The sequence below is a fragment of the Sebastes umbrosus genome, chromosome 8 (genome assembly GCF_015220745.1).
Source record: "Sebastes umbrosus isolate fSebUmb1 chromosome 8, fSebUmb1.pri, whole genome shotgun sequence".
Classification (NCBI taxonomy): domain Eukaryota; kingdom Metazoa; phylum Chordata; class Actinopteri; order Perciformes; family Sebastidae; genus Sebastes; species Sebastes umbrosus.
The window spans coordinates 17,029,134-17,101,222 of NC_051276.1; the positions used below are offsets into that span (position 1 = coordinate 17,029,134).

At 43.0% G+C, this 72,089-nt stretch overlaps 3 protein-coding genes and 1 long non-coding RNA gene across 6 annotated transcripts in view; 2 read left to right on the top strand and 2 right to left on the bottom strand.

The window, feature by feature from the left end:
• Positions 1–5,819: 5,819 nt before the first annotated feature.
• setbp1 (SET binding protein 1) lies at positions 5,820–42,738 on the bottom strand. 3 transcript variants are annotated; one of them, XM_037776918.1, is made up of 7 exons: positions 42,293–42,738; positions 35,368–35,954; positions 19,867–20,288; positions 16,938–18,878; positions 16,625–16,832; positions 15,454–16,513; positions 10,173–10,678 (listed from the first exon to the last, which is right to left on the bottom strand). In XM_037776918.1, exons 2-7 carry the CDS (start codon positions 35,794–35,796, stop codon positions 10,173–10,175), a joined length of 4,566 nt encoding a protein of 1,521 aa, XP_037632846.1. In that variant the 5' UTR covers positions 35,797–35,954; positions 42,293–42,738. The 3 variants fall into 3 exon arrangements, with proteins under 3 accessions (XP_037632847.1, XP_037632846.1, XP_037632845.1); XM_037776917.1 differs by having other exon boundaries at positions 41,959–42,738; XM_037776919.1 differs by lacking the exon at positions 42,293–42,738 and having other exon boundaries at positions 5,820–10,678; positions 35,368–35,796.
• Positions 42,739–52,071: 9,333 nt separating this feature from the next.
• Positions 52,072–60,840, top strand: cdk7 (cyclin-dependent kinase 7). The gene is made up of 12 exons (XM_037776975.1): positions 52,072–52,226; positions 52,459–52,518; positions 52,605–52,638; positions 55,336–55,403; positions 55,530–55,598; positions 57,094–57,204; positions 57,289–57,407; positions 57,692–57,791; positions 57,892–57,978; positions 58,077–58,226; positions 59,600–59,738; positions 60,454–60,840. The coding sequence occupies exons 1-12, from the start codon at positions 52,161–52,163 to the stop codon at positions 60,480–60,482; spliced, it is 1,032 nt and encodes a 343-aa protein (XP_037632903.1). The 5' UTR covers positions 52,072–52,160; the 3' UTR covers positions 60,483–60,840.
• Positions 59,009–59,582, bottom strand: LOC119492497. The gene is made up of 2 exons (XR_005207787.1): positions 59,192–59,582; positions 59,009–59,149 (listed from the first exon to the last, which is right to left on the bottom strand). It is a non-coding gene; the product is annotated as an uncharacterized LOC119492497 (long non-coding RNA).
• Positions 60,841–63,747: 2,907 nt separating the features above from the next.
• The window catches only part of serinc5 (serine incorporator 5), a 20,858-nt gene continuing 12,516 nt past the window's right edge, over positions 63,748–72,089 (top strand). Inside the window, exon 1 of the mRNA XM_037776959.1 lies at positions 63,748–63,917. Within this exon, the coding sequence (XP_037632887.1) occupies positions 63,891–63,917 (27 nt within the window). The 5' untranslated portion in view covers positions 63,748–63,890. The remainder of the gene's footprint in view (positions 63,918–72,089) is intronic.

Sequence of the window (72,089 nt, forward strand, 5' to 3'; positions counted from 1 at the left end):
TACAGCAGTGTCACAGAGCTGCTAAGATGATAAGATAAAATGATTTATAGATGAAGTTAGCCACACAGAAGAGTAAATACATTTCATAATAACACTGCAGATATGCAAAAACGACTGAATTTATCGGGTAATTTTGAAGGAATATTGTATTTGAGCAAATTAGTTTTGGAGAAGCGTAGTTCACCACAGAGCTTGAAATGCCTGGCACTGCTGAAACATATGGGATGAATTATCTGCACAACACTGAGGAAGAGAGAGAGAGAGACGCAGAGAGAGACAGAGACAAGAATATTTCCACAAAATGTTTAACTCAATAATTGAACGTTGCCTTTTATTTTGCTGTTTTCGGCCTTTTGAAGCTGCACTGTTCCATGCTATCACTGAGCTGATGGAAGTGTAATGAAGTGTGGAGGAACAGTGCCAACTTCAGCAGAAAATGCCTGTGGTTCTGCCTTGCAGCCCAATACTAACAACACAGCAGACAAACGGTGCAGATGAAAACTAACCGAGGAGTTGAAATCATTTTTAACACAGAGACGGACGTGCTCCCTGTGCGTCACATAATCTCATCCACTAAGGGGTGTGTGTGTTCGCTACGGGGGGTCCATTAATAAAATATGACTGTATCATATAATAGACTCGTCTGCCAAATTACAGGAGACAGAGAGACAGCTTATTAGGAGGATTGAGGGGGAGGTGTGTGTGTGTGTGAGAAAGAGAGAGAGTGTGTGCGCGAGATGGAGCCTGAATAGAGAGATTAAGTGGCCTACTCTCATCAAAAAGGCACATTACCTAAGTGTTGGCATCATTAATAAGACTAAGGCAGAGCCAATCTGCTAACAAAGGCTCTAACTGTGACCGAGGAGACATGAGAGAGGTGAACAATTACTACTGTGCAGAGGAAATTCTCCCTTTTTTCCTTTTCTTCCTCATCCCACCAGCACACAAATATAAGCTTATATACATGCATGCATTTACATACATGCAGATAGGGACATATTCACACATGCTTATGCACATGCATCCACACACTCGCACACAAAACAGGGCACCGCTCTAAATCCAAATCAAACTGCCATGAGTCACACTGTCACCGTGGCAACAGTGGCCAGCTCTATGCAGAACACATTCTGTCATATCTCTGGTGGGGTTTTTTTCTTTATGCGCCACACACACACAGACGCAGCCAACTTTCAGCTACAGTAATTCCTGCACTGATCTCTCAAGTGGATCAATGAATAAATAGCTGGGGCGTGTAGCTTTGACTGCTTGAGGTCATAGTTCACATTGTTATCATTCAAATCCATAAAAAAAACATTTAATTTTCCATAAACTGGAATACTGCATTTGTGTAGTCATATTTACTGCTCTGACTACAGCTAGTGATGATGCTCTCTGTCCTGTGGTGGATGTGACTGAGGGGTTTTTGAGTCGCACTGATACATTTCACCACCAGATGGTGTCTCCCATCACAGCCGTTGCTGTGCAGTAGAGAGAGAGAGAGAGAGAGAGAGAGAAAGAGAGAAGAGAGAGAGAAGAGAGAGAGAGAGAGAGAGCTAAGATGTTGCCTGCTCTATCCATCTTCATAAACACCAGCAATAGTCATCCTCTGAAAACAGCAACAGAGATAGATTGAGGGGATGCTTGGTTACACGGAAGGCTTCCTGGTTAGTTGTCTTGCACTGCAGGACTATCTGTGGTAGATTTATGGCTCTGTCTGTTGTTGGTGGTCTGTGTGGCTTTGGACGTGCCTCATACAGTCACTGATGTTCGTTGGCACTCACTCATGCATCCTGACTCATATTTTTCTTCTTAAGACTTGGAGAAAATCATAAGTAGTTAGTGATAAAATATTTTTTTAAAGATTTTTTGTGGGCATTTTATTCCTGTATTTGATAGTATTGTGATAGTGGAGTGAGACAGGAAATGAGGGTAAAGAGAGTAGGGGAATGACATGCAGCAAAAGGTTTGGCCAGCCGGGAATTAGGGCTGTGAAATTAATCAAATTACAATTACAGCTTCCAACTATTATGAAAACAAGATATTCAACATAAAACAATTATTGTGCCTCATTCCATTTCGCAATGACCTCTTGTTTTGCTTTGTGCTATAAATCCAAAGCATCCCTTTCTTTTACAGCGGTGCGCTTTTGCCCTGCTCAGTGGGTCAGGGACGGCTGCTCGGTGTGGGAGGATCCCCTCGTGGGAACCCTCCCCAGGGCTGGCTGGACCCTCGCCGGGCATATTGATGGTGCGCCACGACCGGCTCTCGGTCGGCTGGACATCGCAGCTTAGTGCTCGCTATGCCCTCTCTCCCTGCAGGGAGGGACGGAGCTCCCAGTGCGACTGTCAACCTGTCAACCGGGATGGACTGTCATCAGTGCGGCGATGAATTTTTTTGCCATGTCATCACCATTCATATCTATAGAACCAATGTGTTTATGATTAAATTGTTTAGAAGAGCACAAAGTTGAGTGGCACAATTAGCGCTGTCACCTCACAGCAAGAAGGTCGTGGGTTCGATCCCTGTTCTGGGAAGGGCCTTTCTGTGTGGAGTTTGCATGTTCTCCCCGTGTTTGCGTGGGTTTCCTCTGGGTGCTCCGGTTTCCTTTCCACCACCAAAACATGTATCCCCTCCCCTGGTGGGGGGGTTGCTACCTTAACGGTAGCCGAAACACTAACAACATCAAGAGCTTCAAAACAAAAGTTCGTCATAGATCTAGCTTCAAATTTTGTACCAAATTTTGTTGTTTCTAAATGCATGATGTTTCTAAAGTCAATGAGTAGCTGTGTTAAATAATCGTGATCTCAATATTGACCAAAATAATCGTGATTATGATTTTTGCCATAATCAAGCAGCTTTACCGGGAATCGACCCGGGGACTCGTTGCTCAGGGTATTTGCCCTAACCACTCGGCTATCGGTCGCAGGTACAAAAAGAAGACTCTCACTTTTGAGAGTCTTATTTCTGTACTCTGCACTTGTCCTGAAGGGACACTGCAGCACTACAAATCAAGCACTCACAGTTGAGGACTATAAAGAACTAATTTTATATTTCACAATAGGGATGAAAATTCTGTGCCCATAGGAATAGGTGCTGGTCTTACCCCTGAAAAAAATTACAGCAGACAAGGAAAACATATGATGCTGCATAGACACTTTTGTAGACTTCCTGAGGCTTCACAGTGTTTGTGTACTTCACACCACGCAAAGGGCTAACCAGAAATAACAGTAAAACCCTACTGTAGTTCTAAAGGTACAAAGCTGAGCTTTGAAATAATTCATACATGTAGGAGAATTCGTTGCCATAGAGATGGAGATGAATTGCCTAAAGTCAACACAAACAACTGTGACAGTTTTACTTCAGACGGAGAGTTAAAGTACTTTGTCATCAAAATTGGGCAGAGACCAGCAACAACAAAGCAGGCTCTGATTTATTTCCACAAACTTGTCCTTTTGTCTTCCAGAATGTGCTACCAGGACATATGCTGTGGTAAAACGCTGATTTATGCAGGTTTGATGAAGTGGGCAGAATTTGGGAGGAAGAATCAACAATTTGAGAGTATAATCACCAAAGGCCCACCCACTCCATCTATGATACACTTCAAAGCTCCCAAGCGAAGCTCGTACGCGTGGCTGGCAGCTATGTTAGGGATGCAGCTGGCCGTCATTGGGCTGTTGTTGGGTTGTTGTTGGTGATTGAATTTGTGTCCAGTACGGCTGCCTCTTGTTGGTTCTTATCAAGGGCTGTTTGACCAATCTGGATCACCGTTTCTTCTCTACAAGCAAATGAGCAGCAAAGACTGACAACAACTTTAAAGCAAGCTAAACTTTGCTGTGTTATTTGTAGCTTTTCATCCAGACATGTATTCTCAGTTCATATTCGAAGCATAATGTGGGAACACATTGACAGTGTCAGGTTTGTGTCGTTTGTCTTTCAGAAAATTTTGGGGGTGACTAGTTGTGTTTTTCTCATGCAGGTTCAGAATATACGTGCATGTCGATGGTCAGCTGGCTATTATCTGTAGTCTTTATGTGTTCAAGTGCAACGTTTAGCAGGAGCTATGATGTGACGTACGGAGACGCATAGAATTCAACCTTTTTGTCAACTGGGACCATGCACATTTTTTAGATGCACACTCTGTGACGTTCCCTCGACCCTAAATCCTTCATTCCAAAGGAGGCTGCTCCACCGAGGATTGGGAGGAAGATCCTCCCAAATTTTTGAAACATTTTCCATAAAAAGCAGGTTGTTTAAATTTGGGAACAGTAAACCTACAGGCCATAGCTGAACACCACAATTTATAAGCCCTGTCCTCCTCCTACACTTTGTGAGGACAAACCTCCACCACTACATTCCCTTTACGATCTGTATCTCTAGATACCATATCATAACACTGATCCCATTCTGCAAATATTTCTTTCTTTTACTATGCACTTTTATAATTGTATTGAAATAGTTCTGCCCGACAATGATATCACAGAGGATAATATTTATAAGATTTCATAATATTGTTATGTAAAGCTGAAAGTTTGAAAAGATTCTGCACACTCATGGAGCAAGAAAGCAAAACAATACCTGGGACAGTTTAAATTCAGTCCATTTCTTTTGTCCAGCATGGGGGCTCCACCTACTGACCAGGTGGAATATATCATACAAATATAAATGTGCAGTTTATGTTTCACGTAACATTTTATATTGCCAGAATTTTCCTCTTGTAATACTGATCCAGGCTCCCTTTTTTCAGTTAAATGATGTCACTGAATGGTGCGCTCACTCTAGTTGTGGATCTTTCAGTCATCACCACCTTTCATCTCATTAGTGATGGTGTTGTATATGTTTCTATGCAGCTATTGTACCTCGAGCTTGTGCAGTGGACAACACTGTCTTGGAAGAATCGTCCTCTGACACTGAGCCTGGTGAGAAAATCCACACATTGCACATCTGATTGATGATCCTGTTTTTCCCTTAAAGTGTATAGCTCCGGCTGAACAGTACATCCTTCATGCAGGATGTGTTTTGCTGTGCTGTTTCATCGTGATCACAGCCCTGGTGATCTATCTCATCCTCTCTCTTGTGCTGAATGTGAAGTGGGGCCATGTGGGCTCATTTACAGGCATCAGTAGAGAGTGATTTGGGTGCAGTCCCGCTGCAGCCCTGACTTCCATCAGAGGGGGGATTTTTTTTTCAGCATAACACCGGTGGTGCCAACGGTTCCATCAGCACCACTAGATACACTGAGACACATTTGGGCAGCTCACCCTGCAACCATGGTAACAGAAGAATTTTACTAGTTGGCAGCAGCCAATAGTGGGGCACTTCCCACTCGGCTCCGTCCAATAACAGAGCAGCCTGCAGCCCAGCCCACCTAGAGCAGACACTGATGGGCTAGTGCAGGGAGGATTTAGAGATGTAGGCTTGGCTAATGAACAAGTACGAGAGTAAGAGCGTGTAGGTATGTGTGTGCGTGTGTGAGAGTGTGACTAAGTGTGACTGAGTGAGTGAGGCTGTAGCATAATCTAATGAGAGGATTCCCTCTCTTTTAACCTCAAATAGCGAACACATTGTGGGGTAGTACTCATTCACCGAGACCATCTGACATTCAGCACCAACAGTGCAGCAAACCCTCCTGTCATCTCGCTCCCACACACACTGACATGCATGCTGCACATACACACACACACGCATACAAAGTCTCAACTGGCTCTTGTCACAAAATGACTTATCGGCCTTATCTCGGCATGTGACAAAGCAGTTTTTCAGAGATCAGAATATCAAATCCGGTCATAAACAGAAAGAAGAGAATATGTGCCACCATCAGCTGTCAATAAAGTCATTTATTATTTCACACAATGGATAACATGAACAACTTCAACTGTAGTTCTTCTTAATAAGTGCTCAACACTGCCAGCCAACAGAAGGGTAGCAAAAGAATGAGCTTTTCTTTCTGAGGAAAGAGAAATAAAAAAACAAAAAAAAAGAACCTACAAGATCATGAAAGATAAACATGACCAAAAGCATGCCAGCGGACATGGATATACATATATATTGCATGTATATATGTGCTTAAGACATATATCTGTATGCCAGCAAATGCAAATACAAAATATATGTGTACATTTACACATACATACTGTGAAGGATATATGCATATGCATGCGCATCTAGTATTTACTCTATATGTCAAATATTTGCAGTTTTTAATATTCATACAATGTACAAAAATGCTTCATGAATTAAAAAATTCATTACAAAAAGAAACATATCAAACAATGTACAAGTCTTGCTCCAAATTCAATTGAAATTCAACTTTCGGCTTGTCTAAAATATTTATGCATACAATCAAGTTGAGCATGCAAATAAAGGAAACCCACTCTAGAAAAAGGTTCAAATACACTATGTATACAAACTAAAATATGCCCACACTGTTAGAAGAGCTCACTTTGTGCTCTAAAGAAGTACATTTATTGGTTTTCTCAATGCTTCATCTGCACTTTCAGCTTCGAACAACATTATAGCTTAGAACTGTAACGTATGCTGTGAGGATGACTACATGTACATTTATGAGGTTCTGTCTCACGTGACCCCTCACTCCATGTGTAGGACACTCATCACAGCATGCTACAAAGGGAACGGGGGGGTGATCAAAATTTAGGTGCCATTATATCCCATTCTAGTCACTGTAGTGAACTGGTAAGTGCGGACTTCAGTAAATACACCTCAACCACTGATGTAAGGTCAAGCACCGCTGCGCTGCCCTTGATGCTAGTAGGACCAAAGACAAGGTAAAAGATCCTTACATCAGTGCTCAGGGGTCTCCTGTAGCCACTGGTCCAGACCAGACTGGTCCTAAATACAACACAACAGTGACCCTTGAACCCTATTCACAGCCACATCCCCTCTGCAGTCTCTGTTTAGAGTGAAAGCTCTGGATAAGGACAATACTTGTCAGTGTTAGAAGGCACCGGAGCATTGGCTGGTAGGAGAGACAGACAGGACAGACAACACCTGGGGTCTTTAACTCTTACATCAGAAACCGCTGACTGACTGACCACAGTATGGAGTAAGCTGCCAAGCGTGTAGTCTCTACACCTCACGGACCACACATCTAGACCTCATCTTCACCACAACAGACTGCAGACCCACCGAAAGTCATCTAGCAGAGCAAGGTTAAGCACACTAACTTTAGGACGAGTGTATTTTTGGCTATTTCCTCTGAGAACTCCCCCCACACACACAACCTTCTTGCTTCATGCTACTGCACCGCCCCAACTGGCTGCAGGCAAAATAGCTGCAAGTCAGCGGGGATTCCTATTTTTGGTCGAGAACACTACAGTGGGGGCTTTTATCCTCCCAAGAACTTTTAACGGTGTGATAAGGCAAATTATTTTAGCATTCTGTGTAGTTTAACGGACTGGAACGATGACTGTCAATGTACAGCAGAATTTGTCGAATAGGAAAATCAGTTAGGGTAGTAGTTTTTTGTTTTCTTGGGTCTTGAGCAGTCTGAATAGAGAGAGAAGGTCTACTGTGGTTTTCGGAGACAGTCCCAGCATAGCCGAGCCCAACCGGTATCCATGCAGGATGGACATACTAACACTATTTACAACAAACACTTCAATACTGTAGTTTTACATCTGGTTAAGGCTGTACTGCATAGAGCTGCAGTAACTATAGTTTTCATGAAATGATAGTCACTTTCTGCACAACTTATTACAAATTATTACTGGTATTATTCACAATTCTTGTTACATGAATTCATTTTATTCAGTAAATAAGACCACTTATTTCTCTTTGTTGAAGGGTGGACCCAGAACAGAAAATTCCTTTTAAGGTCATCGCCAGGCATGGCCTGATGCATAGCAAACAACAATGTAGGAGAACGTGGTTTCCATGGCAACCTCCTCTGTTCCTCCCTTGCCGAGTACATAACCAGTTGTCTGTTTTAAATAACAGGTTAAATACTGGTAAGTGATCTTCAATTATATCTGGGACATTGAGTACAATCAATATCTCTGGATAGAAACACATCTGATACAGTGGACCTTTCTGTTTCTGTAAAGCAGTATGTAGGCCAGTACATGGTGTGTATTCTATACAGTTATATCAGATTATATTCAGCAGTCCAGCCCTTCTAGTTCTGTTATGATGATATGGGTCAGAACGCTAGGAGGAAGCTGGGAGACAGAGGATGCTGACTATGGACGCTGTGAAGGGACACAGGCAGTGTCAGGGTTCTGGTGACTAAGACACATGCGTCATATGCACAATCATGAATATTTGGGGTCAATTTCTGGGGCACTCTTTGCCACTTAATACTTCTCAGGTCAAATGTAATTGGTGAGAGAAAGAAACATAAGGCACAAGTTGAACTGCTGCAACTGAGAATCCCACCCAACCCAAAGAAAACTGAATCTCCTGAAACAAAAAACCAAAGAAACACTGATCCATTGCTTATATTCTGAAATACTTATTTGAGAAAATACCAACCACTACCCAAAGCCACAGATACTGTAGATAGAGTTTAACAAAGGCTTGACATATTGACACAGAAATATCCAAGATGGCTACATTCTCGAGTGCACATAGGAATGCTTTACATTGGTGCCAACATGGTGGAGAGTTTGTCAAACTCTGATTTAGATTCTTTTAAATAATACATCCTCACACTGAATACTGAGACTTTGGTTTCTAAATCTAAATACTGGATTTACTTTAAAAAAAAATATTTCCAAGGATATGGACTGAAAATCATGTTAAGTAACAAGACTGGGATTAGCTTTTCAAAACACTGACTGTGAGCCCTCTTCAGCTGAACTGTCCAATCACGATTCAGACTTCAGGGCTTCGGTTTGACGCTTTTGGCTGCGCAGCCTGCATATACAAATTGATTAAAATAATGCATGCTCTCTGGAATGGATATCCACACCATCGAAGGCCAAAACATAAGGCTGGAACAAGCATGTAAGTGCTGCATTTGATTGATGCAAGTGTATGGGTTTTTCATAGTGCAATAAACCAATTTTAAGGTTTACCAAAAACACACCTGATATTCCTCCTGTATGCAATGCCCCCTGGATACAAACACAATAATGAGTGTATGAATGAATATATGCGGTTCTTTCTGTCTGAAAACAAACTTGTTTTGAGTCGCACCCATGTCTGTTTTTGGTTATAAAACAATACACAACTTTCATTGTCTATAGTACAACAATTCTATTTGATATACTGTATGCCGTGTATACATGTGTATGAGCTGGTTCTCATTGTACAAGGCAGGCAACAGTGGACTTTGTTTCTATGTACAGTCTGGGACAGTCTCATCCACCATATTGCCTTTATGTCACTGCTCAGGACAGGCCTGAGCAGGGAGGGAGAATTAAATGAGACAGGTGGGTAGGTTGAGGGAGCACAAGCAATGTGAGATGTAAAACATGATTTGGGAGTAGATGAGAGGACAAAGGGAGATGAAGTTGAGCGGCGGGCACCAGGGAGGGCTAAAGAATTGGGGTGAGTGTCGAGCGAGGAGGGGGGACCAGGGGTGAGGAGCTGCCAGCGGGTATCAGTTACTCCTCGGAGAGAGGGAGAAAACAACGACGGTACAGATGAGGGTGGGAGCAAAACACAGGGATAAGTAAAAGGGTAAGGTGGCTTAATTACTGCTGTTTTATCCCACATGTCTTTGACAAGCATCCTCAGAAAGGCAAAAATAAGCAGAGCTGCACAGTTTAATATTAACCATTCCCCCTCCCCTTGCTGGTAAATATATGGCTAAAGCCACATTCAGATACAGTATCATAAAGTACCATACACATCACTGTATCAGATACATAAAGAATCACATAATATCCTACACTATCATAAGTACCACACACTTTTATAGCATCAGATTCAGTATCAAATAGTACCATATAGTGCCATTGTAAATGAAGGTCCAATGAATCCTTGAAAGGCTCATGTCTGGTTGGGTTCAGCAAGCAGAGGGATGGTACCGGAAGTGTTCCCTCCTCCTGCTCCTCCGCTGACCCTCTGTAGTCCTCACACATCAGAGAGGAGAAACAAGCCAAAGTGCACCAAGGAGTCCCAGAATTAAGGGCACTGCATTTGAAACAGCACTGACTCCAATATGAACTGCTCTCCGTTGGGTTACGGAGCTGCTCTCTCCTGCAGGTCTACTGACCGGAAGGAGCCCATAACTCGTCCCTGCTGTGGCCCCTGCCTCGGCGTTTCCCCCCTTTGGCCAGTGGAGGCACAGATCGCGCTTGATGCACCACGGTCTCAATTGTTGCAGAGATGGAGTCGTGATTTGAGAACTCCAGAGGCTCGGGGGTCAAGCTCGGCCTGAGGCTCAGCCTACCTGGCAGGTCATCACACCTCTCCAGGACAGGCATCCCCAGAGTCCTCCCATCAACTCTCCGACCGGCCAACATGTCCAAACTCCGACCATCAGCCCGACTTTCCACCCTCCTATTAGTCGGCTCTGATTCCTCTACGGGCTGTTTTCGGGGCCGCCCAGGCCGTCTTTTGACGACATTGTTTCCTGTTTTGGCTTGTCGCTGCAGGCGCTTGGCACGGAGGATCTTCTGCACATGCTCAAAGTTCAAAGAATGCATCCTTCTCACGTCCTTCTGGATCTGCTCCACCTCGCGTCGCTTATACCTCCGCTTAGTGGGAACATCTGGAAGAGTAGAGAGTGGGCATGAGTGAGGTGAGACATCACAAGGTAAATAAATAGCAAAGTCTATAAAGAGAAAGGAGTTTTCATGCTGGCATGTCAGTCAAAATGAGCAGCCTTGGAAAGGCCAGGAAAGACATCACGCCAATTTAGCTCATGGTGAGAATGTCTTTTTTTTTTGCTTCAAGAGCTTCCTGCTAATTTTGACATATTCATGTAAGCCTTTCAAAGCCCAGCTGAGCCAGGAGAGCAGATCCTATCCTGTAATTGTCTACTAGAGAGCAGAGAGGAGAGGGGAGAGAAGGAGATCCCATTCTGCTAGCAGGAAACCCACAGAAATGTCTCCTTCAACCATTTCATATGTCGCTACACAATAACAACCCTGTGCATCTGGAGCACAGGCTGCCAAAAAGCCAAACACACAAATACAAACGCACATATCGACACATTTATCCACATGCACGTACTCCCGCAGACACAAACACACACACATACACGCACGTGCACAAATAATGAATTCAGCAGTTCAGAATGGCTGAGCAGAAGAAACTGGAGCCATATTGTTTCCTTCACACTGGTGAACTGGGCAGCATGCCCTTTACACGCTGTTCGATCCTGTCTCTTTCCCCTTTTCCCCATCACTCGCATTCTCTTTTCCACTCTACTCTTCATAAGCGGCAATATGCTACTCTCTAATTTTCAATTAAACTGGTAACACTGCACCATTTCATTTCCGTCTCTATTTCAGAAACCGCTTCCTGGTTTTGGTCCATCTCTGTCATTCTTTTTGTTTCCCATCTCTGTCCCGTATCGTAGCTCCCCCCCTCCCTCCCTCCTCTCTGCCTGGGCACTGTTCCCGGGGCTCAGACTGAGCCACAGCCAAAATGGAGGAAAAGCACAATCAGACACCAGTCCCCAAGCAGTGTGCACACAACATGCTTGGTCTCTCTTTCTTGAGCTTTTACTCCTATTCCTGGATTCCCTAACTGTCTCCTCTCTTCCTTCCCTCCAGAATCCTGCTGATACAATGTCGCAGGTTTCTGCAGCGCTCTAACACATGATGACTGCAATACACCCAATCAGCTCTGAATTTTATACTACAAATATGGCGGGGCTGAATTGCAGGGTAATGTTTAAAACGTGGTGCACAACACATTTAGAATATTTCTATTTGTTTCATGGTAAGAATCTGGTGATATGATACGTATCATGTAATATATTACAATATATTGCGATACCGTTAGCAAAGCGATATATTGCGATTTTTTCAAATCTAATTTTAGGAAAACTCATAGTATAAAGAACACACCACCATGTGTATAAAATCTGTGTAAAAAAGTTTACTTTTTTATGCAATAAGAACAGTGGGATCTGCATTTATCAAAGTCCCTGTAACATCCAACATCATAGCACTACTTTTCATGTAATCTGAGCCACTGTCTGCCACAAATCTTTGCATGTAAACTCTAAAAATCGATAGTGTTTTTGAGAGTTGATACTGTATCACAAAACATAGTATTTCGATACTTGTGTATCAATATTTTCTTACACACCTATAAAACGTGGCATCTTGGGTTTGAATAATTTGTGTATTAAAATGTTGCAACAAGCAGATACAGAATATATTGTGATACTAAATCAATGGGTTTTTACATTTAAAGAAACTAAATGGGAATGTTGAGGGGAAATTCTGCGTGTATAGCTCCGTGGTAAGGTGTTTGCTAATGAACTAAGAGTAAGGGAAGATAAAGAGAGGCCTGACCGCCCTCCATTTAAAACTCAGTGGAACATCTCACTCTATTGTTGCTCAAGAATTCAGGGCAGACAGTGAAATTAGTCTAATGCAGAAAGCACTAAGTAGCAGTAGTTTATGAGCTGCACAGAAGTGTGCACACGCTCAGCTCTCTGTCTCTCTCACAGACACACACACACACACACTACAAAGTAGCAGAAATTTATGAGCTGCATACACGGAACATAAAACCAGTGACCTTCAGCAGTGTGAGGGGCCGTATAGCACTGAGGACCTGTTCCTCTGTGGAATAGGAAGTCACCACTACACAGAGATACATGCTCACGGACCAGGTTTCAGACAGGATAAAGTGATCCTTGATGTACATCATTTAGTGAGAGTGTTTCTCTGCATGAAAGTGCATGCATGTGTTTGAACGAGTCATGTGACACAAAGAAAATGATTCTCACTAATTCAGTTGAAGATGACCTGCTTGTATGCATATATGCATGTGAGAGATTGCTGTCAGCTGCAGTGAGACCTGCTGATTAGCTAAGAATCGCACACACACAATCACAGACACTATACACTGTACATGCATACAAAATTAAATCACTACAAAGTAGTTCTATTGAGGAAAGATTTACAAACTCATAGTTGCATGCTCAGACAATAATATAAATTTAGCATCTGTATCAGCTTATGGATGGGGATCTATCTTACTGTGTAGGTATATGTGTGTATATGAGAGTGGGTTTATGCGTGCATGTATACATGTATGGTTGTGACTTGTGAGGCATGCATGCGTATGCATGCGCGCCTGTGTTTTAATTGGGCTAAAGCTGTGAAGTGAGGCAGTAAGTCATGCTAGAGGAGGGGCAGGGAGAATGGGGAAAAGAGAGGGTAATGGGCGAACGAGGGGGAGGGGAGACGAGGGAAAAAGCAGAAAGAGAAAGGAAAGAAGGAAAGAGAGATAGAAGGGGGAGGAAGAGGAGGAGGAACAAGGGGACGTATGGATGTGGAGATTGTGGGAGAGAGGCAAAAGGAGGACAGCAAGGGCAAGAAGTGCAGAAACAGCACAAGGGGAAAAGGGAATGACATGGAAGGTAGAAGAGGCATAACAACACTGGGGGGGGGGATATCGTGAGGGGTGGGGGGGTGGGGGGTAGTGTGTATATGAGTCATCCGTCCTGGATCCCCTGGGGTGGGGGGTGTATTCTAACTGAGCCCCTGGCTTCTCCTCCCCGCCACTGGACTAGGCCCCAGTCATTAAACCCCTGGCTGCCAGCCAGCTCTTTTAACACAGGCAAGGGCCTTTTACGGCGTGTCTGTAGAAAATAAATCACACTGTGTGAATAATATATCTCTGGCAAAGGCATTGGCAGGAGAGGAGGAAGGGAGGGAGGGAGGGGAGGAAGGAGAGATTGGTGAATTATAGTCGTCTCCATCCATGCATTACGTTCTCTCTATCCCCAGCCAGATGTGCTCAAAGACAGCAGAATACAGAATGTACCAAAATACACATTAGTTTGGGAGTGAGAATTTGGGGCTACCTTGCCTCTTTGTCTGCTCTCAGTCCTGATATTGCTGTAAATAGTATACTGTATTTATAAATAGGAATCACCCTGACATCTACATTTAAAATTGGGAAAACCCTGTTAACGCTGACTAATATGTGTTTACATCTCTACGCCAGCAAATAACGAGCCCGTTATCACTAGGGAACAGAATAATATATTGGACAACAATTATTTTTGCAAACATGCTCCCGATTTGGCTATTTTAACAGATTTAAACCTTGGCAGGTTAAGATTATACATAACTGGCTTGTAACGCCAAGATGCTACAGTAAAGCATAAGTGTAGCATCTTGTGCTTAACTGAACGGTATGCACATCCTGTGTTCCCTCACTGCAGGGAGCAGTGGATGTCTGTTAACATCATGTTAAACTCACTGGATAAATCTGTGGTCACGCAGGTGACTAAAAATAATTTTTAAGGGCGCTTTCACAAGCAAATATTTAGTCCGGTCTCATCAAAATCTAGTGCAGTTCAACCCCCGGTGTGGTTCCTTTGGGCAGTTGTGAACGCAGTAATCGTACTCTGGTAAGGACCAAAACAACCGGTCCGAGACCGTTTGTGAGAGATGGTCTTGGATCGTTTCCAAGTGAACCAACACGCAGGCTGCCTGTGCGGCTATTTGTTGAAATGGACGCAGATAAACGACATGAGTGGGAGAGGATGGACTTGGAATCCTGCAGAAAGTGAAAAAACTTCAACAAAGTCCACGATTCCCTGCATAGAAGTGACAGCTCTCAAGATGAAAAAGTTAAATTTGCTCCGTACACACCACTCAGCAACTTAATTTCTTTATCTGGTCCACATTTGTGCACTGTGAAACGGAACCAGACTAAATAGAAAACGAACCAAAAGTATTTATCTCTGATTCGGACTAGCCAAACAGACTATGGCTTGTTTAAGCGCTCTAAGACACTACCTCTGTTTAGCTCTCAATTATTATTTTTTTTTATCTCCTGTGTACAGTAGAAGTCACTGTCAGTTGTGGTTTTGTTTCACTAATATATTCCTGTTCCTACATTTCTTTAACATAGAGGCGTCTCACTGTTTTATGATCTGCCCTCCTTTGCCTTGCAATCGGATCTGTAATGAGGTCCATTGCTGTGTTAAGCTAATGTTTATGTCAGCCCAACACTCCCTGCTGATGCTTTATATCAGAAGCTGTCCACAGGTGAACCATGGTTGGCTTTTATTGTGAGGTAGCTACAGGAAGTCTAGCCGCAATTGAACTGGTTAGATAAAGACAAGCAAGCACCAGGCAGTTATTGCAGTTTGGGCTAACCTCAAACCTCCAACACATCATCAAAGTAAGCGATACATTTTACATTATACCGTGCTGCCCGTGTCTAAAGAAAAAAACATTCCTGCTGTCATGCTTTCTGATCATGACTAAAGGGCAGTGCTCTCCTTTGTAAATACACCATGTAGTTTACAAATGAACAGGTAATCCTAATGTAAGTGGTTCTTACCAGTGAGGGAGGGACTGGAGCAGTTGGTCATCTGTCCTGGCTCCTGCCTGGCAGTTTGGAATGACATTAAGCCCTGATCTCCAAACACAGTGAGCCTCGTCTTCCTGCTCCTCCCTCCAAACTCGTCCTCCCGTGACCCCAAAAAGAGGTCAGACACCGACTCTGACCGCTGCGATTGGCTACTGTAGCTGCTCATGAAGCTGTTTATTGGCTGTCGAGTCTGACGGGCGTGGAACTGGCTGTCAGAGAGAGAGTGTGTGGACAGCTGGTCCGACTCAAACATCCCTAAGCTGGATCCCAGGCTTGAGCCTCTACCACTGGCCCTCTGCTTCTCCAGATGCTGGCCCTGACTGGCCAAGTCCCTCCTGTCACTCAGCATGCTGAGACGTGCATTGGTCTTAGCTCCGCTGAAGAGCCCACCCAACTCCTGCCGGTCTCGCAGTGAAAGGAGGGGTTCGTCCTTGTGCTTATGTTTGTGCTTGTGCTTCCTCTTATGGAGGCGAACCCCTGCAAGACCGCCTGCACTGCCACTGCCCAGGGATCCCAGGCCATCTCCTCTTACAGAGGGGCCCTGGAGTGGGCCACTGGCACTGCGAAGCTTGGCCCCTGGTTGGAGCTTTGAGTGTCCACTGGAGTGGAAAGCCTTGGGAGGCGGGACAGCAGGCCTCATGAAGGGAGATGGGGGTGCAGGTCCTAGCGAGTGGTGGGGCAGGTAAAATGGTGCAGCAGGGGGAAAGTAGCCCAGACTCAGAGGAGGTGCGTAAGGCATCGCATACGGTGCTGCATAGTAATTTCCCCCTGCCAGTGGATAACCATATCCTTGAACAAAAGGCAGCTTCGTTGTGATTGGCTCGCTGGCTTTGGCTGGACGGCCGCGTCTCCTCTTAGCCTTCAGATCGGCGCTCCTGCGCAAGTATGAGCTGGAGTCACAGGGATAGGAGTCGTAGGTAACAGGATAGTAATGATGGAAGTTGAGGCGGAAAATGGAGGGATATGGCTGCTGGGGGTAGCAGGTGTATCGTCTGTGAGACACTCGTAGCTGCTGGAGCTTTACCACAACCTACAGGGAGGTGGAAAAGAGGAAACATTTAGAAAAACACACCATATACAATGCACACATTACAGTGTTTGGTCAAAGATTACACACAGGATTTATGACAGTGTTTCTAACCTCCTCCAGTTCAGAGAGAAAGTGAAGATGATCCCGGCTCTGTAGGCACTTCCTCTTCCGTCGATGATGTTTTTGCTTCTTTTCCTGCTGTGACAGGAAGTTGTCAACAGCAGTTACTTGCCGTTCACAGCGTGCTCTGCTGCCTCTGTTGGATGCTTCCAGGGCTGCTGCCTCCGCAGACTCAAACCCACACAGATCAAATGAGTACCTGTATGAAACACAATGTGAAATACAAAATCAGTCTGAATATAAAACAAAAAAAAAGCATTTAAATTCAAGAAAGTTAAAGCTGTGTAGTTGCAGTGTACTGTACCTGCGTCGAGAGGCGGGGCCTTTCTCAGTTTGATCTGAGGTGCTGTTGTTGTCTGTCCCAATCCCGCTGTCACTTGGAATCGTCTCCTCACTGTGGGACTCGCTGATGGGGGACAGCGTCACCTCCTTCACCGATGCCCCCTCTGACAGGTGGGAAGGTGAATTAGCCAGAAGGCGTGGAGGAGACAGTTTCCATCCTCCAGAGAGGAAGCTCCTGCCAGGTGGCTTGGAGGGCAGGGCTGAGATGGGTTGCAAACTGGGCATAGTGGCATCAGAGTGGCTGGTTCTTATGGATGGAGCACTGGAGCTGGGAGACAAGGTGGCAGAAGGCACTACAGGGCTCTCATAGAGACTGGATGTGGAGACAGACAGAGGGGGCTTGTCCTTAGTGGTTTTGGGAGGGTTGGAGCCTTGGGTTTCTGCTCTGGGTTTCCGCCCTCTCTTCTTACCAATGTAGATGGTTCCTCTCTTGCTGACGTTTATCTGTTTTCCCAGCCGAGCCTCGATGGTGGACGCCATGGCGCTCATAGCTGAGGTTACAGGGGCAGAAGATGATTTCAGAGCCAGAGTGCCGTTCTGACTGGACCCTGAAAGGATCTCATTCAGGATGCTCTGCATTTTCCCAAGCTTCATCTTATTCACTGGCCTGGAGGGGACCTTGCCACGCTTTAGTTTCAGACTATTAGAATTGGCGCTGGTGGTCGTGCTGGAGGCCATTTGCACTAATGTGTTTAGTGCGTGTGTCTTCCTCCTACGGTTTAGCCCTGCAGCGGTTTCCTGTGCCAGTGGGCTTGGAGGTGAGGTCGAGGTGCCCTCATGGATGGTCTCCACTGTTAGAAGTGGCTGTTTCTTCGGGCGTCCTCGTTTCCTCTTAATGGGTGTGAGGACGGTCAGGCTGTCAGTGTTGGTGTAGAGGGGGCTAGAGGGGGTGATGGGGAAGGCTGAGGGGGGGTCAGCTAAGGTCGAGGGGCTACCCCGGTTGTCTCTCTGGGGTGACGTGAGGCTGGCATGGCTTTTAGCTTTCAGGTAAGACCATCTGTCCTTGGCCTTGGTTGGTCTGGAGCTGGCTGTGGAGCTGGTGCTGTGGCTTGGGCTAGGACTCAAGGCCGCCCTGGGTCCAGGGCTGAGACTGGGGCTAATGTTAGCCCTGGGTTTAGGGCTCGAGCTGGGACTGATGCTAGCCCTGGGGCTGGGGCTGGGGTTTGGGCTAGGGAGTCTGGGGTTCGTGTTCAGATTGGCTTTGTTGATGTGATTGTGAGTAGGCCCCCTGTGTTTAAGGGTGTCTATGCTGGTCTTAGGACGACCCACAGGGTTCTTTTTCATTCTATTTGTTGACTCTAAGTCAGATCCACTAATAACTGTCTCCCCTCTTTCTGCCCTGTCTACCCTCTCTCCTTTTTCTCTTTTATCCCCTTTATCTGCTCTCTCTGCTTTTTCTATCCTCTCTCTACTGACATCAGCGTGACTTGTGAGTCGAGAATCGTTTTTGTGAGTCTCCATCTTATGTGCTACTTTGGGTTCTGGGGGTCCGGGCTGGTGCTTCTCTGTAGTGTCAGAGTCCTGTCGTTGCTGTAATCGCTCCTCTACAGAAAATGACTCGTCAAAAGAAGGCCTCCTCCGCCTCTTTCTTCCTTTTCCTTCCTCTGTCAGCATTGGCATCCCTCTGTCTTCTTCATCTCCTCTCCTCCCAGCACCCGCTCGCTCTCTTTCCTCTTTTCTCCTTTCCTCTCTTTCTTCATGGAACCGCTCAGCTGTCTCCTCTTGCCTGTACTTCTGCCTCTCCTCAGAATTAGTCGGGCTCTCCGATCCTTTCTCTGGCTGTCTTCCCCAAGGTGTATCAGCACTGTGGGGATTACAGAGCATCCTCTGGGAGTCCTTCCTGCCGTACTTCCTCTTGATGTTTCCAAAGAGCTGTTCACTGACCTCTTGCAACCCCCTCCCCCTGGAGAGATGTATACAGAGAAAAAAATATGACAAGTGGAACAAGGGGAGAGAGATAGAATGTTTTGTATTTCATCAACACTATACAACCAGTACCAGTATGTACCAGTACCAGTATTTACCAGAACAGTTACTATTTTTTGTGTGTAACCATACTTAGACAGTCGATCTGATTACATTATTTTTTTTTAAATTGTGTTATACAATAAGATATCCTGTAATGTATTACCTATCTTGAATCAAAATTGTGTCTGTTTTATCAAATGAGATGTTTGCACTTCATCTCACTTTCAATTTTCATTATTGTAGCAAATGAGGCTGTCTGATAAAAATGAATCACTGTCCTGAAAATATGTAATTAGGGATGTGACAAGAACCGATACTTGGTATCGAATAACCGATACCAAGGTGAGGCCAAAATTCGAAAAACGTGACGCAGTTAACTCACTATCGACGTGTCCAGGCAGTACAGTTGACGCATGACACATTTTTTCCCCTGCTATATTGTGAACCACAAATCTGTGTTGAAATTGTCAGAAGGAAAGCTAGTAAACGGTTACATCGAATTTCATTATGATGCGCTCTATTCAGTAAAAATTTGTGTTAAAAAGGTAAATTATAATGTTTCAGTTTTGTTTTTGGCGAGAAACCTGAATAAATACAGATGTTTTACAGCAATATAAAATACAGAATATAGAGCAGAGGGAATTATGACCGGTTACTTACTAACACTAGCTCAAAGTGTTTATTGTTTTGTTTTAGTTTTTTACACTGGTATCAAAGTGGGCACAGAGAATTGTGGAATTTCACTGGTATTGGTGTCCACTACTAAATTTCTGATATCATGACATCCATATATATAATATTGCTACACATAATGTCACAATACAGCATTATATCGACTTTCTCCGATCCCCGGTGCATAGTGTACAGTATTTTTGTTTGTTTGGCTCATGATAACATCCACCACACAAGACAATGAATCATACCTGCTGAGCGAGGTCAGGTTGAGAATACTGGCATCTGTAACCACTGGCAACTGCAGGTCTGGAGTCAGAGATCTCTGAGGTGAGGGGCTCTGTGTCGCCGTTCGTGAGAAAGGTTGGGTCGGATCAAGCAAAGCGCTCCCACCGGCTCCTGCCAGTTCTCTGGCTGGCTCAGGATGTGCAGGATTGGCCGGGGATGCGGAAGGTGCTGTAGACGTGATCCAGTCTGGACTGATTTGGTGTTGATGTGCATGAGCGTGTTGGAATTGTTGCGTGAGGGCGTGTTGTGTTTGCTGCGTGTGTGAGTGTGTGTGTGCAGGAGGGAGGGAGCTGCGAAGCTGGTGTTTGGGCGGAGTGTGATCTCCCAGTAGTTGCAGCAGGCCTCCCTCTCTCTGCTCAGGCATTCTGAACTGGCGCTCGTACGTCTGGGGACGACAGAAAAAAGAAACAAAGATAAGGTTAATACACACAAACTGCAATCACAATACAGCTTTATATAGCTGCGGGGATAGACAAACGATATAATGATGCTATCATAAAACTACGACTTCTCTATTTCCTGTCTTCAAAACATCAGCCTATCTCCGCAGAGATAATAGATAATGTCACACAGCATCCAGTTCTGCATTCAGTTTCTTTTCGTCAGCACATATCAAATCAGTGTTGTGCTCTGATATGACACTATTGTCTTTTCACGGCAGGACTGAAGCTTTTAATACATCTTGTGTGCATGAGCAAACAGTGTGCAACAAAACAAAGGGCTTGTTTACAGAGCAATTAAATTCCTGTGGCAAGGATGTAGCATGCTGTGAGAGCTGGGGGGGATGGAGTTGGGGGTGTCTGACTGCACACAGTATTAAACACAGTAGCCAAGCTCAGCCGCGTCCCAGACTGCCCCAGACCCAGAATACTATATATTATCTTTATTTTGCTGACAAATCTCCTGTACTGTTCACAACTGTAACTTACTGACAAACCCCTGAACTGCTTGTACAATATACTGTGTGTCCTGAAACTATAGCACAATTCATCTAAATCTTTCCCACTGAAGGGCCTCAAATTTGAAGTCACCCTTTGCTCACTTTACAATTGTCCATGTAAAACTGAAAATGTAAAAGCTTGATATTCTGTGTTAGACAACATAACCGTGCTTAATACATCCCTGCTGCATAATCAGTGTACTGCTGGAAGATGAGAAATAGAGCAGCGGATGGCCTTTGTGGTTTAGCCTGTTATTAACAGACTCAGTATGACGCAACAAGACACTGTTCTGCTGCGCTGCAGGGAGATGTAACCTAACCACAGGCCTGCCTCTCAGCATATACACACAGCCGCACACACACACACACACGCACACACACACTCACGCTCACACATGCGTACAGTAGATGATGTACACATTTCAAAGGCTTTATGAAATCCTGGCTTCACACATAGTAGCGCAAAATGCTAATGTATGAACACAGTTAGGCAACCAATTATAGTCGAGATGGATCGGCACCTTGCCAGATGATTAGCTCTTGCTCTTTGCTCATACATAAACACACACAGTGATGAAACATATAATGTATGTAGTTCTTATCACAGCGCACATATGTGCGAGAACAAGCGCTTCATCTCCTCTGTCTTTTACCCTGCCAATGTCCTGTTCTGCCTTCATTTCATCAGCCACTTTCGATCTCCTCTGTCCTTTTCTCTATCATTCTTTCTTCCTCTTTCTCTCTCTGCTGTCCCATCAGTGGTCAGGCAGTTACACTAATTTTGTACTTCCACAATGGCTACAGAAGCTGTTTATCGGACAGATGCAAGCTGCACGCACTCATCAGGCGCAAAATAAAAAACACACGTGAACGCTCAGCACATGGATGAAAACACATACTGCACACACGCAAGCAAACACTGAGCAGCGTAAATGATTAACCATGCCAGAAAATGCATGTGCTCACATGCACACTCTCATTTATCTCACTGCTATGGTATCCTTTCAGTTCTGAGATGTATGTGTGTGTGTGTGTGTGTGTGTGTGTGTGTGTGTGTATAGGTGTGAGTGTGCATGGTGACACTGGAGAGGAGATGCTGTGTGTCCATAGAGGGATAAGATGACAGACACTTGATACACACGTGCTTTCTCATTTAACCTGTCCTAGAATACCTGCTGCTTCAGGTTAAAGGAGGGCACAGAAGAAGAGACAGACGGGGAGATTGAGGTGGTTAGAGTGAGACACACACACGCACACACACGCACATACACATTGACAAGCACACATAAACTAACCACAAAGCCACCACAGAGAGATGATAAAGAGAGGAGGCATGGACACCTTTCCTAGATAGGAGGAGTGCAAAAACAGGAATAAGGGAGCTCACCTCCACCCCCCTTTAAGGTTGTGGTTGGGTTATTGGCACCAGTTCAGCTTTTTGTTCTTAGTTTCCGCCCCTCTACCTCCCTCTACCTCCCTCTCTCCTCCTCTCTTTTCAAGGGAAAACACACTCACTGTCTAATATTCACACAAGCAGATATAAATAGTGGTCATATGGATCGAGGTACTCCTGTGGTTGTTGTAGTCAACACGGCGTGTCCTTATTCTCCTTGTCGTCTCCAGAGTCAGACAGGGTCAACCTCACAACTTGACAGGTTGTCATGTGATAATTACTCAACATTTTAATATGTGCGGTGCGCTTTTTTTTTCTATTTTTTGCATTGTCCTTTTATCCCTGCATTGGAGGTGTTGTCCTTGTCATACAAAAAAAACTCATAAGTCTCTGCATGGCTTCACCAATGCCACAGAAAACATTGTTGTACTTGGATATTTCTCTGTTGTACACACACACACTGCCCTGCTCTTGTCATGTGCTGTGTGGATAGGGACTGTGCTACTGGTGGCCTGCAGCAGGGGGCAGCGGTCAGGAGAATCAGCACTAGCCATGGACTCTGACCCTGGAGCAGCCCACAAGCAAAAGAGCTGTGAGGCTTCAACCTTTTCCACACTGTCCTTCTTCTACAAGTCCCTTCTGGTCAAATTTAGATAAGGAGAAAGGCCAGCACAAAACAGACCCGAGGCGTGTTTAGTCCTGAACCCGTCTGATGCACTCTCCCTTCCTCGAGGCTCCCGGGGCTGTGTTCAGGGGTTAAGGGTCATACTCCACAGCTAGGTCAACAACCATTTCTAGGATGTCTTCCTCTGGGTCAGCACTGTAACAACATGGACTGGTCTCAGTCAGTCACACAAAAGCTCCCCAGCACCGTCCCGAACGCTGGCAGATACGGAGCTGCACATTCCATTCCACTGGTGATGTAACCATCAGATAAGGTCAGGGATAATATGTGACTAAGTGCTGCAATCACCCCACTGAAAGGCACTCTGCAAATGAGTCAGCATATATTTACTGACAAATTCGTGTGTGTGTGTGTGTGTCTGAATCTTGTAAATGGAGATCTGGATGTAAAATGTTGAACTGCTCTCTCCTCCAGCTTGACGTGAGGGGAGGTATGCGACGGCCCCTCCTGTCCTTTCCTCTCCTGCAGCCTCTCGTTTTCCACTGTTGAATAAACTGAGTGGAACTTCTCCCTCACACACACACACACACACACACACATAGACGCACACGGAGCACCCTGGCTGCACCATTATACTGGGAAAGAACACCCTAAACAGGCACACCCAAATCTCACAACCCAGCACACACATATACACCAGCAAACATACACACAAACTCCATGCACGCACACACAGACACACACACACACACACACAAACACGCTGCCCTTCAAATAGTTTTTCGCAGCCTTTTATTTGGCTGCACGCCCGGTGGTTAGAGTGTTTCATTTTTCCCTGTGTATGGAACTGGGCAGCTGTCCAGACAGACACACAAAGAGAAAGAGAGAGAGAGAGAGGCACAGAGAGACAGAGGGAGGGAGAGAGAGAGAGAGAGAGGGAGAGAGAGGCACAGAGAGACAGAGGGAGAGAGAGAGAGAGAGAGAGAGGGAGGGAGGGGGTTACTGAAAGAATGAGAGCGGCGGAGAGGGAGGGAAGAAGAGGACCAGCAGAAAAACAAGAAGAGAGGTGCCTAGACCCGTTAACAACTAGTTCCCTCCGAAACCTTATGATTGATATGATCCGCTCTTTTTCCCTCCATCTCTCTCTCTCTCTCTCTCTCTCTCTCTCTCTCTGTCTCTCTCCTTGTCACACACACTCTCTCCTTGGCTTTGACACCATGCTGTCTCCCTCTGCCCCTGTGGCCTCGTGCACTGCCCCCCCCCCCCTTATCACATCCCTCCTTTTCTTCTTCTTTTCTCTTTTCTGGAGCTGACCATTCTCCCCTGTGGGAACTACCCCCCCACACCCCCGTCTCCCCAGCTCCATTCAGAGCGCTGCTTCGCTGTGATCTGTGTTTCTGACAGCTCTGCACACACACACACACACACACACACACACACACAGAGAGAGAGAGACACACACAGCTCCTCTGCAAACAAACACCATGAATACTAACACGGCTTTGTGTCCACAGCACTTAAAACGGGGTAGAAGGAGAGGGAGGGAGGGAGGGGGGTGCAGAGAAAAGGAGGGAAAAGCGATGGAGGAGAAAAGAGGCACTGTGTTGATCTTGTGGCCACTCTCACAGACCTCCCCCCCTCCCTCTGTCACCCCCCCACCCTGTTTCTCGTTCTCTCGTTCTTCCCACCAGTTCTCCCGGGAATAAAGACTTCCATTCATGCGCCTGAGGAGACCCACAGCAGGGGAGAGAAAAGAGGGAGGAGAAGGGGGGAGGAAAGATGAGGGGGTGTCAAGGTGGGACAGTTTGTGGATCACTGGGATCAGGCCCGCTGCCTAAAAATGTGTGCATGTGTGTCCATTTTCACTCAGCGTGTGCCGCCTCAGCCACTATATCTCAGATCTGGTGGCATCCGTGCCAGCCAAAGCATCTTCTGGGAAAGTTGGGTGGGAAAGTTTGGAAATTGGGCTCCATTCAAAACTTCCACTCTTGGACTAATGCTGCAATTCCACAACTATGTGTTCAGCCTACAGCTACGGTTTAACAAAAAGAAGGCTTGACTATTCGAGCCAGACAACTTTTTCTGCAGCACTTTCTTTCCTACATGCTGTTATGTACTCTCCCTGCTGGGCACGATCAAGCATTCGATCTACAGTACATTTGTCCTAGACGCTGTAACTGTAAGGCAGAAGCCAGATTTAATGCACAGCAGTAGGTCCCAAGCAAAATGTTCCCTCCTGCGTCCACAGCAGTAATCCTTCAGATTGGAGTGCTCCTAAAGATAGCAGCGAAACACCCGAGAGTCTCCTTGTCACACTCTCTTCAGACACGCTCAGACGTAGATGACTCAATCTGAACAAAAGCCTGTGATTGGCTGAACCGAAGCATGTTATTACGGCGCAATTGGAGGTTTTCACCCGCTCAGTAATGACAGACACATTTACATGCTACACAAAGTATACATCTAATCCCCGCTATTAGCATTAATGGCGTGTGTGTGCAGGCATATGTGTGTCCTGCTTGTGAATAGCGCTAAGAACCACATTAGGAGAGTTTTTTCATAGCGATTATTACAGCGATTATGTACCAATTGTTCCTTTCATGGACGTGGCCGAACCTCCAGTGACAGCATTATACATTTCAGTCAGCGCACATGCTCAGCACAAAGAAATATACTCAAGCATAGAGACTGGCCACACACACACTGTCTCTCTGTCTCTACTGAGAAGTATAAGAACAAGTGTAATAAAGGTTAGAGTGCGCCATGAATAGACAAAACACTGTTTAATCAATGCATATATAAGTCAATTATACACATCTACATACACATGCACAACAGACAGGACCAAACCAAAGGAACGTGTTGTTCACAGTGCTCTGTGCACCATATGACCCGATCGTCCCACTTCTGTACAACAGGAAACAATTAACAGCCAATGAGCTGCTCTAAATCCTAAGGGATGGCTTCCTGTGTGGAATGATGGGTAATTCAAGACAGAAGCTGTGCAGAGATTAAACACTTCCTCTTTGGCAAACAGTGGTCTGTAACGGCGAAGCCTCACTCGCTGATTTGTTATTAGAAAAATAATGCACATCAGTCACATATGTTTCTGTACATACTTGGGAGATGAACACTTAAGTAATGGTTTCTCCATTGTCATATGATGCTCTATTATACTACAAATTTAAACATCAAAATTAGGGCTGCAACTAACAGTTATTTTCACTGTCGATTAATCTGTCGATTATTTTTCTCGATTAATTGATTAGTTGTTTGTTTTATAAAATGTCAGAAAATTGTGAAATATGAAAATCAGTGTTTCCCAAAGCCCAAGATGACGTCCTCAAATGTTTTGTTTTGTCCACAACTCAAAGATATTCAGTTTACTGTCATAGAGGAGTAAAGAAAGCGGAAAATATTCACATTTATAAGCTGGAATCAGACAATTTTGCCTTTTTTTTTTCTTAAAAAATGAATCAAACTGATTAAGTGATTATCAAAATAGTTGGCGATTAATTTAATAGTTAACAACTAATCGATTAATTGTGGTAGCTCTTGTTTATTTTCTGATATGGCAAAGCAAAGCAAAGGAAACACATAGTTACACTGGATTGTGCTGCTGAAACTAATCGATGAATCAATCATCAAAAAAATTAAGTTGAATTAGCTTTTGTTTTGTATTTTACAGTTTTTTTGGCTATATCAGATAGTGTACAGCAGAGAGTCAACAATTTTTATAATCGTTTCAGTCATTTATCTAGCTTTACAAACTTGAAGATTTATGCTTTTCTCAATTTGATATCAATTAAGAATGAGTATCTTTGGACTGCTGGTTGGACAAAAAAAACATTTGAAGATGTTACCTTCAGCTTTAGGACATTTTCACTATTTTCTGACATTTTATAGCCTGAACAATTCATTTTATAATCCTAATATTAATCAACAGATCGTAATCAATAATGACAATAACAATTATTTGCAGCACTATTAAAGAGCAAATCGTTTTCCATCAAATGATGCTTACAAACAGACAAACTACTTTCTGGAAGAATGACTCGAGTCTGCACTTCAACTTTAAAGCTTGTAAAGTAACACTTTCATTGCTTTGTCTACATATTTCTGTGAATATCTCAAGTCCTCAGATGATCCCCAGCGTGCAGGAGAGAGAGAGAGAGAGTTAGAGAGCCACTTTATGACATCCGCAGTGACAGGGAGAATGGGCAAAGTGAGACACAATAGTCTTAACCAATCAGACTGCCCGCCTCCCCTCAGGCCCCCTCGCACCAACAATAACGCCTTTGTATGAGGCTGCACTCCACTCGCTCTTTCACACACACACATACACACACACACACACACAGACCAAAGCATAGCATCCTACACTTTCTCAGACAGTCACAAAGAGAGGCGAGAGAAGCAGCGCATCATATCGAGAGCTGCATCGGTGCATACAAAACAAAACTATGTTAGAATTAGAGTGTGTGTATTTTAAGCTAATAACCTGGCTATGTGTGTATGTGTCCATGTTGTTTCCTTCCAGCCAGGCCCGGGCACATGACTGCAGCTGCCCCCTCGCTCCCTTGTCTAAACCGGCACCCCTCCTTGTTGTAGGTGAGAGGTCACACGGAGTGGCATTCCTCTCGGTCTGAGAGCGAGCGAGTGAGTATTGCGCTGAGCAGAGGGGGCAGCGAGAGAGAGAGAGCGGGGCAAAAACGCAACCGAGCAGGGCATATAAAAGATGAGGAGCACAGGGCATTCGGGAGTGTATATGTGTGTGCATGTGAGCATGTGTGTGTGTGTTGAAATGGACCACTAAACAGAAGACCCTTGTGGCTCTTCCCTGCTTCATAAACACAGCTGTTTGTTTAGTCTGAGCCGCCCCAAGGGACAGACAGAAGGACAGACCGACACATTTATATCATTTATTCATGTCCGCATCCATACTTAAGAGACAACGAGCATAAATAAACAGCAGAACTACAGATGGATTATTTTACAAAGCCCGGTACAAAGCAGCAGAGAACTGGGCAGAATGACACACACAAGCACACGGTGTCGGGAAAGCCCTGGCTTAGAGGCTTTTTAATTGTATGATTACAAAAATGTTTGATATCACATAGCGGTGATTGTGTCTGAATAAAGTATGCTTTCAAGCCAATAAATCAAAAATGTTAACATGTTTTTAAAAAATGTGTTTTTACGCCACAAATTTCTTTAACGCATTAACGCAATTTACGATTTTTAGGTTGTAGCGGGCTCAGTTTTAAAGCTAGAGTGAAGATACTGGTATCATATGAAACTATTAAACCTAAGGAATCAACCATGTCATACTAGCTTGTCGCAAAGGAGGCTAGATAATGCTCCAAACATATTCTAAATTTTGGTGAGGAAAAACTGGCATGGCCATTTTCAAAGGTGTCCCTTGACCTCTGACCTCAAGATATATGAATGAAAAGGGGTTCTATGGGTACTCACAAGTTTCCCCTTTACAGACATGCCCACTTTATGATAATCACATGCAGTTTGGGGCAAGTCATAGTCAAGTCAGCACACTGACACACTGACAGCTGTTGTTGCCTGTTGGGCTACAGTTTGCCATGTTATGATTTGAGCATATTATTTATGCTAAATGTAGTACCTGTGAGGGTTTCTGGACAATATTTGTCATTGTTTTGTGTTTTAATTAATATAATTTAATATATATTTATATATATATATGCCCATGTTGATAAGAGTATTACATACTCTCCCTTTAAGGTACATTTTGACAAATAAAAAATAATATTTTAATCGATTTACAGCCCGATTGTAAACATCAGTCATGCCAATAAAGCTGTGAATATATAAATGACAGTGATAACCTGAAAAAATATTTTTGTAAGAGGAGTATTGGACACCACCTCTTCACTGTCATCTCTCTTGCTTTCAGACACACACACACACACACACACACACACACACACCCCTTCTGACAGGCACGTCCCAGACAGCTGATGGGGCCATCAGATTTCACTGACAAACACACTTACGCTTCAAGTGAGACACAGTGAAAGTCAATACTCTGCGCCTGCTTCTCCTTTCCTTTGACTCCAATCATCCCCTTCTCTCCCCTCCCTTGCACCGAACATCACCCTCAATCCCTGCTGGACCTCCTCTCAAAACCACAGAATACACTCCTCCTCGAATACACACACACACACACACACACACACTGACTAACCACAAAGGCAGAGGCATGATGGAGCCACACTAACAAAGCGGCCACCAGGAACACATGATGCTGTGACTCAACATCATCCGTGACCGCAGAGGACATCAAACATGGCCGCCCTCCACATAATCCCACAGTTCGTGTGAGTCATAGTCAACCGCTGTCCAAAACACAGATTCAGGGCTGTACATGTGTTTTTCTATAAAGTCTTCACTTACATTGATGTTGCTATGTCAAACTCATTGGGTTTAAGCTTTCCTTATTGTCGTTTTCTTTATAGTTGGAGGGTGACAATGTTCTTTTTACTACACAAAGTCCATTTTGCATAACCTTAAGAATGACTACTTATCGTTGTAAAGCATCCTGATGCCTTCATGTTCAATGGTAGCTGCTCCCCGACTGAGATATTTCTTTAAGTGCAAGTCGCTGCTTCAGATCTTCATTAAAATGTGACTTGAGCTAGACTAGGCTATTATATTCTGCCTGCATCTGCCTGAAGAGGAACAGCAACCCACTGGGACCGGGCACAATAGTGAATGAAAAGGGCTTGACCTTTGGGACAGATTGAGAAGATGGTATGTGTGTGTCTGATTGAGAAATTAGCTACAGTTCCAACCAAATGGTCAGCACAAACACACACACATAGACACCAAATCCAGCCCTGAGGGTAAGAAAGCAAAGGCCAGACTCCAGTTGTCTCAACCCTGACCCACTCGCACAAACAAACAATACGGCACACACACACACACATGGAGACACACACACAGACACGGAGGCTTACACAACTGTCCAGCTATCACCTCGACTTTTGAATGTCCAGCGAGGTCAAAGTTCATCTCTTCTTCTGCCAGCCTCCAGCGTTTCTTTGTGTGACTGTGTGTGTCCGAGTGTGTGTGCATGTGTGCGTGTGCTCACTAGGAGTGACCTTGCAGAGTCATTCATTGTGGATACACTGCAGCAGCAGCAGCAGCAGCAGCACTAGCAGCACTACTGCAGAGCTGATTAGGGAGCAATCTTGCTTAGTGTAATGTAGTGTGTGTTTGTGTGTGTGTGTATATGTGTGTGTGGGTTTGGTGTGAGGAAGACAGATGAACAGATTGTGTTTTGTCTGGACTTTCTTCAGGTTTGAGAGATACTCAAGAGCAGATCAGAGGTTAGATGTGAGGAGATGTGTGTGTGTGTGTGTCAGTGTGGGTGTCGGTGTGTGTTTCAAGTGTGTACAGGGTGTGTATGGGGGTCAGACACAGATGGACAGCTGGTGTTTCAGCGGTGCTAAATCACTCACCCCTCCCCAGCATGCAAGCACGCACACACACACACACACACACACACAAACATACACATGTCCCATCCCCCATCGACCACAGGGAAACGCCCCTTAAAGCATTCCCAGCTCATACTCTCAAAGACTGCACACTGAGGACGCACATACACCAAAATAAAAGCCCGGTTATTTTCACCGCAATGACACACACCAGAAAAAAGTTCAATACAACAGTTCAGTCAGGCCATATCAGAGGTGATCATTTCATGTTCATACACTTACACTCAGTCAAGGATTGCTCTCTGTGAGTAAGCACAACGCTTCACACACACACACACACACACACACACACACACACACACACACACACACACTTTTATTTTATGAGCTCATCAAGTCCCTCAGGTCACCAACCGCCATCTCAGCCAGGGATAAAAAAGCTCACATCAAAAGGCTAACCATTTCACACACACGCATGTGCGTGCGCGTAGCATGCGCACACACTTGGCGTGGCAACTGTGGCAGCATTAATTTCCTTGTGAATGCACTTGACTAACACATAATAATCCCAAACACTGCTGGGAGACCACCAAGCAGCAACACACACACACACACACACACACACACACTCACACACAGCCAGGGGGACCACCAAGCAGAGGGGCTGTCAAGACAAGATAAGTGTGTGTCTAGCGTCAGGGCTTCGCATGCACCCACTACTACACACACACACACACATTCAACAACAACACACAGCCTGGCCTGGACTCCTGGAAAAGCTCTGGCTTATCTCTCCCCACAGATAGTGAAATGGATTAAGAGCCACATTTGGCACGTCCAGAGAACTGGACAGATAACCAGGAAAACACTCTCTCTAACTGCAATCACTGCTCAACATGATTTGTGTGTGTGTGTATGTGTGAGAGAGAGAGAGAAAGAGCGTGGATGCATTTTAGCTTGCATACGCTCCCCCATGTGTAGGCATTGGATCGATAACCGTGTGTCTATGTGTGTGTGCGCGTGGGATGTGTGTGTCTGGAGGAGTGATGCAGTGGTTGACCCAGGACCCAATCCGTTAGAACACACACATTCATCTTCCAAACACACACAGCGTGCCCAGACAAAGAGCCGTGTGTGAGGGGACGTTCAGCATGTGTGTGATGTCAGCTGGAGACAGAGAAGGGGAGCCCATCATATCCCGTTTATGTGTGTGTGTGGGTCTGTCCCCTGACACAAGGCGCCTGCTCAGTGACCTCGCTGGTTATAGATGCCTGCTATGAAGATGATAGGTAGCTGAGATTCCCTTTAAAACTGGGAAATTACATCCTTTTCTCTTCAGTGTGGCTGTGTCCGAAATCAGTCCCTCGTTCTCTACTCATTCACTACGCCCTATATAATGGACACTCAGTAGTTCACTCTCTAGCGAGCAGTAAATTAAGATTTTGGACACTTATGAATTGTCGTTTTCTGTCATCACTGACAGCTGAAGAGTCGCATTTTGTTCGCATCGTTATATGCTACATACATCTTACAGTCAGAATTTGGACACTCAAATGAAATGGCGAGGGGTAAATAAAGTTCACTATGTAGTTAAATTAATTGCCAGATATTTAGATAATCGATTAATTGGTTTGAGTACCTTTTTTTTTAAGAAAAAAAAGTCAAAATTCTCTGATTTCAGCTTCTTAAATGTGAATATTTTCTTGTTTCTTTACTCCTCTATGACAGTAAACTGAATATCTTTGAGTTGTGGACATTTGAGGACGTCATTTTGGGCTTTGGGAAACACTGATTGACATTTTATAGACCAAACAACTAATCGATTGTGTTTAATCCATACTTTTTCTTACAAGCACCAATTCTACCGTGCCACTGCTGTTGAATTAGTCAGTTGCAAACATTTACAAAACCCCTTTTTATTCCAGTTTTTGCGAGCTGTTTCTTGTTACTATCTGATGCCGGAACATGCCAGTTTACCTATAAGAGTAACAAAATGTTATTATAAGTCAGAGGAGAGGAGCAGCAGATTCTACAAAAGAAAGAATGGCTAAAAAGCGCTATTTCCATGTCTTTCTTTGCACAATTCTACATGTTTGCCTACTTATCTGTCTGTCTGTCTGTCTGTCTGTCCCCTTCTCTGTCTATTAGAGTCAAATCTCTGTCTTAATGGGCATCTATTGTATCCCACCTCTCCCCCTTCTCTATTCACCACACACTACCACACGCACATACACACTCCCTCTGAGGGGGCCCCTTAACCAGGCTCTCCATATGCCTGACCCCCACCTCTTCTCCTCCTCCTCCTCCTCCTCCTCTTTCCACAACCCCCTTCTCCTCTCCCCATCTCCTGCTCACACTCTGGCTTCTGCTCTGTTGCTGCTGCTGCTGCTGCTGCTGCTGCTAGTGCCCCACGCTGCCATCTGCTACAAGACAACAGAGGGTGAAAGAGGGAGGAAGAGGAAAAAAAAGAGTGGTGAAAAAGAGTGAGTGAAAAGAGGAAGACATGAGGGAAGAAAAGACGGAGAAAGAGGGACAGATAAAAGATAAAGAGGGAAAGAGTAGATGTGGACACAATACAGCAGAGAGCAGAGAGGCTGTCCATCTGCTCCCCCTCTCGCCTCCCCTCCCCTCCTGACACACAGCCTCACACACACCACAAAGAGAGTATTTAACCTCACACACACACACACACACACACACACACATGAGAGGGAGACAGAGAGACAGAAAGCAGCCCAGCCTCTCTCTTTAACCCGTTCCTCTCCAGTGAGCCTGCCTGTATTACACCCTTGGGGTGGCAGGTGATGGGTGGATGGAGGGAAAGGATGTAGGGGGGAGGTGGGGTAGAGAGAAGAGGGGGTGGGGTGGGGGGGGGTGATTGAGGGACAGAGTGTAGAGGATGAAGGGTTGAAACTGATCTGAATCAACACCAACACATCCTCCCCCTCCCCTCCCCAAAACCTCAAATCTCAATAGAGACCAGCTTGCTACCCCTGTCACTATGACAACCTCTGTCAATCATACTGTAGCAGCAGCAGCAGGCTTCCAAATGGGGACCGATGGCGCTGGATTAGGAATGGCTGCCCCAATATCAGAGTGCAGGGTTCAGCTCGCTCAGCTTACTCATGGATTTGAACAATTTTAGTGTTAAACATGTCTTTTCATACTTTATCTACAGAAAGGCGAAGGCAGGTCAGACATACTCATTTACTCATGCCGCATTTCCACTGCATGGTACGGCACGGCTCTACTCAACGCGACTCGCTCTTTTTTGGTTTTCCATTAGCAAAAGTTGTGGATGGTACCTGGTACTTTTAGTACCTCAGTCGATGTTCCAAGCAAGCTGACCCGACAGTAGCGTGACACAGGACATCCTGCACAAACCTGCCATTTTTAAATACCCAAGCTACCGTCAATAGTGACCACGATTTGTTTATTCACTCAACCCAGATTTAAAAAAAATGTCAGCCCTCAAAACTACGTCATACACTACGCCGTACAATTGACAAAGTGTAGTGAAGATGTCACGGCAGTTTCATGAAAATCAGCTGAGAATCCCGCCTACACTGATGGGGGTAGTGGTACTATCTTCAGTGGAAAACGAAACAGACATAAAGGACCTGGTACCAAAAGTGAGCTGAGTCAAGCCGAACCATGCAGTGGAAATGAGGCATAAGTCTACTTTGTGGTGAGAAAAACACATCCTACAGACAATTAGCTGAAATTGTGGCTGTGCATGACGTCAAAATCTGCCTCTCTCTATGACAAAGCAACACCCACGTGCTTTCGTTCCAATTTGGTTACAATTTTGTAATTGAATCACCGCTCAGACTTTAAGCCAATGGTGTCGGATCTGGTGGGAGATTTCAACCAATGTTCCATTCAACACAAACATGTAGAGCAGCTGTTTTCAATGCAATGTATTTCCAACCCCTTGTCACCAGTTGCAACTGTCTACTGGTTTTTACCAGTTCAACCAACTAGGCTTTGCCTTGCTTTAACATTTTTTAGAGTCCTGGAGAACTAAAATGATCCAGTAGTTCACTTGAAAAAACAATTAGCTTTGTGTAGCAGAAATATGTTCTCTCTTGTTAATTATCTTCATTACCCCATTTAAGAGACCTCATATCTTTAAGAAAATTAGACAATTTTCTGTTTATATGACTGGTTAGACATGGGCAATAACAGATCCTTGATGATGCTGATCGGTTATTCTTTTGGGCTGCATCAGACCTCTCTTGAACACTTGAGAGTGGAGATCCAGTATATCTGACAATGCAATTAGCTCTTGAGCCCCTTGAATTTGAGTAAAAACCACAAGACTGAAGCACAACAGAACAAAACGCAGCCCAGCATCGTGTTGACAACATGACGCCCTCGCTCCTGCTGGGCCTGTCGAGCTCAGTGACACCGAGATGGCTGTCAGGTTTGGACACACACGCCACTGTGTAGGTCAACACACACTACAAACACCAGATTCCCCCAAGGACCTGTACGTACACAGTGTCACACACACCAAACGCCGGTGCAGTGTGTAAAGGGTGTGATAGGGAGGAGGGGGATGAAGGGGCGTGACCCGCAAGAGCTGATTTCATTAAAGCAGAGGAGAGGAGAGGAGACAGGAAAGGTCTCTGTGTATATGACCACAAATGGAGAGAGCAGACACCAGCTGTCACTTGCTTATGTCAGCCCTATTCTCAGCTCCTATGCGAGTGTGAGTGTGTATGTTGTGTGCTTGTGTGTGTGATCTCAGCTAGCCATGACTGGTTTCAATTACGCAGCAAACTTTGACCCTGTGTAACCAAGCAGGGAAACGAGCTACTGAGAGCGAGAGAGAGAGAGAGAGAGAGAGAGAGAGAGGTACAGAAAGAGGTGGAGCGTATGAGAGAGGGGCGGCCAATTCAAAGATGTTGACATAGAAAATTTTCACTCAGTGAAAACTCAACCTTATGAAGGACATACTGTACATGACATACTGCACACCTACTAAAACCACACATAGTGGCAGCACTTCCAGGAATGGTGCCTTACCCTTTTTCTGGGGGGTCCTCGTTCTTCGTCCTTCTGGCCCCGCCCTGCCCCACTTCCTGCTCGCCCCTGCCGCCCCCCTTTGCCCTCTCCAACCGGAGGTCTGATGGTCATCCTGATCTCCGGTGGGCAAATGTAGTTCTCAAGGTTCTTGGGGGGCTTCTTGGTGCGCTTGGTGGTCTGAATCTTCAGCTTTAGACTTCCTTCCTGGAAACTTGCTTCCTTGATGGAGAACTCCTGCTCCTCCAGAAGCCCCTCCCCCTGCTCCTCTAGCCCCTCCCCTTCGCTGATGCCACCGGTAATCACATCGTCACTGCGCGCCAAACCGACGGCCCCTGCTCTTTCCTGGTCCTCTTCATTTGGCCCCACCCTGCCTCCCTGTAACTCCGCCTCTTTGGGTCGGGCCGAGCCAACCAGATCCCTTGGCTCCATCCACGCTCCCGCCAGAGCCAGTCAGGATGGGGGAAGCTGTGGCCGCCAGCCAATAGGAAGATAGAGAACAGTAGTCTGTCGGGCCGGTTGGTTGTCGTCAATCAGCTACTGGGGTTGGGTTGGGTGTCCCACAGGAACACAGCGAAGCCAGGGACAGTCTGCGGAGAGAGCAGGTGAATGACATGATTAGGGAAAAGAAGGGTGACTGTCATCCCCATAGCTTCCATTCCAGTGCTACCTCTGTCTGCCTGTCTGCTGTCATCAACATCATTAGCTGCTGTTATGTAGGAAGACAAACACACAAGGCTCATCACAGAACTGTGGGGGCATGCTGCAGCGCTCTCATTTGCATTTTGTACCTTGCATAAACAAACTCATTTTTGACACCCACTACCACTTGCCTTCCTCTCTCCCTGCTCGCTTCTTTACTCACTCTTTGCTAATCTCCTCTCCCTGCCTCTCGCTCTATCCCCCCCACGACAGATCTGAAGCAGAGCCGTGCAGACACTAGAGTGATCAGTGCAAAATAAGACATTCCTCTTCTCTGCTCTAAAACCAGGCTGAAGTTAGCCTGAGGACACAAGACAGAAAAAATGAAAGAAGCTGACTTTTTTTTTTTTCTTTTCACCAGAGCAGGGAAGGAGGGAGGGAATCACACATGGGGAGAAGGGAAGGCAGCGGAGAAAGACGGAGGGAAGGAATCTAAATTCTTTCCCCAGATGTGGTTTACGAGCTGGTCTGGAAAAACCAGCGTCTGAACTGTTTTACACACGCATGCAATGGCATTGATACACACACATGCATGAAAAACTCCATACACTCCATGCACATTAAACACACACAAATGACAGTGCTGTTGTTCCCGAGTACACTTATTCACCCTCTGCTGCTATTTCTGCTCTCCAGAGAAAACGTTGTGGTAGCCATTTCTCACAGGATTCAGGTTTTCCTTTTTGGATCGTTGCACATGCCGGCGCAGATATATATTACATACTTACAGTGCATCAACACACACATACACACATATGCACTTACACACAGGCGTATAAACAGAAAACAACCAAAACAAACACTGGACTACACTTCTCACTACAGCTCCAGGGAATCCCATCAGTCAATATGACATGAGGCATGACTGAGCTGGAAGTGGGGAATGCCGTCTCACACACTGAGTTTAGACTGACACTATTTACACTGATGTGAACCCAGACTAGACCACTACCTGCAGACATGACTCAAGTAAAAGCTTACTGCCTGCTGCAGACTTACAATGAACCGAGAGCACAAAAGATTTACAGCACATACTGAGAATTACCCACCTCCTACATCCTGCTAATACACTCTTTGGCATTCTCAATGTGTGTGTGTAGGTGTGTGTGTGTGTGTGTGTTTTCTCTGTGTGCACTCCTGTACCAGCCCACGCTACTGTACTAACAGCTGATCCCCGTCATAATACCCAACAGGCCTCACAGCACCTGCTTACAGTCCATCCATCCGGCTGTACCCGCTTATCCTTTTAGAGGGTCCCAGCTGACATTGGGCAAGAGGTGGGGTACAGCCAGGACAGGTCAGGCACACATGGGCAATTTAGAGTTGCCAATTAGCCTAACCTGAGCACCCAGAGAAAACCCATGCATGTTCAAACCCAGAACCTTCTCGCTGTGAGGCAAAAGTGCTAAACACTGTGCCGCCCCGTGCTTACAGTGTGATTGAATAATCATAATCCACGGCGGTATTTCAGTGTGTACAGTAAGTCTGCACACAAACAGTATCCAACCCTGAGGTCAAAGTCAATGGTTAGTCATTTTTCTTCTGCGTTTGCTAGATTAAATGAAAATGAAAAGGTTTGTTTCTATGAAACCCTCTCTTTAGCCGTAAAGTTTGCCAATCTGAAACCACAGTCTTTCAAAGCTGACTCATAAGGGTTATTGATGTAGGTTCTGGTAGCCCCATGGTGGTTGAGTATGAAAAAGACTTTAAGGACCATAACAGCGGTTTTGCATGTTTCAGCTTATGAACTCCAAATCACTTGTACTACACGGCCAACTTTATACTGCCAGTCATTTTCCAAAGCATGCTAATAAGTTTTCAGATTGATTTCCAGCCCTTCCTGGAAGTCATTGATTTTCATTCATTAAGTGCAGCATGAAAAGGAACTTGAGTCTTTAGTCTGTTTTGTTTTTATGGCATAGTCACATTATTTTCACATGGTAATACATTTCTGAGGAAGGACTGTTCTGAAAATGATTCCCGGTTGCTGCCTTCGGGAGATCTTCCGAAGGTGAGATTTAAAAGTTGGCTGCAACCTATTGAATGAAAGAAACTACCAGATTTCTGTTTTCTACACTGTTACTGTTTGCCTGTCCAAGACAACAAAGAATTTGAGTGAAATGCTTTTTGGCGGTCTAAAATCTCAGATGTCAAGAGCCTCCTTAATTCAACTCTTCCACTAAAAAAAGCCTTCAAAACAACCCCTGCTGGCTGCATAACCACAGGACGACAAGGGTTACATCAATCAGTAACACTGACGCACAAACAATGGAGGCTAAATGTTCAGTTTGACGGATTACCAGATGATTTTCATACCCCATTAAAACCAATGGAAACCACTGGCTGCCTGGAAGTTAGAAAATCAGTCCAAAAACGTATGGTATGTTTCGGGAAATGGTAGTAATGTACAGTATAGGCAATTTGCATTTAATGGCCTATAACATGCAAAACCACCACTGTGGTCCCTCGGTAACTTTTCAGTATTCAAAGTTTTACAGGGATAACCAAAAGATAGAGAGTCCAGGCTGATCGTACAGAGCCCACATGACCATGTTTGGTCCTCCAGGAACCTCCCAGTCCCTAATGTCAGCTTGGTGACTCGCCCTCATGGCATGTGTGAAAGCCACCCTGACTGTCATGTGACTGAGGACAATGACAGGAAAAAGAGACAGCTGCCAACCACAACATCACACACACATACACACTTGCATTCACACACACAGATCAAAAAGAAACCTATCCACTTTGGGTAGTGCTCTTAAGACAACTAGAACCCAGTATGACAACAAAATGGTGTCATACATTAGTACAATCTTCATTCGGGGCCATTACTGTGTAAACCACTTAGCTGGGTCATATTCCTCCTCCCTCCCCGCTGCTCGCTGCCCAAAGCTGTGTTAGTTCTCTGTTACTGGCAGACAGGCTGAGAGTTTATGTAAGTCTGACCCCTCCTCGGGCCTCCCTCGCCTCGCCTGAGCCTCACTGTCTCCTCTCTCTCTCTCTCTTACACACATAAACACACTGACACACACGCATACGCACCTCGACTCGCCTCAGACAGCAGGGTGATTGTGAGAGGCCAGACTCACTGCATAAATAGCTTTATTATGTTCTCAAAAACTACCAGCGCTAACCAGCTTCCCTCTCAAATAGCATAAGGTCATCCGCCGTGCTGGATGCGAGAGGCTGTGCGGATGAGACGCTCCTCCAGCATTTCGCCTCGTCCTTTTGAAAACAATTACGATAAAGCATCGATAATGGAGTGCAGATGGCCAGAACGGAGATGGTGAATGATACAGACGCACAGACAAAACAGAGGTAGACACAGTCTGAGTGTGTGTGTGTGAGAGAGAGAGAGAGAGAGAGAGGCAGAGATGGCAGCAGAAACACAACCTTTTAAGGCTACATACCCAGCAGCCCAGTGCCTGAGGTGGACTCACAAATAGCTCATACACACATGCAGACAGATGCGCACACACATTTACACATTTCCACTAGCACACCAAACGCCCGTGTGATTGCACAAGGTGAAGAGTGTGTTTTTTCCTCCTTTTCCTTTGATGTGAGAGTAGTAGACGCTCGGCCATCCCTGGCTGCAGATGAGTATCTCGGAGGGTTGATGAACATCGTCTGTCTGCCATTTTCATTTATCTCTTTTCCCTCTTTTATTCCAGCCCTCTAGTGAAGGGGCAATCACGCAAACCAATGTTTTTCTAGTAGGATCCAATCTTTGGTTGGCGACAAATCAAAAGGAACGGGCCCCGGCCTTCTAATATTTCCAAATCCAGTGGGCACGAGTTTGAGTTTTGGAAGTGTATTAGTCGTCTGCCTCAGAGCAGAGCAAGGTGAAGGAAGCCATCTTTTTTTACCATGTCCACATCAAAGAGCGTATTTTTTAAGTGGATATTATGAACTTCTATTTGGATTTGAAATACACAATAAAACCCTTTTTCTCCCCGGCTTAGATTGGATTGCCACAAGCATGTGTTCAGCTGTAGGGCAGCTAGAAGGACAATCATAAAGTACCATGTGTGGGACAGCCATAATAGAAAATGATGGCCTTGCAGGCGCTCTGTGCAGCGGTCCCACATGCACACGCTCCTCTGGATGAGCCATATGCCAGGTAGCACTAAAACCATCCTCACCTAACTACCCCGCAGAAGCAGATGAATGTTAAACCATTTTAACTGCAGCAGAAGCCACAAAATGGCTGTCAGCAAAAAACACCTCCCCTTCTCCCCAACTGTCTTCCTCCTTCCTCCCCTCACCTCACCCCCTCCCCAAACCTCTGTTCTCTCCCCTCTCCTCCGTGCTACCTCTTTCCTTCACCCTCCTACCTCTCCCTCCCTCCCTCCCTTTTCTGTGCGCTCTGCCAAAAGGTGCTCCAGTGCTGATATTCTGTGAAGAGAGCCTGCCAACAGTTAGATTTGTCCTTGGATCCCGTTCACATTCCCTCCTCCCCCCTCTCTGTGATCCCACTTCGACCCGAGGTATCCAGCTCAGAAGGGGATACACCTAATCGATTTCTCATGCTTTAATTCAAAGGTGGCATGGGCATCTCATTACCTAATAGGGGGGTTTAATAGCCTGCTTCATACTTTTACGCCGCAAAAACGCTGCCGGAGTTTCAGCTCCCCTCAAACCTGTTAACAAGACAAGATCGATGGTTCCCTCCGAGTCTGAACCGCCTCTATTATCCATCCCTCAACCCCATTTCTTTCCATCCAGTCACGCACTTCTCTTCTCATGCCCTTGTTCTTCTTTTTTTAACCCAGTGCTCATTTCCACACCTTCATTCCCTGACCATTTTTTCCACACTTTCCCTGACTCATGCGGATGGGCTTGTATATTTATCTTCTGGTGCTGAGGTTGTGACGAAGGTTTCTGCTGATAACAGTGGCGTACTGCCACTTTCACCCCTCATCTTTCTCTACACGCCAAAGCATGGTTGTCACAGCATGGTCGTCACTTTTCTGCACCCCCACGTGAAAGTGATCAGCTACTGATAAATGGAACCAGAGTGGAGCAGCGCTGGCATCCACCAAAACCCGCACTACACATGCAATCTGTATGTACGCCGGCATCTCTGCACTCTACTACGGTGGCATGTGTGGATTTTTTGTGCTGCAAATGAAAAGTGCAAAGCCAGGAATGAAACACACTCCTACTCTTGCATACTGAGTGTGCTTCAACTTGCAACTTCCACAGCACTTGACACCATTCATGTGGAGGACAGTTGTCCCTCTCTCCAGCCTCTACAACTCAACCAGAACAACGCAGATCCATCCAACCACAAAACATTTCAAAAAATGCCATATAGGATGCATTTAAATATGACCGGACTGAAGGAGTAACAACCAATCTGGCGGGCTGCATGTCACACAGACTATGATGCTATGTGATGGGACTATGGAGATGCAGGAGGTCCACGCCTGTGGAAAAACATTTGAACTAGCAGCAGTGGTTGAGCTTGGTCCTTGATCAGCAGTGTAGTGGACACTTCACCCCATTGACCTAATTAGCTGTTTTATCTCACTGCCACCTAATTACAAAGGTATTACACAGTATGCATGGAGACTGAGTGCTACAGCATTGTTTGGGGTGGTCTCTCTCTGAATGTGCGCGTGAGTGTGCACGCGTGCGTGTGTTTAGTCGGAATTTGTTGGCATGTGACTACAAGCACATATTTCATGTCAATTAAAGAATAAAAATGGCACAGACATATATATATATTAAAATAAAAAAAAAAACACATAGGCTGAGGTGGCATGTAAAAACAGCAGGCATGAACAGCAGACACACACATATATAATGTAAAAACATGAAGACATATTTATAGGAAAGGTGTATTCAGGTGTGGAATGTGTCCAGTCAACCAGGTGGGCTACTTACCCATGTCTAATGTTGTCTCACACTCGGCTCTAACGTGTAAATATTTTATCAAGATCATTTACAATCCATTTAGACACATTTTAACACAAGCGACGGATGGGATGACAGCCTCCCGGGGAGCTGTCAAACGGTGCCAGGAGATATATGGAGCTATATCTTTTTTGACAGAAAAACCTCCGAGGAAAAAATGGCGTCAATGGAAAGAAGAAGAAAAAAAAAAAGAGAAAATAGGATTTTGCAGCCGATCTGATGACAGAAGCAAAGGTAGACACACAGGAGGGAAAAAAAAGAAAATCCAATTGGAAAACTTATGCGCTTATGTCCAATTCCTCACAGAAAGGTGATGTTTGGAGGCTCTGGTGGTTGGAGGTTGTTGGAGGTGGAGCTGCGGAGCTGCAGAGCGTCTCTCCGGTGCAGGATCTCTGGTCACTCTTGGAGCTGCACAGCGAGCTGAGATCCCTCGCAAATCCGCTACTCGGTTGGTAGGAGAGGAGGGGGGGTGAGCAGGACTATTACTGCAGTCAAAACAAGCCCGCATCCGACTCTACTAGCCCCAAATCCAGCGGGAAAAATGTCACCGCGCTTTGAGCCGCACAGTACAGCAGAGACTGAGGAGTCGAGGCAGGAGACGCTGGGTTTGGTGCGCTTTCTCTCGCTGCTTGCAGGGTTTTCTCTCTCTCTCTCTCTCTCTCTCTGCTTTTCCGATCGGTGAATGTCAGGTCCCGGAGAGCTGGTGTCTGGTAATGATCTCACCCAGCAGACTGAAAGCTCAGTGGCCGAGCAGAGCAGAGAGGAGAGAGCAGAGGAGAGGAGAGAGGAGGAGCGACATCGCCTCCACCTGGCAGCAAAAACACGCTCAGCCTCAGTCTCCTTTACTGCAACCTTCCACTTAATTGCCATGGCCTTCTCCTGTGGGACTGTGTGATGCAAAGGGTGAAAGAAACATCTGGCAAAAGGCCTGATGTTTTGACTGAGTCACTGCTGTTAAGGACTGAGTGATTTTGTTAATTGTCTGTTTATTGTCAATACTGTATATACTGCTCCTATTATTTAAATGGTTCATATTTTGTTACACTTTGTTTAGATCATTTTTTTTAACTGTGTTAGCTGATGCATCTTGTTTTTTGCACTATCCCCACTATTCTCACTAATGGTGAAAGAAACATCTGGCAAGAGGCCTGATGTTTTGACTGAGTCAGTGCTGTTAAGGACTGAGTGATTTTGTTAATTGTCTGTTTATTGTCAATACTGTATATACTGCTCCTATTTTTATACTTCCTTCTATTTAAATGGTTCATATTTTGTTACACTTTGTTTAGCTCTTTTTTTTCATTGTTAGCTGATGCATGTTGTTTTTTGCACTATCCACTTTGCTGTTGTACACTGCAAATTTCCCCACTGCGGGACTAATAAAGGAATATCTTATCTTACCTTATCTTATCTTATCTTATGTTTCAACAGATTCAGATACATGCCTGCATACTGAACTTTTATAGGCTATATAGAGTGTGACTCTGAAATCATTATTTTAACATAGATATTTTTTTGAGAGAAGCATATAGGCTTTATTAATATTGAATCTTGGTTTAAAAAATGTCTGAAACAACGAAAATGTAATGTTTGATTGCCTTATATATTAGACCTTGTCACTGCTGCCACACTGACCAGATGATAGTTTAATAGCAGAGAATACCAGACTCCATTTGAACATCAATGGTCCATCTTGGTAAAGCCGCAGGTACCTCCCAGAAATATGAGGAAAAAATGAATGTTTTATTTAACCAAGGGCCTCACTTAACTTCAGATTAAAGTTTCTGTTACAGATGTGTCCTCGCCAAGATAGCAGCACCACATAGGCTACAACATACAACCTACAACATACAACATACAACATACAATATACAACGCAGAATTAGATGAGATATGTGAAGAGAGTAATTAAGGTTCACAAAACACGCTTAAAATATGAATTTAACATAACACTAAATGTAACGGACACACAGGAGATTCAAATTCTTCAAACATAAATACATAAAATGGATCCTAAAACAGATTAAACCGATGATCACAAAACAGGCCTTTCCTACTCCAAATCATTCTGATGAATAGTTGTGAAACACCGACAGCTAGATCAGCTTTCCTCCAGTTCAAAGAGAGTGGATTTAAATTATGAGAAAGAATATAATCAGTGGTTCCACTCTCTTCATCTACAATAGACAAAGCATGCAAACCTCTGCTGAGTCATTACTAAATACATAAATCTTATCAGATGTTGCTTTATTGCACATCCTCGGGGGAGTTTTGACATGAAACATTTTTGCAAACCCGTGGGCTAACCTATAAATAAAGTTTATCACCGTTGTCTTAATAGGAAATGGTTGTGCCCATAAACCACAACTACTGGGATGACTCGGGACGGTGTTATTTGACAGGCACAGTATAATTAAGACCAATTTAGCATGTGTGTTCAGTGGGACAAAAGTTGCCACAACACACTTTTGCTTCAGAAGAAGACAGTGGGTGTTTGAGTGGATGCATAAAGGTAGATTAAATTCTGGGTTTGTCTATGTGCATGTCTGTGTGTGTGTGTTCTGGTGCTTTCCCCTTAATATGTCAAATTAGTAGCAGGGTGGAAAACCCACATCAACCATACTGGAACAAGCCACAGTTGTTCCATTAGTAATTCATCATTGTCAGAAGTTGTGTTTATATCGCGTCTCCATGCAAACCTTCTTGACCTTCCTTGTATGGAAAACATCCTTTAACATGAACAAGCAATGCAAATTATGTCAGATGACCTTTCCCTCCTGGTGCCCCACAGTTACTAGCTGTTACTCATCCCCGGCGTGTGTGTGTGTATGCCCACGTGTATAGAGCACCCACTGGGAGGTATTTCATTAGCCGTGGTGGTATTTGTGATTGTGTGCTCAGTAGCATGTAAACACTCAGCACAGTTTCGTAGTTAAAAAAAATATGCAATGCCATCAGTGGTTTTGGGTGTTGTTGCTTTTCACTTCCCCTGCTGTGGCACATTGATTAGATTCACAAACGTGCTATGTGTGTGTGTGTGCTCGTGGACATAGGTATGTGTGTGTGTGTGTATTGTGTTTAGAGTCTCTATTTCATTGGGAGTGTTTTCATAACCATGCCACAGCAACTCTTTATTACCCATTTGCTCATTTCTCCACTTATGGGCATGAGGCCAGTATTGTATTGCTGCATGTGTGTGTTTGGGTGCATTTTTCTTCTATCTTTATGAGGACCAAATGTCTTTCAAAATGAAGCTCATTATTGCTCCTTGCTTTTAAGTTAATTCTGGGTTATTTCCAGGAATGAGGTTCAATAAAAATCTAAAGTTACAACTGGGTTTAGGGTTAAGCTGAGCTCTGTACATAGTAAAATAAAAATTACATTTACATTACATTTTAATTTGGGTTAATTTGGGGGTTGACGTTTGGGGTTTTGGAGATGAGAAATAGAATTTGACTCTAAGATATATTTTAAGACCTCACGAATATAGAATAACAAATGTGTGTGTGTGTGTGTGTGTGTGTGTGTGTGTGTGTTCACATGCATGTGTGTCTATTGATTTGGGATGTGTGCAAGAACACAAAGAGACCCCTGAGAGTGAGGGGTCAACAGCTGCTCCCCAACAACCAATCAATTGCAGTGTATCAGTAAACATTACACACAGACACACACACACACGGACAGATACAGACGGCACTCTGTTCTAGAATCTGTTGCCATGGATACAAGATACAGGCAGCCAAGAGGGAGCAGTTTTCCAGCTTAAACTGTAAATATTGAATTATGATGGGGAGGAAAGAGACGGCGGTGCAGGGCAACGTTCCTGCCTCAATGATCTAAATATCCAGATAATCCTTTCATCTCTATTCACCGCTACAGGAAATCTGGCGCATCATTCATGTTCATCAAGTTCAACATAAAAAGATCAATCTGTCTTTCCGATCCTGCCATTTATCTAACTGTCTATTATACAGGCTGAGAGCTGCCCCCATTCCTTCATCTCTCCCTGCCTTTTCGCCTGCAAGATCCTCGCTCCCTCAAGTGGGATGCAAAGTAAATGCTTCCCCGTGCCTGATTCACGATACATAAAAGTGAATCTCATTCAAACCACTTCACCAAATGCTGAAGCTTTTATGTGGCAACAGTTCCTCTGTGGCTTCATCGATGGGGAGATTGAGATGAAGTGAAGAAGGAGAAAAAAAATTAACAATTAATAAATGCTTTTGGCAAATTTTATAAGTGGGGCCCGCTGGAGAGAAAGAGATACTCTGAAGGTGAATGTCAATAATTGGTTAACTGTCTCTATGAATAATATAAGCAGTGGAGTCAGCAGAGTAATAACACACTGATATTCATAACAAAGATACGGCACTTGACTGCTGCCGAGAGTCAACGTGCTAACCTTGAGCTGACATTGCGAGCAGGAGAGACTCACGTTCAATCAATGAAGGGCTTTTCTCAGGGAGTCCACTAATCTCACAGGGCAGCAGAGGGTTCATCAGAGCTGAGAGACCCCTGGGACTGACAGAGGTAATGGGGTTAGCTGAGAGAGAGGGAGTGTGTATGTGTGTGTGTGTTTTGTGTGTGTGTGTGCGTGCAGAAGAAAAGGTCTTCGCTGTGAGTAAGACAGTGGAAGCACGCAAGGAACAAGCAGTTGTGTGTGTGTGACAGCGTGCACTTGTCTGAGAGCGTGCACTTGTGTGTTGCGGATACAGATGTGCGTAACAGTAGTGCATCTGTATGTGTGTGTGTGTGTGTCAGAAGGAGCAAGGGCCATGCTGATAGAGTGAGAAGTTAATGGGACGTGTGACAAGGTTGATTACTGAGGCCTCAGTGATCTGGCTGGGTTAATGAAGTAAATGACTTCTTGGATAACACACCACTGGGGCTATCTTCTGCTCCTGATACACTCCGATAAACCACAATGGCCTCCTCTTCTCCCTCATTTACCTTCCAAAGACGAACACCCTGCTGCCCTTAGTTGCGTAAGACACATTCAGTGTATACCCGACCAGTGGCATCATGGGGTCGAATCCATCCTGGTACACACTTCACACATCCTCCAAATTCCCTAGTGTTGACTATCAAATAAACTAAAACCTGAACGTATGTGCTACGTACAGCAATTCATTAAAACAGAACTACTCAGCACACAGTGTACAGTGTCTCTGAAGGACTAAAGTGGCCACCTGCTGTTTGCACATGCAGTCGTACTTGCATATACAACGCTAGACACACACACACACAAACAAAGGGAGAGAAAGAGTTATTGGAAGACTTTGTTCTCCATTTGGAGCTGAGATAGAGATTCTTTTAATGAGAGCGATAACGACGTCTGAGAGGAGACGCGGACCAGAACAAAAACAACAACGCAGATGGGAGCTAAGACAACAACAAAGACGGCCCTAAATGCAGTTGACTGCGGACTCCCTGCTGGCTCTGTCTATGTGAAGAGATGACACCGCGCCCATCCCCCTGCTACTTATAGGGACATTATCATAATGTCGTCTCTGTATGAGCCGAGCTATCAAGTGGGCTCATCTTGAAGTCCTCCGCAAGCCCCGGAGTATGCCGATGCCTCAGATGCCGGAGGAAGACAATGGGGAGCAAAAAAAAACATTCTGCCCTAATATTTATTCAAAGTGACAGTTCTGGCGTCTAACAATGCAGCCCAGGACTGACAGCACCAATTTGATGAATCTCTGCGTTGGTTGTAAACAAACGGCAGCAAGGAAGATAATGGTTGTCCTTCTGTTTGTCCTTCTGCTTTCGTATTGTCTTGTCACTGCAGACATCTGCAAAGAATGAACGTGAAATGGGCAAAGTGAATCATGTTGTGGACTGTGAGTGGTTGCAGTAAGTCACTGTCAGAAGTTAGATACATTTGGGTTCAAATACAGGTTTATATGCTTTACTAAGAAAGAAACAAGATTAAGAGTGGAAGCATCTACTGAGCGCATGAATAATAAATAATTAGTTCTCTGAAACATATTGTTTGTCACGACTTGTGTGAACCTTCACACCTCAAACATCCACCCTACAACATCCTGTTGTGTTATAACTGTGCATGTGGTCAGATACAGCTGCGTGTGTGTGTGTGTGTGTGTGTGTGTGCTTGTGTGTGTGTGTGTGTGTGTGTGCCTATGTGTGAGAGTCAGAAACAGAAACAAAGAGGAAAACTCCCTACATGACAGAACACTGCCACTTCCCCTGAGACTCTGTGAGTAAAACAAAGACAGAGGCGTGCAGCAGGTGTATGATATGATACGATACAGCACTGGCTGAGATACCGCTGAATCATTTTTCTCCTATTCAATCAGTGTGTCAGAGTTCCTTTTAAAACCTTATATATTTCCGATGTGTTGACCTAACAGAGCGATATGACTAAAATGTCAAATGGAGCAATGAATGACTGAAATGTCAAACGGAGCAATATGACCAACTAAAACAGAAAGAGGAGGTCTAATGCGCGATAAACAAAATACTGAGATATCTTTTTAGATATGCTTGAGGTGAGCTGAAGCTTTCAAGTGTTATCTTCTCTCAGAAAAGGCATTTCCTCTTAACATTTCATCAGATTTCTAGATCTTGTTTTCATGTATTTTGATGTGATAAGCATGGTTTGTGGGTGTTGTCGGTGGTGGTGGTGGTGGTTGAAACAAATCTGATTGCCAGTTGTTAGTGTACGTAACAGAACGTGTGTTAGGCATGCAAAGGGGAATTTAAAAAAAGAGACCACCTGTATGGCCTTGTCTTCACCCTTCTTTTTAAGGACAACTGACCAGATTCATCATAGATTTACAATCGGTGTACAGTGTTGAATAAAGTGGCCACATACCACACACACACGCACACACTGACACAAAAAAGACACCTGGCCTGCATTTGTTGTTTACTGTACATCGTGTGAACACTGTCCCGTCTGAAGCTGATTCCCAGCAGCAGGATGTGGTGGTGCGACACGTCCTCGCTCAACAACACCCACTTCCTATGAGTTTGATAAACAGCCCTGCGGTTTCACTCTCCTCCTGCCCGTCAAACAGAGGTAGGCCTACACACACACACACACCAGCTCAACAGCATCACCATCTGCTAATGTGACATATAACCAGAGTGAGTTATTGTGCGTAATGTTACCCGTGCTATCGGGAGATTTACTGTGACAAACTGTATAAACGCCACCAGAATCACTTATGCCTCCATAACTCAGCTGCCGCTCTCCTCGTCCACAGCCTCGCAGAGAGACTGAGGGGAATGAGCAAGAGAATGCCCTCAAATCATATCAGAATTAGAGGAGGACATCAATACGTCACATTTGTTTTAGAGCGAGTGATGTAAGTGGGTCTGAGTTATGTCCGCCACTGGACAGTTATGTTCTACATTAAGGCTGCCTGTGCGTCCCTAAAGGTTGATGATACAAAGCCAGTAAAGATTTAGACTGCTGCTAGTCTCTTCTCTCCTGTCCTGTCCTCTCCTCTCCTCTCTTCTCCTCTCTTCTCCTCTGCATGGTTGCATGAGCACATACGGTCCTGTCAGTCACATCTGTGAGCTGTCAGGATATGAATGTGCATGCATCTGAGGGGAGACTGAGGGGTGTATTAGGCCTGCTGATCCTTCACACTCCTCTTGTCAAACTTAACATGAAACTGAATGAATGTGTGTGTGAGGCAGGGAGGGTCAAAGGAGAGGAGCCATGCCTAATCCTGCGGGATGTGAGGGTATCTACTGTGTATGGAGATGGGATGTAGAGATGTGTTCAGCGGTGCATGGATCACAAAACCTTCCTAACTGACAGAAGAGACTCCCAAGGGACCAATGTCAAACTGCTAACCCCTAAAAGAATGAAAAGAAAAAAAGGCAAACTGTCTGGAACATAACAGTACTGCATATTGCATCATAACTGTGAAATGTTACAGGAATTTGAGGACAGATAGGATCTGAGATTTACTTTTCTGTCATACAAAGTGCAGAATGAAAATCTGTTACTGTATGACTATCACAACATTATTATTAATATTCTTATTAGTAGCAGTTGTAGTAAAGTTGTAGAAATAAACCCTATACAATATATGTAATATAATATAATATAGAAAATATATTGTAAAAGAAAACGTTGTATAAACGTAAAACCTAAAATTAAAATTAAATAAAGTAGCCTACATCACAATACAGCATAAGTTGGTATTTTGTTTGTTTTTTGTTTTTTGTTTGGTTAGTAATTGGATGACAGATCCGACTTATTTTCCTTTCACTGTTTCAGAAATCCTACTAAATGTAATATGCCAAACATTGTATTATTATTATTATTATTATTACAATTATTATTATTATTATTATTATTATTACAGTAGTAGTAGTTGTAGTGATATTGGCAGAAAGAAACCCTATACAATATCTGTAATATAATATAAAAAACACATTGTCAAACCAAAGATAGTATAAAGGTACGAGGGAATTTCCTTTGAACCTAAAATTAAAATTAAATAAAGTACAGCAATACAGCAATAGTTGTTGTTTTGTTTCATTCTTTTTTTTTTTAGTAGTAATTTGATAACAGATCAGATTTCATTATGATTATTATCATTAAGATTACTAGTATTACTAATATTGTTATTGCTGTTGTTGTTATGGTTATTATTATTAGTAGTACTAGTACTATTTGTAGTTCCATGTTACTGTAATAATAAAGTAATAAAAATAAAGTTTCTAAGGGAAAAACTGATACTTCATAAACATTATACAATAAAAGAATTGTGGCACGACATTCACAGTAGAAATTAGTGCACAAACAATTCACTGTTACCTTAAAATAAAATAGAATATATATCATATTAACTTGTTTATATTAGCTAAACCTGCTTTACAGGTTGTATAGTGTCAGCAGGCTCTAAAATTATTTTTTTTCCTCATGTGCCACTGTGGCAGGTCACTGAACATTTCTACTAGCCACACATTTGTTTTGTCTGACACTTCTGAAATCTACGTAGAACGCTTTAGAATTGTAAACACTAGGGCTGTGTTTTGGCAAGAATCTGGAGATACGATACGTATCACGATACAAGGGTAACGATTCAATATACTGCGATACTGTAAGCAAGGCAATATATTGAGATTTTTTTTTTTATCCAATTTTAGGAAAACTGTCATAGTATAAAGAACACACCACCATATGCATAAAATCTATGCAATCAGAATAGTAGGATCTGCATTTGCATTTATCACAGAGGGCGCGTATCTTTGCAAATAAAATAAAATATTCCCTGAGTTAATCTTTGCATATAAACTATTGATTAGAAATCAATACAAGGTTTTTGAGAATCGATTTGCAATGTATCTCTATATACTCTATATTTTCTTCCACCCCTAGTGAACACTGAGTCAGTGGTTACTTCTTCTTAAGCCTCTTGGCCCCCTTGGGAGCATAGGGCGTCCGCCATGGATTTATTTAGCTCGTCGAGCGTGGAACGTCTCCAGTTGGTTTTTGGTCTCCCTGGCTTCCTCTTTCCTTGTGGGTTGTAGTCCAGAGATTGTCTTGTTATGTTTGTTTCTTGTTTACTGAGTGTATGCCCGATCCATCTCCACTTTCTCCTTTTGATTTCTTTGTTGCTCCGCTCCTGGTTTGTCTGCTTCCACAGGTCTGTATTTGTAATTTTTCTGGGCCACCATATCCTCAGTATGTATCGGAGGCAGTTGTTAATGAACCCTTGCAGTTTGTTGGTGATCGTGTTTGTGGGTTTCCAGGTTTCACAGCCATAGAGAAGGACAGATTTCACATTTGAGTTGAAAATTCAGATTTTTGTGTTTTTGGAGAGCTGGGAAGAGAGCCATACAGGTCAGTGGTAACAGACAGTAGAAATCTAGATCATGTAACCTTCATCCCTGACTATTTTTAATTTAGGAATTGCTTTTAAAAAATAATATTTCTTAATATATATCTGCCATGGTGGCAGGTGACCTGACATTTTTACCTGCCACAACCAACATTTCCCTTGTATTTGGCAGGTGGCAGATGCTAATTTCATTCCCTGGCTGTCAGTGTTGGACACAGCGCACCGGTAGGTGGCGGTGTTGGTCAATATAAAACCTCCTTTGACCCGGAAACAGAACCCAGCGGACCTTTAACAAAGCCGGAAGTGTCTCCTCATGAAACTGACAGTTAGCTCTCATCTATCATGGCGCTTGATGTAAGATCCAGAAACAAACGATACGAGAAGTTGGATTTCCTCGGAGAGGGTCAGGTAGGTGGAGATAAATACCTGTGATTTCATATCCGTCTACCTTCTTCTCTTTACAGGATCTGTGTGGATGTGTAGGAAGCATGTTAGGATGCTAACTAGCTGGTTGTTAATGTCAACAAAGCCTTGCTGCTCCATGCTGTTGTCTCGCAGCAGCAGCAGCAGCAGCAGCAGTGGTGCTATGAGACAATACAAGACATTTCTGTACTTATTGTCTTCTGTTTCTCTTCTCCAGTTCGCCACAGTGTACAAAGCCAGAGACAAAAACAATGATACCATAGTTGCCATTAAAAAGGTAACGAAAAAGTTAATTTAGTAAAGTTGTTAATTTGTATGCTATGATGACTTTTAACAACAAATTGTTGTCTTTTTTTCTGGTAGATTAAAGTTGGCCACAGAACTGAGGCTAAAGATGGTAAATGCTGACTGCCTATTAACAGCACACACACATTTAATGTTTTTTGTTGTTCATATTTATTGTTTTTTTTGTTCATTTTGAAACAACAGAACAAACATTCACAAATGTCCCCAATAATAACATTCTTGGTACAAAGAAACTTCACAAACCTAATATTAATATAAAATAAGCCAGTATAGATACAGGAAAAACATATTATATACAAAAAAATAGATATATAAGTATAAAGAATAAACACAAGTAAAAAAAAAAAAAAATTTAAAACAATAAAATCTATTTATATATACATGTATGTATGTGTGTGTATATATATTATGTATGTATATGTATGTATGTATGTGTATATATATATATATATATATATAATGTATGTATATATATATATATATATATATATTATGTATGTATATGTATGTATATATATTATGTATGTGTATATTATTTATGTATGTATGTATATGTATGTATGTGTATATATATATAATATATATATATATATTATAAATATATATATATATGTATATATATATAATATATATTTATATATATTATAAATATATATTATATATATATATATATATAAATATATATAAATAAATAGATTTTATTGTTTTAAATTTTATTTTTTTTACTTGTGTATATTCTTTATACAAACATATGTACTGCATACACACGCGCAGCATATACACATACAAAACCACACATACATACAGACATAGGCAAAATTGTTGGTACTCTTCCGTTAAAGAAAGAAAAACCCACAAAGGTCACTGAAATAACTTGAAACTGAGAAAAGTAATAATAAATAAAAATTTATTGAAAATTAACTAATGAAAATGAGACATTGCTTTTGAATTTTGGTTCAACAGAATCATTTTAAAAAACAAACTAATGAAACTGGCCTAGACAAAAATGATGGTACTCTTAACTTAATATTTAGTTGCACAACCTTTTGAGGCAATCACTGCAAACAAGTGATTTCTGTAACTCTCAATGAGACTTCTGCACCTGTCGACAGGTATGTTGGCCCACTCCTCGTGAGCAAACTGCTCCAGCTGTCTCAGGTTTGAAGGGTGCCTTCTCCAGACTGCATGTTTCAGCTCCTTCCACAGATGTTCAATAGGATTTAGATCAGGGCTCATAGAAGGCCACTTCAGAATAGTCCAATGTTTTGTTCTTAGCCATTCTTGGGTGTTTTTAGCTGTGTTTTGGGTCATTATCCTGTTTGAGGACCCATGACCTGCGACTGAGACCAAGCTTTCTGACACTGGGCAGCACATTTCGCTCCAGAATGCCTTGATAGTCTTCAGATTTCATTACACCCTGCACAGATTCAAGACACCCTGTGCCAGATGCAACAAAGCAGCCCCATAACATAACCGAGCCTCCTCCATGTTTCACATTAGGTACAGTGTTCTTTTCTTTGGATGCTTCATTTTTGCGTCTGTGAACATAGAGCTGATGTGACTTGCCAAAAAGCTCCAGTTTTGTCTCATCTGTCCAAAGGACATTCTCCCAGAAGCTTTGTGGCTTGTCAATATGCATTTTGGAAAATTCCAGTCTCGCTTTTTTATGATTTGGTGTTCTCCTCGGTTGTCTTCCATCAAGTCCACTTTGGCTCAAACAGTGACGGATGGTGCGATCTGACACTGATGTACCTTGACCTTGGAGTTCACCTCTAATCTCTTTGGAAGTTGTTCTGGGCTCTTTGGTTACCATTCGTATTATCCGTCTCTTCAATTTGTCATCAATTTTCCTCTTGCGGCCACGTCCAGGGAGGTTGGCTACAGTCCCGTGGACCTTAAACTTCTGAATAATATGAGCAGCTGTAGTCACAGGAACATCAAGCTGCTTGGAGATGGTCTTATAGCCTTTACCTTTAACATGAAGGTCTATAATGTTCTTTCTGATCTCCTGAGACAACTCTCTCCTTAGCTTTCTGTGGTCCATGTTCAGTGTGGTACACACCATGATACCAAACAGCACAGTGACTACTTTTCACCCTTTAAATAGGCAGACTGACTAATTACAAGTTTGAAGACACCTGTGATGCTAATTACAGGACACACCTTAGTTTAATATGTCCCTATGGTCAAATTATTTTCAATCTTTTCTAGGGCTACCATCATTTTTGTCTAGGCCAGTTTCATCAGTTTGTTTTTTAAAATGATTCTGTTGAACCACAGTTCAAAAGCAACAGCTGATTTTCATTAGTTAATTTTCAGTAAATTTTTATTTATTATTACTTTTGTCAGTTTCAAGTTATTTCAGTGACCATTGTGGGGTTTTCTTTCTTTAACGGAAGAGTACCAACAATTTTGCCTACGTCTGTATAATCAATTAAAAAAATATCAGTGCACAATTCAGTCATCATCCTATTCTATCTCCCTATTCACAATCATCCTGCTCCAGCAATGATACAAATTACAAGCTACCTTGGAGTGACGGTGGTAGCACCAATCCTTATCCGATCACAGAGATCTACAGTCAGGCCGTTCATAAAATGTATGAAAGGTTTCCACATCATATAAAAATCCTCAACTTTACCTCTTACTATGAAAGTCAGTTTTTCTAATGCCAGACTAGAAGACATCTCTTTAATCCATTGACTAGAGTTAGGTCTACATTTAATGTTTTTACCACAGAGTGCAGCAGTTCATTGTCATCCACCTGTTAATGATTTCTTATCAATAGGTATCAATAGGACTGCTCTTCGAGAGATCAAACTGCTGCAGGAACTGCAGCATCCAAATATCATTGGGGTGTGTAAACATTCATTATGTCAGAATATATCTTCTAATTAACATGTTAATGGTATTACTTGTATTAGTGAGGTATTCTCCTAATTTGAACTGAGCATTAACATTTCATGTGCTGTGTGTTTTTAGCTGCTGGATGCCTTCGGACACAAATCTAACATCAGCCTGGTGTTTGATTTCATGGAGACAGATCTGGAGGTTAGACAGTTCCTCACCTTATTAAAAAAATCTCTTTTTGTCCGTCTCTCTTTCCAGGGATAGACCGAAAATAACTTGACACAATATTATGCAGCCCCATACAACAGCCCATTGAGAAGCTTTCCAATTTTGTTTTAACTAAATTGTAAGAGTTTGTGGTCAGTTCATGTTGACTTATGAATTTATCTTGACAGGAATTTAATATGTTGTTTCCTAAAACATTTAATATCTCGAACAATTAATAGTAAATACTTAACTAACCTAACTAAATAACTAAAAAAATTAGCAAATTATAGATTTAAAAAAATAAAGCTCTACTCATTTGCCTATTATTTTCCTTGCAAGATAGTGCTGTTCAATAGTACAATATTATGTGATTCAGTAGACCACTACCACAAACTGCAGCCTGCATGATTGATTCATATAGAGTTGAATCAACGCCTCTTGAATTGGATCACAACTTATTGTACAGATGTGTTATATCGTTATACATTGTCTCTCTGTATGGATATTCACATCACTCATTCATGCTCGTAAAAGAACATTATGTTGCATTTCATTAGCGGGCCACCAGATGGAAATTTCCGTCTTTATTACCTCCCCTTAATAGAGAACAGGGAGAGAGCATTTAAAAGCTGGGTCTCATTAGAAATTTCTTTTCCACACAAATCTACTTTATGTGTGTGGCAATTGTGATAGTAATTTGTTTGGTGCTATGTTCTGCTTCCAATCTGTGAGTGGCCGAGCTCGCTAAAGAATGAGCGAATACATGAAACAAATTGTGATTGAGAGGTGTAAGGTCAGATGACAGACAGAGCAGCAGTGAAAATATGAGCAGGATGACGACGATAGCAGCGTGAGTGCTCTCATCTCACCATTAAGTGGTTCTGCAAGGTCACTGAGGCTTTTATTGTTTTAGCATACAAGGCTCCAGATGGGCGCCCACCACCAATACATCAGACTCTAATAGAACGATGCAAAACAAGATAACTACGCTTTAAAAAAAAAAAAATCAATAACACTCCGCTCTTGGCTCTCCCAATGAATTGATGCCATTAGTGGCTCACAGGCAGCAGACAGACAGACAGAACAGACATGAGTTTGAAATATGATGCTCATCTGATTACCGGTGCTAAAAGACTATTTTTAGGTTACATTTAGCTGTGTGAGCTTATCGACTACAGATGTTCCATGCTTTTATTGCCAATAAAAATATGTAGCCGGATACTGAAGTCGGTGTTTTTGGAGCTGGTGGAACAATGGAGATTCTGGGTGAGAGGTTGAATCTGGATTGTGCTGTTTAGCTTGGCTGCGTCTACTTATTCAGGCATAATACCCCAGTTGTCTTTAGTTCTCTTATCTGCTCAGATAAGTGTAATTTGATTTGGAATGTGTACCCCAGAGACAACATGTACAAATATTAAATAATTTGATGAAGCTTATTAGTTGGCAGATATTCAGCTTTACTTAAGCCGCTTTGTTTTGTTTTTTTAAGGTGATCATTAAAGACACCAGCCTATGCCTGACTCCGGCCAACATCAAAGCCTACATCCTCATGACTCTACAGGGATTAGAGTATATGCACCAACACTGGGTCCTACACAGGGTAAGAGCACTCCACACACACACACGCACGCACGCGTGTGCACACACAGTCAGTAATGTACATTTCGTTTCTTTGTATGTACAGGATCTGAAGCCCAATAATCTGCTGTTGGACGGCAGCGGAGTGTTAAAGTTGGCTGATTTTGGTTTGGCCAAAGCGTTTGGCAGTCCCAACAGAGTCTACACACATCAAGTTGTTACCAGGTCTGTGCTTTTTGTCCATCTTATTGAATTAATAATACAGAACTTATCTGCACATTCCCCTGTGTTTTTGTTACTCTCATTGGAAATCTCCTACAGTAGCTTATCTAAATCAATTTAGATAAATGCATCTTCATGTGCTTAATTTTATTAAATTAAATGTTTGTCATCAGGAGATACATTTGTGACATTCTAGTTTAACAGAATGAATCTTCTCACTAGAAGAGTAGCGTACTGAATTCCTGTTTAAAACAGTTTACCTCTCTGTTTATTGATCCTGTTCCTAGGTGGTACCGCTCCCCTGAGCTCCTGTTTGGTGCCAGGATGTACGGTGTGGGTGTTGACATGTGGGCAGTGGGATGCATCTTGGCAGAGTTGCTCCTTCGGGTACACAAACCACGTACACTTCAAAGAGACATTCATACAGTAACAGGGAATGCTCTTATGTTTGGATCCTTATGTCTCTGTGTGTTGTCCTTTGCTGTAGATACCGTTTCTTGCTGGAGACTCAGATCTTGACCAGCTGACTAAGATCTTTGAGGCCCTTGGGACGCCTACAGAAGAGACGTGGCCTGTTGGTATCTTTTTATTTTCCCCAGTGATAGATGTTTTTTTACTTTGCTCACATGTGAAGATCCTTGTGTAATTTGTTTGTCATATATACATCTGCAGGGGATGAATAGTCTACCAGACTATGTGTCCTTCAAGATATTTCCTGGCACACCTCTGGAACATATATTCACTGCAGCTGGCGACGACTTACTGGAGCTGCTACAGGCCTTGTTCACCTTTAACCCCTTGACGAGGACCACAGCTTCACAGGTAATACACCACTAAAGCACACTTTCACATTATCAGTGTAATGTACTATGGTTAATTGTGTGCAGACATAGAAGACCACAGCCACCCTAAGAGTCTCAAAGGAACATTTTACATTTTCAGTTGAGAGAAAAATATGAATTGCATTTCGTTTTCTAAAATCCATGTTGGGAGTGTTGTGTACTTACGTTTCATGGTTTATTGAGTATTTTTCTATTTTCTATAGCAGATTCTGAGTGAATATGTTAAATAATATAATCAAAAGTTAAACATTTCAACCATTTCACTAATGGTGAGTTTGATCAACCTTCAATGATGTTTAGGAAACACATCCAGATGTCTTTTAATCTATACATTTTCCAATAATCAGCATAATGTTATTAATTGAGCTCTTTGGAAAACAAGTTTCTTTACAGCATAAAAGCAACATTAAAAGACAGGAACAATAAAGAGTAAGATACAAGGAATAAAACAATGTATGGCTAGTTTTTCATTTCTTGATCCAGAGACTCAGGCGACAAAGATAAACATATACAAGATGATACTCTACGTACATACATACATACATGCAGTATACTTTTGTAGACATTTCTGCCTCAAGCAGGATTTATGCTTGCCGCATCTGCAAGGGTTGCGAGTGTCTGCACGGCCAAAGTGACGTCACACCATCAGACACGGCCCTTCGTAGGGGTTCCTTGCGGCAGGTGTTCGCCTGTCTCTGCACATCCAAATTTTTCTAACTATTGTTGGTGAAATTATTTCATAAACAGTCTCTGGTCATTCAGTTAAGAAGCAAATACAATTTATTAAGCAAATGCATTTGGGTCCATACAGCAGACAAGTCAGTGTAAAAAGACAGAGAGCTCCCTCACTACATCATTCTTTATAATCTTGATTTAGCCTTCCCTCTCCTTTGTGACCCCCACCTTATCTTGATTTAGCCTTCCCTCCCCTTTGTGACCCCCCACCTTCCGCCCTGCTTCTGAGTGGAAGATTCATTAAAAGAAGTTACTGGTGATTAGAATGTTTTTGGAAGAGTGCGGATGCGAATATGATAAGAACTGTATCTAAACTAGGACAGTCTCTGCTTTCCCAAAACATTCAGATAAATCTGAGTACACAAATGCTAATACAAAGGGACATGGTATTTTCTCTCACACTATGTGGATGCGGATGGGCAGACAAAATTGGAGAACTCTGAGGAGCTTTGTCGCAAGGAGAAACCTGCACTGAGTATAAAAGATTTAAACTCTTCCTCATCACGACTCCACATCAGCTCATGTCCATGCGGCCGCAAAAAGTTAACCGAAGCTTTAAGGAATGACTGCCCATCCGCAGGTGATGACGTGTTTATACTGTTGTGTGTTGTTCTCCAGGCTTTGAAGATGAGGTACTTCAGTAATCGACCTGGTCCCACTCCTGGTCCCCTACTCCCCCGACCCAACTGTGCAGCTGAGGCTCTGAGGGAGAAGGAAACAATCGGGCTCAAGAGGAAAATCGAGGGCCTGGAGACAAGTAATAAAAAACATATTAGCTCATAGTTGCTATATGTACCCCTAATCCAACAAGTATATTTAACATATATATTTGCCCTTGATATACACAAGGTCAAATAAAGTAGGTCAATATTATTATGGTAAAACTGTTTTAGTTGTGGTTTAAACAGTGTCTGCCACAAAATGTTCGAGGCAGATTTTGAAAGGATCTGGACATTTTAGAACATCCCACTCAGACCAAACTTACATATAACATGTTGTGAATTTTTAGCCCAGTGAACCGATCCTGTGTTCTCATGGTTATGCACACTACGGTCATAAATCTAGAATACCACTCGATTTGAACCTAGCAATTCAAAGGGTGTTGGCTGCACATTTAACTGCAGTTAGAAAATTCAGAATATAGCAAAGTAGAATACACACAAACGTAGAGTTTAGTGGATCGTGGTAGGGTATGTTTTACTTGGTGTTACTGGGAGGTTCAAAGCTTTTTCCTGTTCCTGTGGTTTTGGAAAATATCTGGGTTGACTATACGCTATGCTCTATGCTACAGTATATTACAGAGAGAATTTCCAAATACTTACAGTAGACGGGAACTTTAATTGTTAGCAGATTGCTCATTAGAAGCTTGTTTTACATGCACATGTAGTGTAGATACAGTATGTGGCCATGTTATTCTGAAGTGCTTTATTTAAAAAATGGTATTGTAATAACAGCATTTGTATTATTTTCAGCTGTGATGAAGAAGAAGCTCATTTTCTGACCAGATGGGACCTGGTTAATCAGATGATCACCATCTTCACACCATTGCGTGGCTCAGCTTTCCCACTTTGCTCAGGATCGTCCACTGGAACGGAAAAAAAGAAGTCCAAAAACGGCGGAGGGAAAAAAAGGCTCAGATGTGGTTGACTTTAGGACATTTTAGAGGTTGTAGCTGTTAAATCAGTTGAGAATTGTGCCTAAGGTGCTGCTGTGTGTAGCATCCCATCAATTGATGTACAACAGAGGTCAATAGCGTTGGTGCTGGTCTTTCTTCATTGTAACAATGATGCCTAAGCTCTGGGAGCGTGTTGTAATATGTATATTTATGTGACTGAAAATAAGAACAACCAAACAAGCAAGTCTGATTTATTTCATGAGTCTGACTATCTTAACTCTATATGAAAATACATTGTAATATATGATTTATTAAGAAATATGTGTCTTCAGTGGTAATAGGGCATGATTGTGAGAATGTTCCTGCTAGTTTACAAATTCACACAATAACACCCACACCATCCACAGTATACACACTGACTTCATGTTAGTATTCACAGAATCTACTTTTTCACCTGTTGAATATGTGTGGACAGAAATATACTTGTGGTTTATTTACTCAGCATGTTAGTGAGAGTCAGAGGGAAAGAGGTCTTCGGGGGCAGACAGGGTGACGCCAGGCTTGACGGTGTCATGCAACAATGTGCCACTAGACATATTGTTCCCTCCCTGTCCTTTCTCTTCAATGTCACTGTGATCCAACGCAGTCTGACATGTCAAGAGGCCTGATGCTCTGGCAGGCCTTCTGCTGCCCTTTTTGGTTGTCTGTCAAACAGGATCAGATTAGAGAAGAAGACAGTGGAAGAGGAAGAGATGAGAGTATGTCACAGATAAAAAATTCAGTCTTCATATTTAATCAAATCAAATTCTTTAACAAAAGCCAGTGTAATATTGAATGCTATCTGCTTCAGTGTTCACAATGAGATCATGCTTAAATTTCCCTTAAGGTATGTCTGACTAATTTTATTTAAAAAAAAAAAAAATTTCCCCATCTTGTTTAGTGTGACCGCTTTTTGGATCTGAGCACAGAGGGTCATGGTTTTGAGTTCATGGCCCCCTAAGTTCAGAAAGAAGGCATCCTGTGTGATTCATGCCGAATTATAACTGTCCACAATACAGCACTGAGAGAGGACACAATGACTGTGTGGTGGCAGCGGGGAGTGACTACTGTGTGTGTGTGTGTTGGGTGACTGGGTCAGCTGACAGGTTTGACAAATAGCAGCACAGTCATAGAGAGCTACAGTAGCAGCCTTATCAGCTCATGCAAAGGCCACTTCATTGGCCAGGAAAGCCACTGTTGCCCACACGCTGTTACAGAACACAAGCACAGGGTTTGTGGGAGAAAGTCATAATTGCTCATATAACTGAATGGGCAAGATAAGCACGTGGGATGATCTGCAGTGGGATGATTAAGACCTTGGCATGAATAATAGAGCATTATGTAATGCACAATTTAACCACAAGTCAAAGTTCTCGGTGTGCACACTTGCTGGTACACTATACCATTAACAGGCAGGTTTACGGGCCTCCCTGAAGACTTAATGTGATTTGGGTTACTCAAACCAGACATTCCACAAGTGTAGATACTTTTTTAATGTATGCCTGTCCGATGATTGTCATAAGAAACAAGAGTTGAGAACCATACAATGTCCAGACCGTTTGCATTGGTTTTGTCTTGTGGCATTAGCATTTATTTGTGGTGTTTGGACATCAATATCTGATTCTACAAATTCTTATTTTTAAAATAAGCTATGCTCCTTCATTTTCTAATCTCCTGTGTTTTAACCCCTCTTTAGATTCATCATCACAGTATTAAATACAACTTTTATTTGATATATTTTATCTCTGATATATATATAATGGTTCACCACTGATTTTCCTAGTCCAGTGGATGGATTGGAGTGGACAGCACTTTGTTACTTTCTTGCTAAAAAGCAATACCATTTTGATTTCCTTTTTTTTTTCTTTTTTTTTTTACACAAACACATGCATCAAGGAAAGCACTTTATTCTTAATTTAAATACCAAGGAGACACAGAGTTTGTAAAAGAAGTTACGTCAATGTCTGACAAAATGTTTCACCACAACAGTGTTTTTGGTGTTTTCCAAAACATAACTTATAACTGCCTAAACTTTGCTTGGGAATATGACAGAATGACATATAAGCTGTTATATTACCAATTATCTGTTATACTGGTGGTTATTACAGCTATTGGAATTATTTTACCCCACTGCAAAAAAATACAACTTCTCCACACAAAGAGTGGATGACTTTAATGACACACATTGCCTATGTGTGCTTATAAATCTTAGCCAGACTTAAGGTGATTATGATAATTTGACCGCCTATTATCAATAGGTGTAAACTAATAAACCTTATTATTATTAAAATTATTGTTATATATTTGTACTGTATATTCTTGATGTAGCCTAGCTGTTGTTTCTCTTTTGGCCCTGTCTCAGTTAATTTTTAATTTCTCACCTTTTTTCTTTAACTGCCCTCTAATAATAGTGTAAAATTACTCTCATAAATTGTTCTACATTCCCTTAATATTCTTTGATGGTCTTATAAACTAAACTGGGAAAAAAAAGTTTGGACGGTGTATTAAATGAATAAAGTGTAAAATAGCTAATATGTCTTGTTTGTTCCTTGTTACTGATAGAGAGTTCAATCATCCAATCCACCAAACAACTCAAAACAAGAGTCAATACCAACAGGAGAATACACTGTTTACCATTGGCAGAGCATTTTGTCAAATTTTTCTTGGGTGCTACCCACATAATCAGCTGTGCTGCTCATCCCACAAATGCATGATCCTTACAAGTTGGACATCATTGTGAAGGTAAATAAACAGGCTTTCCAACAATGTAAAATGCAATGCCAATTAGCATTGAAACAACAGAGAAATAATCCATCAAACACAAGTTTCCAAACTTTTTTTTCCCAGTTTTATTTATCTCAGCAGTGATTTCATTGTTATTAATTTGTGTGACTCTAGCTGTGTGAGAGGCGTTTGATCTGTAATAACAGCATACTGTAACCTTAGATTGTGTCATAGATTTGTCATGGTCTATTAGTCATCTTGGTTTCAACCACTTCTTGATGCTCTGTTTGGCAGCTTTGTGTTTGGCTTTTTTATGTTGGTGATGTGGGAGGAGAGACAGGGAGGAACTAAGGAGGAGGGAGGAGGAGGGAACAGCGGCCAGGAGGGGAGGGAGGGAGGGAGGAGAGACCGGAGCAGTTTGAGGTTTGAGGAGACAGCGCGTTGTTGGTGGTGGTTTCATGAGGAGGAAGAAACAGCGAGCTCTTCTTCTGCTTCTTCTACGGATTTAATTTATTATTATCTCCCTTCAAAATGTGCATCCCGTGTTGCATCTCGCAGGTGAGCGTCAATACTTCTTACTGTTGTTTTTATTATTGATCAACGGATGTTAACCGACACAACGGAGCGTTAACAATGAAGCGTTATGTGAAGCTAGGCGTGATGAGACTTCTGTTACTGTTAGTCTCTATATCTGTACACAACGAGGCAGATAAACACTCTAATGTCGTGGTGAGACGCCTGTCAGCCATTATAATGTATAAATAATACAACATATATGATAATCCATCACTGACATGATGAATAACTTCACTGTGGAGATGTTACAGCCGCTGGAAGACAAAGAGAGACGAGCTAAACTAGCTAAAACATCAGCACACAGTAACGTTAGCTTAGAAGTAACGTTAGCGTACCTGCTATCAGAAGTAGCGTTATATCAGGAGTAACTATGCTATCAGAGGTAACGTTAGCATATCTGCTGTCAGAAGTAACGTTGCTGTCAGTAGTAACGTTGCTGTCAGTAGTAACGTTGCTGTCAGTAGTAACGTTGCTATCAGAAGTAACGTTATATCAGAAGTAACTTTAGCATAGCTACCTTTGATAGGATAGTTACTTCTGATAGCATAGTTACTTTTGATATCAGGTATGCTAACGTTACTTTTGACAGGATAGTTACTTCTGATATCAGGTATGCTAACGTTACTGATGTTTTAGCTTAGTTTAGCTCGTCTCTCTTTGTCTTCCAGCGGCTGTAACATCTGTACAGTGAAGTTGTTCATCATCTCAGTGAGGGGATTATAACATATTGTTGATACATTATGGTAGCTATCAGAAGTAACGTTAGCATTCCTGCTATAAGAAGTAACGTTATCTCTGATTGTAGCCTGTTTTACAGATGTGTTGGATGTTGGATGGAAACAGTGAACCATTTGGGGCTTTACAGAGCTCAGATGTGTCTTGTCTGTATAACTGGGTAGTGGGGAAATGCAGTCTTCTTTGTGGTTTTCTGGTTTTCTTTTCAGTAAAATGCTCAGTTTGCACTTTTCCAACCACCGAGGAACATCTTTCTCTCCCCAGCTCAAAAACTTCAGGCCAATCCAATGACTAGCTAGTACTCCTTCTACCAGTCAAAATTGCAGACTTGCTTGCGAAAGGCAGACTCACTTGGAAATGAATTATAGGCTTTGACATCCTGTAGAAATAATAAGATAAGATATTTCTTTATTAGTTCCGCAGTGGGGACATTTGCAGTGTACAGCAGCCAAGGGGATAGTGCAAAAAACAAGATGCATCAGCTAACACAGTAAAAAAGAACATATGAACCATTTAAATAGAAGGAAGTGTAAAAATAGGAGCGGTATATACAGTATTGGCAATAAACAGACTATTAACAGAATTGCACAAGTGGAAAATGATATTGCACAGTGAGAATGAAGTGTATGAATGAATGAAATTCAATTCCACCTGAAAATATCAGGTTATTGTCAGTTCTTGGTGTGTAAGTAGTCTACTGGGAGCAGTGCTGGTTGTGGAGTGTGACAGCTGCAGGAAGGAAGGCCCTTCACACACTTTGGGTGGAGCAGCCTGTCACTTTGGCCTTTTTTGTTGTTGTTTGTTTCTGAGATGTTTGAGGTCAGTTTTTAAGTTGCAGAATTACTTGTAAAAGGCACATAGCTAGTGTTTAATATAAACAACATGGTATACCTCATGTGGAACATAAATGATGACTTTTTTAATGAATTGTTTTTGGTGAAAGAGTGATATTTTGAATTTGCAGAATTACTTATAATGAAATATATTCGACTTGGAGCTGCAACATTAAATAGATTAGTTGTCTACTATTAAATTAATCACCAACTATTTTAATAATTGATTAATCGGTATGAATAATTTTTTTAAAAGTCAAAATTCTCTGATTACAGCTTCTTAAATGTGAATATTTTCTGGTTTCTTTACTCTTCTATGACAATAAACTGTATATCTTTGAGTTGAGGAGAAAACGAGACATCTTTGGCTTTGGGAAACACTGATCGACATTTATCATAATTTTCTGACATTTTATAAACCAAACAACTAATCAGTTAATCGAGAAAATGATCGACATATTCATTGACCGTGAAAATAATCATTAGTTGCAGCCCTATTAGGTCTACACCTAATACATATCAAGATTACTTTTAGAGCTGAAAATTAACTGACAACAGTTCTGGTAATTGATATATTATTAAAGTCTAAGTAATTGATTGATTGATTTATTAATTGTTTATTTATTGAAAAAATACCAAAATTCAGTAGTTCCAGCTTCTCAATTACAAACATTATCTGGTTTACCATGTTAGTAAATTGAATTTCTTTAGGATTTGGACTGTTGGTTGGACAAAAAAAACTTTTTCTGACATTTTATACTTTAAAGTATTCATCATGACAATAATCTCCAAAGGAGTCAGTGATGACAGTGATTGATGGTTACATCGTTTATGTGTCTGAATTTTTTGATGGCTGTAAGTAGTAATATGAACTAATTACAAAATTGCTTTGAAAAGACAGGCAGCTAGTGGTTTATATGTAAAGTTAGAGAAGATTTTCTCCAGTGCTGAGAGTCTTTTTTCATCCAACCGATGAACTGTTTTTGACCACAAGGTTACCACTGCTGAGCTGGTCCGGTCAGGAATTTAATTACACAGACACATCCCTCATCTGTGGGGGGCTCACGTCTATTTCCTGTTCTTTTCAACGACGGGATGATGGAAACAGGGAAGGATTAAGAGAAAAGGGAGGGCAAACAATAAAATCAGTTTGGTATTGCTGTGCTGGTGGCGTGCTAATCCCTGTCACAGACATCCATTTAGTTTTGTCGCCATCTCTATTTATGTGTATACTTGTAATGAGTGTGCATATGTGCCCCTCTTGAGGTTTAGAGGAGCCCAAATTGATGTGTGGTCTGTTAATTTCCTCTGGCTCGGAGGTGGATATTAAGGGAGGGTGGGCGCTGTTTGGGTTAGATTTGGAGAGAGGAGCAGGCGTGGTGTGGGAGCAGCTCACTTGTAATTTCTCAGTGGGATCAGGGACGTATGCCATATTGTGATGGGATAGGGGGTAAGGCTAAGCTTTAGCTCAATGTTGAGTTCTGTCCAAAGCGCTGCAAGCGTTGGCTGTGAGTGTGGGACAGGGCTGAAGCCATGTGGGTGTTTCAAGCAGCACAGCTATGGCACAGGCAACGTTGGCAGGGTACATGAGTCTAGAGGACCTGGAGTATACTAGAGACGGTGGTCCATCAAGCATCCAATCGTGATAAAATGTCCTTGAGTAAGACATCAAGCAGTGAACTTACACCTTGGCTTCTGGGAATGTGCAAGAAAAAAAAGAGTGTTTTCCAGTACACCATGCCTTGGCTGTCATGCCTTTATCAGGGTGCTGCAAGATAATCAAAAGCGTTTGATAAATGGGGACTGGTAGGCACTAGGCAGTGTATCGTTATTGTTTGTTTAAAAATGAATTCCATTATTGATGCAGGTTCAGTGTAATGCTGTATTTCTCTTATGGAATGTGATTTCCCATACAAACAAATATTGTGAAATCGTGGACTACCACTAAATGTTCACCTGCAGCCCAGACACACACACACACACACACACACACACAAACAGCTGTCACATCAGATGGCGGTTTGACTGATTGTTGCTGAGGTCATGGCATTGAGGCTGTAATGTCACAGAGTTCCTTAAAACAGGTGTTGACGAGCTGTAAAATTACTTGACTTGTAAAACTATAGCCTAAGTGACCACCTGTAGTTGTATCTGTACCAGTCCCCACCAACAAACAATTCTGGGTCAGTCATACGATTAGAATTACTGTGTCCATGTGGCACATGTCTGCTATTTTCAGCTTCCCCTCAGGAATTTTGCTGTGGTCAGCAGGAGTTTTTTTTCCCACAGGGACATTACTGGCAATTTCTCATCTCTTTTGTCTCCCTCTGAACTGTCATGCAATAATGTCTTACGCAACATCCTCCTTCTCACATATTCCCGTGTCTTGTCTCTATAATTTAGTGTTTTTATGCAAGGGTTTAAGGTGCTGATGTAACCGTGTGAAATGCCAGCTAACTCTTTGCATGGTGCCATTAGTATCAGTTGAGCCTACAGTAAGGCTGTGGTGGCGAGGAAGCACATCATTTCGTGTGCAACGGTTGCGAAGTGAAGCGTCACTAGCAGTAAACAATACTTTGGGAAGTGAAAAAGGCCTTCGGGTAAACACAGCATGACGTCGGATTAGCCTGTGCCTGTTGATCTGATATTGCTTTGTATTTTGACTGTCTTCCCTGTTCTTCTTTGGTCTGTTTCCTTTGGTTATTTTTGTGACGGACTCCTTTGTGTGCACAGGATTGTTTCATTTCTGCCCAGTTTTTCAGCTTTTCAACTGTACCTCAGTTCTACTTTGTCTTTCGTTTCTTTTCTGTCCATTGGACTTAAGTTTCTCTCTGTTGGTTGTAGCTAGGGGCTGTATTTGCCAAGAGAGAAGCAAAGCCCTCCCTTTGTGTATAGGAAACAGAGCAGTGATACATTTTTGCTGTGTGTATACAGCTGCCTAGCTATATGGACAATAGTGGAGCTGTCAGTCACAACATAAGGAGAAATGGATTAAGCTTGGGCCAACCTAACTTGTGTGTGTGAGAAAGATTTTTGCCTTGTGTCTCATTGTTTTAAAGTTTCTTCGCTTTTCCCTCTTTTTTTTCCCTCTCTGCCGGTTTCTCCTCGCTCTGTTCAGCCCTATGCATTGTTGTAATTTGAGATAAGAGGGTGTGTACTGTCTACAGTTTCGACTGAGACGTTTCGTCCGTCATGATTCATTGTGGTCAACTTTATCCTGTGGCCACTATCATTAAGCTGTAACTAACGGGGAGTTCCTCAGTTTAAAGCAGCCAACTACAGCAACGTCTACTTATGTAAGGCAGAATGTACTAAAGTAAAGTAGGACAGGGAATAAAGATGAATATATTAGATGTGATAAATGAATGAAACATCCCGGTTTATATTCCCACAGATGCAGCCATTGAAAAAGTTATGCCACATTCTTCCAGTCAAGTTGTTTTGACAGTGCTCATCTCAGTTGTGTGAGTCATGTCTGTCTGTTTTTTTTTCCCACTGAAAACTGTTTGCTTTTTTCCCCCACTTCTGATAAACAGAGTCAACATCTCAAATCAGCTGATGAAAGTTTTTTCCTTCTGTTCAAATCTTGATAGGGGAAATCTATGTCAGCCACAGCAGGAACAGGTCGTTTCCGTACTCCTGCAAAAAAAATGCCACATGTACTATACCAACAGTAGTCCTTTTTTTAGGTTTTGTTCTTAGATATTCCATCCAGATTTTGTCAGATGTCCTCACGTCCCCTCCCGTGGAAGCATTGTTGACATATCTGTTTGGCTGCTTGGTTTGTTGGAGGAGACATCTGTCTACCCCCTCCTGATTCCCCTTTGCTGTGCATACCGTGATATAGTGAGTGACCTATTTTTGCAATTGGTCTATTTGTATTGCGTAAGCAGTTTTGTCTGCGTGGCTATGCTCTGAGTTTACCCCCGCATGTTTGATGTAGGCTTCCCTTGCTATTTCCTGTTTGTTAAATACAGCAATTCTTTTCATCACTGCTGGGTCGAAGATAATAAGATGGTAGAGAATAGAGGAGGGAAATAACATGGTAATTATCATCACTGCTCTGTTAAACGGCTCACAGATGTGGCCTTTGGATTGTCTACATGTAGGACTGTGTCACATTTGTTGATTAAGCATCCAGCTGTAGGTCAGAGTCCTTGTTGAACGATCCGACGTCTAATTTTGTCTCTGCAACCACTTTCTTTCATTTTGACTGGCATTTGCGTCCATTCCCTGAGGGTCTTCTCGCCGTGTCCTGACTCGTGTCGATCCTCTCCACGTAAAGGCTGATTCCTGTGTGCTTTGAGCAATATCGTCTTTCTCCTGACCTCTATAACAGCTGGAGGTTAGCCGGGGAGTGAGTGATTTAGGGTAAAGGGCAGCTGAAGACAACAAAGAACGGTCAAAGAGGAGAAAATAGGTGGAAAAAAAGAAAAGAGATGACAACAATAAGCCTCCAAGTAACAGGGTGGGGGAGGAGAGAGGAAATGAGATGAAGAGAGTGAAACTGAGCTTCGGGCTGAGTGAGAAAGGGACAAGTCTTTGTTTCTCGAGAGTCCCACAGTCACAGTGTAGTGAGGCTCGGTGCTTTCAGTGGAGGGTTGTGAGAGACTTGAAGTCTGGTAGAGCTACATTAGGGTATACTTAGCAAGTGGTTAGAGTGCCATGTTTGCTGTAGCATGTGATGATGATTTTTGGGTTGGATGGCCAGAGCAATATGACCAGCTAGTGGGGGGTTGCTGTTGATACTGAAGTAGGGGTGCACACTGCAGACACGCCGACCACCTGTCGACATGCTGGTGGGGCAGGCGGGCAGTGGAGGAGGGGGTGGATGGCCCATTAAGTGGGTAGGGTCAGTGTTGGTTACCATGGAGACTCTCTTTGTATCTGTATATGGTGGAATTCCTCGAGACATTCCCGTCTCCCGGCTCTCCCTCCCTCCATCAGCTCTGCTGCAGTTTGCCGTTGGCCCTCTCGCTGTGTGCAGTCCGCTGGTGAAACACCCCCGAACTAATGAAATCTAAACACCCTCACGACTTAAATCATCCCGTTTTTTTTTCTGCTTACTTTCAGTCTGTTGTGGTTAATTAATCGGCCATTGAGAAAGACATGTGGGTGCAGCGGAGACAAAGGACACAGCTTATCCTGTTAAGCTTTGTGTAGTCAAATGGAGACCAGGGGGCCACATACATAAAACATGGTTTAGATTCAAGGCTAGAAGTCTGTGTATGCATAAAAGCAGAATTATGCACATGCAGCCTTGGAGGCAGAATTTAAAACCTCTTCATAAGCACTCTCTTCAGTGGTATCTCAGGCATTGGTAAATAGTGTGCATGTGTATGAGCTTAACCACTTCCTTCCCCACTTAGCTATTGACACGACTCCTGATCCTGATTGGTAATAAACTGGTCTCATTCTTTGTTTGATCTGGCATCAAAGAAGTCTTTGTGTTTGTTGCCCACAACCCATAACCAGAGAGCAGGAGGATATCAAATATATGACCTATTTTTCATTACAGTATTGGTAAAGGAATTACATGTGAACCTTGTATGTTGACCTATTTACTTGTGCTTGAATAAACTCGTGGTGTTTGGAGGGGCTTCACTGTTCAAGGCCACTGCAGCGAGACAGACACATACTATCACAACGGCTGGGTTCAACCCAGATTTTCAGACGAAGGCTGAATTCTTTACTTATGATGCTACGCTGGTGTCCCACACTGTTGATTTCTGATTTAAAAGGTGCAGTTAAGTGTTTTGTTCTTGATTTCATCCATTTCTACCTTCTGTAACAAGAGCCACAGACAGCAATGTTTTTCCGAGAGAACTGAGTGGAAACATAATTGAGTTTGGTTCTCACGGGAATCTGTTTAGAGGATTAGCAAGCCAACACCACACAGCTCGTATCAAAAAGGCAAGGCTATTAGTAACCATTCTTCAGCCATAGGCTAAAAACAATGAAGTTAATTTATAAAAGAGTGTCAGGGAAACCTCTGGACAGAGAGAGCAGAGAGGCAGAGCCATGTGGGCAGTGGATAGCTTGATCCTGACCATGTGCCTGTGTGGATACACGAGTCTGCAGCATACCGCACATTACTGGCATCTGGAGCGGAACGCATCACATCAGACAATGTTGCACACTGGCTTTACTACATCAGTGCACCCTGGCCAGATTACAGACCCCGGCTTAGGACACACACTCGCAGACAAGGGCCAAGTTTACTGACTGGAAGGCAAGTTGAACTGATCTTGCTAGGATGGAATAACAGGTCAGGAGAAAAAAACATTTGAGCTATAAGGTGGGGTGTCCTGGTGGACTTGGTTGTATGACTCTGACAATGTAATTGCAACATGCTCCGTTCGAGTGTAGCTGGGGACCTTTGTCATTCACCTTGCATCTCTAGCTCCAGCTCCTGTCTATCTCGACTGTATCCTATTTAATAAAGGCAAAACATGCCCCAATATGTACAATGTATACAACAAAGAAAAGATGGTATGTGCAAAATGAAGTATAGGGCAGTTTATTGTGTTAGAGTACAATTTTACTAAGATTCCTGTGAGCAAGAAAAGTACTATCATGAGAAAGT

What these genes read in the sequence shown, in the direction of transcription:
- setbp1 (XM_037776919.1), bottom strand. Translation starts at nt 35,796, where the DNA reads ATGGAGCCAAGGGATCTGGTTGGCTCGGCCCGACCCAAAGAGGCGGAG. An exon ending in GGCCCCGCCTCTCGACGCAG is followed by an intron (nt 16,833 to 16,937) that starts GTACAGTACACT and finishes TGTTTCATACAG; the next exon opens with GTACTCATTTGATCTGTGTG. An exon ending in TTCTCTCTGAACTGGAGGAG is followed by an intron (nt 16,514 to 16,624) that starts GTTAGAAACACT and finishes ACCTCCCTGTAG; the next exon opens with GTTGTGGTAAAGCTCCAGCA.
- cdk7 (XM_037776975.1), top strand. Translation starts at nt 52,161, where the DNA reads ATGGCGCTTGATGTAAGATCCAGAAACAAACGATACGAGAAGTTGGAT. An exon ending in CCATAGTTGCCATTAAAAAG is followed by an intron (nt 52,519 to 52,604) that starts GTAACGAAAAAG and finishes TTTTTCTGGTAG; the next exon opens with ATTAAAGTTGGCCACAGAAC. An exon ending in CGAGGACCACAGCTTCACAG is followed by an intron (nt 58,227 to 59,599) that starts GTAATACACCAC and finishes GTTGTTCTCCAG; the next exon opens with GCTTTGAAGATGAGGTACTT.